Below are 72,089 nucleotides of genomic sequence, written 5' to 3'. Positions count from 1 at the left end.
GAAGGCGAAAAAAAAAAGAACCTATTTTTTCCATGAATTGATATAACATCTCAAAGACATAGAACTTAGGCATTCAAACATATTTATTAGAAATAACTACAAAAAAAGCTCTTGAAAATTTTAATGATAAATTTCAATATATTTAGAAACTCTTAACAAATGTATTCTAATGTGATTTACCCCAAAAAAAATTCTCAAAAAAAATTCAATGCACTCAATTTATGTCTTATCACTTTATATCAATATAACATATGAATTGGATGAAACAACTTTGTTATCTTTAATTTTCAATTTTAACCTAATATATTATATTTTCCTTTTAAATATTACATTTCAATTTTACATAAAATTCTATGAAACAACCATTTTATCTTTAATCCTCAATTTTAAACTACATATATTATAAATGTATAGAAATTAAAAAAAAAAATCATCATAGATTTTTTATATATTATAAATTTATAAATTTATAAATTTTCAATTTTTTTTTTTTTTTTTTTTTTTCTCTTACTCTGTGTAATTTGTTATATTCCAAATCTTTATTTTACAATAATTTTCATATTTTACCATTTCAAAATTAGTAAATTATGATTTTCTTTTTACTATAAGCGTAAACAATCTTGTAAGAAATCTGATAAACAATCTTGTAAGAAACATCTTTAACATATAAGGAAGATTAAAAATAATTAGAATGGAAAAAATAACCCACAAAAATCATAATCCTAATTTTAAAATGTTTAAATATAAATACTTTAGGATTGAAATAAAGGGTGTTTTGATGAATTAAACCTGACGGAAATATTTCATGGAATTAGGGATACCATCGAATTAGGGACACCATCGTACTCTCCACAAAATCAATGCATAAAGCCACGTAATCTAAAGGTGGGAAAATGCGCTGAAGGGTTGGTAAAAAATGCAATTGGGTAAGGTGCTCTCAAAACGCTAGCGGAGAATTCTTCGAGTGTATTTAATATTTGTATAATATAATACCAATATTGTATTAGTAGATTTTTCAAGGAATGGAATTAGAGCAATTAAAATGATCTTCTAGACTTGTTTTCGATTACCACAAATATTATAATTATATATTATATATTAGAAAACTTTATTGAGAATTTTATGTATTTAGATATTTTACAAAATATATTAATATTTGAGGGAGAACTCATAATTAATTATATTGTGAATTAAGACAGTACTCTCATATATATATATATTAATTTTGAGCTATATAAATGCAATTATATGTTTTCTTTCATTTGGATGCTTTATGATTATATTTTTATTCAATTATTAATATCTTTAAGTTCACTAAATTTAAAGACTTTTTAATAGAAAAGTATTTTAAAGACTTTTTAATAGAAAAGTATTTTAAAGACTAGAACTAGAGCAATTAAACTAACTTTCTAGAGTTGTTTTCTATTATCATATATTTATTATTATATTATAATTATATTATATATTAGAAAAATTTATTGAAAATTTTATAAATTTAAATATTTTAAAAAATATATTAATATTTAAAAAAAATAGTAATTAATTCTGTTGTAAATTAAGAATAGACTCTCTCATATTTTATATATATATATAGATATATGAGTTTGATTAATTAATTCTATTGTAAATTAAGAATAGACTCTCTCATATTTTAATTTTATATATATATATATATATATATATGAGTGTGAGGCATTTAATTGCAATTTAATGTTTTTGTTGATTTAGATGCTTCATGATTATATTTTATTCAATTATTAATAAACTTGATTTCACTAAAGAAATTAAATACCCTCTAGATTTATTTTCTATTACCATATATTTATTGTTGTATTATAGTTATATTATATATTAGAAAACTCTATTGAGAATTTTATAAATCTAGATATTTAAAAAATATATATTAATATTGTAAAATGAACCAGTAATGAATTCTATTATGAATTAAAAATAGACTTTTTGATCTCATATATATATTTTTTTTCTACGTAAAGACTAAGCTAATATATTAAGAAAGAAAGAAAATATTTACATAGAGGAACTGGCCTCTGAGGATGTATAGAGACACCCTCCATCTGAAAAGCATTGCAGGTGCATAAGGCTGCCTGATTACAGAGATAGATACAATGGAGATAAGCATGGCAAAACAACAGCCTGTAGTCCTCTGACTTACAAGAGAAATTCCTCCAAAAAGAACAACCGCAGCATAATTATGAAACCAAAGAGCCTGTGCATGTCTCTCGCACCTTGCTGCTGATATCATTGTGGCATTAGAGGGTAGGAAGACAGGTGATTCCAGAGATCTGGACACCCTGCGAAATCTGGGCATTCCACTACCCCTAAAGCAAAACTTGGCATCTCTGAAAGAAAGAGACCCCTCCAAAACTCCAAAATTTGATCATAGTGCAGCAACAAAAACAGAAGTTTTAGCCTTCGAAGGCTCACCTTATGCGTTGTTGTCAGAATCTGGAAGATTTGCATCTTCGTTCACTGGCTGGCGGGAACCCGGAAGGAATTCTGGCGGTTGAAGCGGACCCGGAACACGAGCAAGCTCCTCAGGATTGACAACGCCTGGAGGAGGATTAGCATTGCCAAAATCCGCCCTCTCTTGTGTCATCCCAGCCTGAGCCAGCTCCCCAACATCTTCCTCCTGGCTGTCAGAGTCTTCCTCATCCTCCTCTGTCGCAATGACAGTGATCAGCAGAGACACTTTAGAGCGATTTTTCCGACATCTGAATGTGAAGCTGGAAGTGTGCATTTGACTATCTTGCGGGTCCGATTCCTCAGAAGGAGAAGACGGAGGCGCTACCATAGCCAATGGTTGAACTTCCCGTGCTTGGACCTCCTCCCTTCTGCGAATACCCCAGACCCCTCCTCTTCGCGGGACTCCACGCTGTCTCGGCGCCATGAGCTGTGATGCTTGAGGGCTATGAACAGTATGAAGCCGAGATTCCCCAAACAGCACTTGAACGCCCTGAACCACCCCAATGGAAGGCTGAACCCGATAATGAATTCTCACTGCAGATTTCTCCGTCTTAAAACGATGGAGCACCCACTGAGCAAAGGTATGGCCTCTGCCCCTTCTCACATTTCCAGAACTCGCACCCTCTCCTCTTTGCTCAGAGCAGAGCAATATAATACCGCTCACATACCCAATCTGGAGCATAGAAACATTAATGTAATTCCCTGAGCGCCATTCTCTGGAAACCTCCATTCCGAAACCCAACCAAAATGCGTACAGAACAATTACATTCCCTCGCGCGAACCCATCGCCCCTCTGCCATGACGTTCCCTCGGCCTTTAATATCATTAACTCTTGGCAGAGCCACCTGGTATGGCCGTCCTGCCAAGTTTCATTGTCATGCCAGCTGCTCATTGCTGGTAGTCGAATTGCCACCCGCATCCGGGTGAGTATCATCTTGTAGTTGCAGATCTCGTTCTATCAGTGCTTGGAAGGTGGATAGATGATCTGTCGGCATTATATCATCTAGAGAGCCAACGGAGAGGTCTTTTTCGTTTTCCACTCCCAGATTAGCAAGGAAATCAGCTGGCTTATTCCCATCCCTTTTTATATGTTGGAAGGAAACTGCTTTATTCTCTTGCAACCAATGTTGAATTTGTTCCAGTCTCGACGCCAACCGCCAGCTGCTGCTGATTTTATGAACTTGGGAGCCCTGTTGGAGTTTTAAGGCCATGTTTATTAGGAGTTGGGAATCCCCTTCCACAATCAGTGGGAGATAATTTCCCTGCTGCGCTAGAGTGAGACCTTTCCATAGTGCCTCCAGTTCCGCCGCATTATTAGTGTTCCACCCAATGGTTCCATAATAGATGAGATGAGATTTACCCTTATGATCTCTGATAATGCCACCGAAACCAGTCTGACCCGGATTGCCTTTCGATGCTCCATCGAAATTCAGATGGAACACGTTGATGGGAGGCAGCCTCCACTTTACTGAATCTATTTGGTGTTTTGCTGAGCTATTCTTGACAGGAATCTGATCTTGTATCGTTATCTGCCAGTTGTTCCAGATAGCCAGTTCCTGAGGTTGCTTTGGGTAGTCGTATTGGGACCATTTCTTTGTGGTGAGAGTTTCTCTGATATTATTATGAATTCCCTTCCATACCTGTTCCAGTGTCATTGTTTGACCTTTGAAGATCCTCCTATTCCTTTCCTTCCAGATATTCCACATCACGAAACCCAGAATAGTTTGCCAAAGGATGTTTAGAATTTGACTCTCGTATGGTGACTGAGGCCATTGACGTATTGTATTTTTGATATCCCCCATAACTCTTCCTTCCTTTTGACATCGAAATGCCACCTTCTCCCAGATTTTTCTACTCAGCGAGCAGGTCTGCATTAGGTGTAGGGCGGTTTCTTCTTCCTGATTACAGATGAGGCATATGGATGGACCAAAGAATCCCCTTCTTCTGAGATTATCCCAGGTAAGAATTCTATTATAAGAAAGGAGCCAGAGGAAGGTGGATACCTTCGGCCATATTGGGGGTTTCCATATTTTGCTCCATATCTGATCTTTGTATATTCTGTCTTTTATAATGATTCGGTAGGCCTCCTTTGTGGTGAATGTACCCTTTTCCTCATAACCCCATCTCAATGTGTCCATACATGCTTGCTTTAATATCCTGCGTTTTTTTAACTCGGTGTTGAGAGTGAGTTGGTTTTGATGTGAGCTGCGTGGAAGAATAAGGCTGGTTTCTTTCCACTCCCTCTGCTCTAGATTACTTGGTTCTTTCCAACAATTGTTTATTTTCTCTTGTTGGGTTATCTCCCACTCCTGAATTGTTTGCATGCAGTCCTTAAGATTTGGTAGCTGCTGCCAGGAGTCTTCCCAGAACCTGGCAGTTTGACCATCCTTCACCTCCCAAAAGCTATGTTTTTGGATAAGATCTCTATGCTGAATAGCCGAGTTCCATATTAGCGATCCCTTACTTGTTTCTGACATTCTTATCCTTTCTTCTAAGGGTAAGTTCCTTGAGTATTTTGCTGTCCAGAGACAGGCCCAGGGGGTGTTGAAGTTTGAAAGCCACCGCCACCATATTTTCGCCCCCATGGTCTTGTTGCTTTGTTCTGGATCTCTGAGTCCTAATCCTCCTGCCAGCCTAGGAAGACAAACCTTTTCCCAGCGAAGGAGAGCCCATTTTCTGTTTGGACCAGAACTGCCCCATAGGAAATTCCTCTGTAATTTTTTGATTGCTTTAAGAACCCATTTTGGCGCTGCTAAAATGGAGAATAAATACAGCGGCATAGATTGCAAAACTGACTTGATGAGCACAATCCTACTGGCCATGTTAAGCGCTCTATAGGTCCAGAGGAGCAATTTGGCTTCAAGTTTTTCAAGGAGAATTGTCCACGAAGAATGCTTGAGGGCTGAAACAATAAGAGGAGCGCCAAGATAAGAGGAGGGCAGAGTAGCCTTGGAGAAGCCAAGAATACGCGCTATAGCTCGTTGGGTATAGGGAGGGGTATTAAAGAAGAAAACTTGGGATTTTGCATTATTTATGAGGGCTCCAGAAGCTTTTGAGAAAGAGTCCAAAATGGATTTGAAGGTGTGAGCTTCTTGAACAGAGGAGTGGCCGAATAACATATTATCATCAACAAATTGTTGATGAGAGACTGTAGGGAGATGGTGGACCGCTATTCCTTTGAGCTTATGCTCTTGAATGGCAGCTTTTATACTTCGCCCCAAACCTTCAGCCAGAATTACAAACAAAAAGGGGGACAAGGGATCTCCCTGCCTAATGTCCCGAGAAGGACGAAAGGTGGAAGATGGAATCCCATTGATGAGGATAGAGAAGAATGAAGAAGAAATGAGACTACTTATCCATCTGACCCAAGGGGGAGCGAATCCAAAAGCCAGAAGGGTTTTTTGCAAGTAATTCCAGCTAATACAGTCGAATGCTTTTGAAAGATCAATTTTTAGGATCATCCCCGGCTTCTTTAATTGTTTGAGGGAATGCAATACTTCATGGGTAAGGATAATCCCATCAGTTATTTGACGCCCTTCAACATACCCGGATTGTTCAGGAGAGATGATGAGGGGCAGCAAGGGCTTCAACCTAAGGGCAATAACCTTTGAGACAATTTTATAAATGATATTACATAAAGCAATGGGTCGATACTTATCTGGAGTACTTGATTCCGAAGACTTTGGAATTAAAGCTAGAAAGGTAGCATTCATGGCTGGATACATCCACCTAAGAGTCCTTGATTCCTCCACTACCTGCCATACTTCCCATTTTATTAGTTCCCAGAAATGCTGAAAGAAGTTCGACGTGAATCCATCTGGACCGGGAGCTTTTCCTGCCTTTAATTGGTTCACCGCTGATTCTACCTCTTGAAGACTGATCGGTTTAAGAAGCAGAGTATTCTGATCTTCCGTGATTATTCTTGGAATGTGCCTGGTGATGTTCTCAATAGCTACGGATCTGTTGATATTTGGTTCTCGAGTCATCTGTTTAAAGTAGTTCACGAACTCCGTCTCTATTCCTTCATGGTTTTCGATCTTGATTCCTTGCTCATTATTTACGGAGGATATTTGATTGATCATGCGCCTTTGGACTGTTGTGTTGTGAAAGAACTTTGTGTTCTTTTCACCTTCCTTCAGCCACCGAATCCTCGACTTCTGCCTCCACAATATCTCTTCCTGCAGCTCTCTGTCTAGAAATTGTTTTTCAATTGCTTGTTCTTGTAGTGTCAATTCCTCGGATCATCCATGAGAAATTATTCTTTGTTGAGTATCCTTCATTTTTTGAAGTAGTAATTCTTTTGATTTGAAAATATTACCAAATGTGGATTTATTCCAATGCTTTATTTCATCTTTGAGATACTTTTTGATCTCATCTATATTAGTATAACTTTGAGGTTTTTAAATGCAATTATATGTTTTAGTTGATTTAGATACTTCATAATTATATTTTTATTAAATTATTAATAAACTTAAGTTCGCTAAATTTTAAATATGTTTATTTGTTTTAGGATGGCTTTGAAGTAGCACATTAGGATTATTTATATAATTTATATTTAGATAATTTGAAATGAGAGTAAACAATTTCAAAAGTATAATGCAGAGGAGATAATAAAAACAATGAAGAAGGATTTTGTAATTATTAAGATGTATTTAGTTTAAAAGAAACATAGTATATAGTATTTAGAGTGAAAATTATGTTGATAAATTATATTTATCTATAAGTTTTTCTTTTATGGATAAGGGGAATTTGATATATGTTTGTGAAAATAATTAAATTTCTTGTTTTTTTTTAATTACAGAATAGCAATTGTTAGTTGTGAGACTAAATTGAAGTAAAATAAAATATAAAATATTTTGGTTTTTCAAGCTTTTAGAATAATATGAAAGGAGTTCACTCACTCCTCCACATTAGTAGTATTCATTAACCCTTTCATCTCATGGGAAAACTAATATAATGAACACATGCTTGTAAATATATCTGATTTGTATTTGATAAAAAACCACAATGAATAAAGTGGTTAACTTTGGGAGAGTGGTGGTATAACACTTCCTTCCATACCGTAGCAAAAAGGAACTATTTATGGCCCTTTATAGATATTACCCACTCTCTATCACATCACCCTTAAGAGACAATTCTAAGATTCAAGTAGTGGAAGATCACATGGAGCATAGACAACAAGTTATACAACTCCTAAAAGGTAACCTAACTCTCGCGAAAAATCAAAAGAAACAATAAGAATATCGACATCACAATGAAAGAAGTTTTCATGTGAGTGATTAGGTCTTTTTATGACTACAACCCAATAAACAAAATTCCCTCAAGCAAGGTAAAAAGGATAATAAATTATCATCCAAGTACTATAGCCATTACAATGTATTGTAGAAGATTGATATTATGGATACAAATTAAAGGTGTCTGCATCTTCTTGAGTACATCTAGTTTTCCATGTTTCATGATTAAATATTGTTATAGGTGAAAAGCCTCTAGAGAAAACTATATTTTCAAAACTTAAAGAGGAAGGAAAAACCATATTGGATCTTGAAGCAATAATTGTAAGAAGAATTTGGTAGGTATGAAATAGGTCAATTTCAGTGTATCTCCTTAGGTGGAATAACTTACCTATTGATGACTCCACATGAGAGGATGATAATTTTTTTCAGAACTATCCAAAACTACTCCAGCTTTGAGGATTTCTTTTTGAAGGAGAAGTGCATGTTAGATCCCTATAATGGTAATGTATCCCCCATATTATTATTGTTGTGTCCCATAGAATCCCGTTATTTTTTTTATTGTGTCCTTATGTTATTATTGTTATGTAGACCCTAATTAGATATTCACCCCTTAGACTCACACATAGAGGAAGGAGGTCTTGTCTTTTTAATTCCAATAATTGTTAATTGATGTGATGTAAAGGAGGTTACCCCCTCAAAGTGTGTTAATATCTAGTTGTTGATCAATATTCATCTTTTATTTTCATCATATTTTCAATTGAAAACATAACACCCCATGTTGCGAGAAGACCTACCCACATGATTCCACCCATTTTATAACTGGAAATTTTGTTGAACCGAAGATACTTAATCAGTCTAGCTAGAGTCATTGTATAACTAAATTCTATGTGGAGGAAAGGGAGCTATAAATATAAAGTTTGTGTGGAAGTGTGGAGAAAAAGGGGTAAGTTCCACTGCTCTACACAAGGTAGGCCCCAAAGGAAATATTTATTTTATAATCATGCTGCGAAAGCTACCCAAATATTTAGACTTGATTTTAGTTGTTTCCCTAGACATATAATTCCTATTCCCAATAGAGGGAGTGAAATGCAACAACTTGCATGTATAGAATACAAATATAGAGCCCAAAGTTACTAATTTTAGTTGAAAACCAAAGTTACTACAGTTGTTTGATGCCACACTATTATTGTTTTACCAAATATAATCTAATTACCTATGAAGGCATGAATTTATAACATACGAAAATCATAACATACACATATCAAGGTAAAAGATCCAATACACTTCTAACCCATGGCTCATTAGTAATTTCTGTTACGCTATGACTATATTATATTAATTTTAACTAATTTGTTGGTTCATATTTTAGGTTGCTATATCATTGTTAGCTAAATTGTTCCTTCATACTTCATGAAAGTAGATTTTGAAGCCAACCAAATGAATCTAACTACATAGATAAGCAAATGAATGTACATTCTTAAGTGAACGAAATGTATGTAACTTGAGAAAAAAAGAAACTAACGAATTCATGTAAAGAGGAAAAATAAGGCAAAACAAAACTAGGAAAATATGACTAAAATTGAGACACATTGCAAAAAAATTCTTTGCAAATGAAAGAATAAAGCATGGAAAATATACAAAGAGAATGTGATTACTAGTTTTCCTCCTCTATAATTTTCCTTTTTTGGTTGATTAATTCACAAAGTTTAATCTCTGTATTTTTCTTCTTCACACTTTTCTACAAAACTACTACATTACATGTTTTAGATCTATTCTTATGATATTAAATAACTAATGGGCTTTACAACTCTTTGAATAATGTTAGATAACTAATGGACTATGCAATTACAACTGTACCTTTTCATGCCAATTTGTATAGCATGAATCCAAAATTTCCCCTTTGAACTCAAGGGGATATATTAAACGTTCAAGATGTGTTAATAATGTTGCAAATCCACAATGTAATTTAATAATTAATATTCTTAAATTCCTATAACACAATTTTTTTCAATTAAATTTTAATGTTCACTCCCATACTTAAAGTGAAATGTTACTTCTGTTAGCACCTTGTAAATTCCTTTAAGCAAAGGAAAGAGTCACAAGGGTAACCATAAGACCACTTACAAACTAGAATCTAGCCCTTATAGCTTTAGAGAGGGCTCTCTCTATAGAATTTTTTAGCCAATTATTTGGCTCAGTATTTCGGATCTTAGGCTAGTTTTTAAGAGCATAAATAATAGGATTTTTTTAATAATTTTATGGAAGGTGTGAGTAGATTCCATTTTACATGGAGTCAATTTTACTAAAAAATTTCAATGAATAGCTAAATTAATGAAAGATTCTTGTAACAAGAGCAAGATATGTAGTCCTTCTGACGTTTTTTGATCAAGTTTGTTGTAGGAGGGTGAGTAGAAGAATGCTGGATAAATGACACATAAAGAGTCTAAGTAAAAGGATGAGTTTTTCGTGTCATTTAGGAGGAAAAACATTTATTGTTTAGGAAACTAAAATAGAGCGATGTAATAACGAATTTTGAGATAATGCTTCATTCATCTAAACAATAAGATATATACTCATGGTATGATATTTTCAACAAGAAAAAATAAATTATGCATAAACACATCATCATAATGACTAACACATGAATTCCTATGACAAGTGACTTTGACCTTCTTCTATTCACTAAAAATCCTTAAAAAATATAAAACACAAGTTTTTATGCTTCAAACACAAACCAATTTCTACATTGTATTTCATGATCTTAAATAGACTTACATCATAAAATATTTCATTATGAGATTCAATGTATGAGTTATCCGTTTAGAATGGATCAAAACTCAAAAAACAAAAACCCATTGTTTTTCATCAAAAATTAGACACAACAATTCTAAATAGTGCCTCTAGAATATCTCAAACTGCATTCCACCATGCCAAAAATCTTGCCAAAATATTCCAGATGCCTTGGTACATTCCCCTTCTACCTTATCGACCTCCTTCAATCTTATCTGATTCCTTCTTAGGCTTATGAGTTTCCTCTTCTATAGAAATTAGAAAAGAAGAAACAACAACCCATCTGCGTTGTGCTCGAGTTGTGTAACAGTTCAGGTTGCCATGCTTTCCCACAATTCTAAGTTTTGTAACTAGGGGTCAGACTACGGCTTATTATATCAAAACTTTCTATTGTATTCAATTTTGTACTATGAAGAACGTAAACATTCTCATATGCCTAGTCTCAAGGGCTTAGGTGACATACACATGACGAGGGCCTTGGACCTAGGGCTAAAGCTTTTAGGTGCTAAACCCTTTAGCTAGGAATGGGGGTTGATTCTTTGAAATATCACTACATTACGAATAGGCCCAATGTGTACCACATGGGACTATAGCATATGCACCTAAGCCCTTTAAAATATCTGGACTTTCAAATTAGAATATTTACTTCAGAGGTGTGACAATGCTAGTCCTTTAATCGTCGATGTATGACACGGCTCGATACGCGTGGAGAGGTGATAAGGGAGGTCCCGCACAAATGTTTTAACATGTATGAAACTTTTTAAACTTTCTCCACACAAGCTTTTATTTAAATAGATACAACATATATTCATCATGTCACCGCTTGTTTTGTGCCATATGTCTGCATTGCTTTGGGCTCCCAATATCGGGTGTTTCCCTGACATGTATATCAAAATAAACCCCGATATACACCTTTTTAAAAATGTTGATATTATATGCATGCTCCAATGCACTGATAGCCCTTGGTTCTATGCCCCACACCTTTGGTTCTTTGAGATCTTTGTGACCGTGGTGCCATCCCAATATCGGAGGATTTCAATCTAAGGATTTACTATGGAGATGTGACATGCCTCAACCTTTGAACGTTGATATGATGTCATTATTTTCCACATCGTACCTCGTGAGTGCTAACACATGTCACCCTCATTTTCCCCCTTAGAACACCACAAAATGTCAAATCTTCCTACCACATGTTTGTTGACATCACATGCCATGTGGCTTACTAGAACCAACCACTTCCCACCACGTGTCCCGCTAAGGGAGAGTGAAAATTACCTACCATCTCTGGATTTTTCGGGAAATCGCTTGTTAACCTGTATTCTACCTCTGCAACACTTTAACACTATTAGCACATTCCTCATGGTTTAGCACTATTGCTATTTGCATATCATAATATTCCTAAGGTTTTGAGTTTGAAAACATTGATGTGAGATCAATGTATGCTCATCGACTTGGAACTCCGACATGGTATATGTAATCACCAATTTTACAGGACACCACCAATATGCCATTATACAAAATCGTCCATATGTTAATATGCGTAATTGTCAATCACAGATTGCCAATATGTCTTCGCCATTGCAATACATGTTGGACCTCCGATCACCGATCATAGATCACTCCGAGCATCCAATCATTGATCACCGATACCCCTTGGACCTTCGCTGCTTCTCTCTTTAAATATCTGAGATCTAAGATTCGAGATTCACACATAGCCATTTTCCCTTTCTCAAGATTTTGAAGAGCGATTTTCACTTAGCCATAAATTTTGATGCTTGAATTCTGTTTTCACTTAGTTTTTTTCCTTAGAAGTTATCGTAGGAAGGAAAAGACCAAGGTAACTACAAACCAATCTTTTATGGTTAGGCTCTAGCCAACATAAGTCCGAAGAGGGTTCTCTCTATATAATTTAGCATTGTTTTTATAGGATTTTAGGCTACTTCTTAATGTTCGTTGGGATTTTGGTTTTCAATTGATGGTTGGGTGGTGGAATTCTTGGACCAGATGGATAGAGCTAGATCTTCAAGCCATCGAGCTATGGAGTCAAAAAATGGATAGCATAATTGGACCAGATCATTAAAGGGAATGTTCACACGGCATGCTAGCAAAGTAACATGCAAATCTTCAGGCCTACTGGGTGAAGTAATTCTAACCAGGGTGAAAGGGCACTTAAGAACCCTTGGACCGCGATGAGAATGAAGAACAGAGGATGATCATGAACAAAGAGAAATTCAGAATCCTTTGCTATAGATTAGAGGAGAAACTAGGGAAGCTAAGAAGCAATTAAGAATTCCATATACTTTAGGAGAAAACATTAAGAATGTAAAGCAGTCAAGATAGTGTGCATTCAAGAAATTTCAGAAATGTCATTTCTTGCTATACAATTAGATCTTAGAAATTTACACAAAATATTATTGAAAAAAAATAAGGAAAAACAACATTGAACATAGGAGCATACATATTTTTATTTTTCTTTACACCAGAATCCTGTAAAATATCTTATCTTTATTCCTTGATCCACCAAGCCAATCCAGACATTGATACAATAGAACTTTGATTTGGGAGAAAAAGTATATAGAAATATCCTGCAATCCACCCCTAATACTTCGAAATATGAATTATATATAAAAAAATATTTACAAAATATCTCAAAACAACTTGAGACTTAATCTAAGGAATAAGAATAGCTTCTTGCATGGAGATAGAGATAGACGTTGAACTGCTTCATGCTATCCCTTTTATTGTGTTGTTGCTGGTTGTTTTAGTTAAGTTTGAGCCTTTTGAACTAGATGATATTTGTACCATTTCTACACTAGAATCTCCTTTACTTCCATCTTTCAACTGATACTCTTTTACCCTGCTGCTCTACTTTTACCTATTTCAATCTAATGTAATTTTACTACAATAAATTTGTCATGTTTTGCCACCAATTTGCATCAGGAAATTTTTCATTCACTATCCTTCTATAGATTTCATTTACCTCTATTTATTTTGAAAAATTTGGTTTAGTGATGAACAAGTGTTTCACCACACTCTAGAAAAAACAGGTTCTCCAATGTGTCATATAACACTTTCCTTGTTGGCAAGGCTTTAATGGTAGAAAACTTGCTTTTTCCTTAGCCAATTTTCTTAGTCTATCTCCATAGTCTAGCTCGGGCATGAGCTTGTAATGATGACCATAGGAATGGGAAGACCCTTTTCCCTCGAAATCTGAAACTTAGCCATGAATCTATTAATGGCTACCTACATGTTATGGAACTTCTCTTCTAAGTTAAGCATAAGGTTTCTTTTGGAAAGAGCCTTCCTAATCTCCAGAATGGCCCCAGTCCTATCTTCAATGATAAGCTCATGGAGCTCATATATATATTCGTGTTGTTTAAGAAGTGGATGATTCAATTGGCATCCTCTAGTTTATTCCCTAGTTCTTCCGTTACCTTTTAGATAGCTTCAGTAGCTACCTTCACTAATTTTGTATGCTCAAATATAACTTGAATTCATGGCCAAATATCATTGACATAGTTAATGATATTGGCCCAGAGAATTTCTTTGGTTTGTACTAGTGGTTTTTGTAGTGTTAAATCCTTCTCCAAGATTTTGATTCTCTCACCCATTCTTGATGCTTCTTCTGCTTCTTCCTTTTGTTGGAATTGGGCAAGTCTACAATCAATTTCTAGACTTGATACCTTTTCCTTTAGTCTTCATCTCTATAGCCTCAATAGACATCTCTTCCATGGCTTTTACTAATCCTGCTTCTTTCTCTCCTTGTGTACCTATTGCTGCTGAAGATTCTACTGTTACTAGGAATGTTGTGAGAGGTGGAGTTGTGGGTACCAACGATGTTGCCAGTGTGGAAGGAATTGTTGTATATAATGTGGGGATGACAATCACTTTGCTTTGACTAAATTAAAGTGTCCAACTCCTTCTTCGTCTCCTTGAGTTGATCATTTAGTTTCAGGACCAAGTCCATGTACTCTTCATGTCCTTGCTATGCTTCTAGGACTTCCTTTGTTTGTGGGTGATGCATCTGGGGTACCTTTATCTGCTCATTAAGTGCAACAATGTCATCATTTTTCTTTTTAATTAGCTTCTCTGTAGCTTTTACATCTTTGGGTTCATGTCCCAATTCAATCACTAAGTCCTCTATGGACTTGATTCTATTATCGTTGGCCTATGAGGAGGCCTTCTCCAACTGAAATTGTGCTGATATATTGTGTAGGGAGTTATGTAATTGGTGGGCAGCAATTGCCTTCCCTGTTAATCTGTAGTATATCATCTCCCCTATTTTCTTCTGTAGTTCAATTTGGTTAATGGGATGAATATCCCTTGCCAATACTTCAAAATCCACCTTTTTTAAATCTAAAGTTGTTCTTGGCTATTGAGTGGTTGGCTTAATAAAAGTCATCTACATTTTTCTCTCTTTGATATCAAAGGCTAACATTAGACTTGTTTGATTAGTAGGGGTCATCTTTAGATACTGTGCATATGTTTGGGCTTTAATACTCTCATTCTTGGCTTTAATCTCTTTGTATCTTTCCATAATATCTTAGTCCTTGTCTGTAGGAATTCTAACCGAAGATACCTCAATAGCTTACTGCCTCATCAGCATCTGATTCTGTGATGTAGACGACTCCTGCATACTCCAAGGTGGAGTTGTGGTCCTACTTCTTTCAGCCTCCGTGTTGGTGACCTCAGTTGAGTCATCAGTGAACTCTTGCTCAGAGGCTGGATTGGGCTTCTACCTTTTGTTTGAATTTTTTTGTGCATTGGAAGTAGGCATTCCAGAAGTGGAAGCCCCTTCTCTGTTCCTTTTTGGGACCTTCTCCTCATTCTCAGGAGCTTACATGACTCGATGGGAACTTGAAGTAGTTGTTGGTTCTTCTGATGGTTATGTCTTGGTTGACTATTCTGGCATATCTGACTATTCTGGCACCTACAACAAAGAACCCTCATTGAGTTGTTTTTTAGATCTATTAATTTTTTTTCCACAGCAACTTCAGTATTATCCTTATCCTCTAAAACTTTTTCCACCCATTGCAATTGGTTGGCATACTTTTCTATCTTAGGGATGCGATGATGGATATAGGGAGACATCTTTTTCTTCTACCTTCTTTTGCATATGATATCCAAGGGATCATATCTCCATATGAAGCTCTCTTTAAATTTTAATCTCGGAAGGATGATGCCTGCTTCCTTTCCAGCTTCTCTATTATTAGAAATAAAAGGATCCAATTGGTCTTCGATTTTGAGCTAGGATTTCTTTTTGGATTTAACAAAGTTTACCTTATCTAAATTTATTATTTTCCTGTAGAACTCTAGGGCAAATAACCTCATTGGGAGGTGTTTAGGTAGTTTGTATAGGATAGCTCGCAGCCATAAATCCTAATTTCATTGTGGTTTTGGTAAAAGTACCAATAGCCAACCTGATGATTGGTATTTAGATGAAAGACTCTCCTAATTTCAAAATTGATTCTTGGTGGAGGGGTTCGACTCAGCATGGTCATCACAGGGTGGATAAAGGAATCTATGAATTCATTGTATGAATAGGGGGAGGAATATTGATGAATCAATGGGGTCCAGAAGATGACTGATCTTGCCTGGCCCTTGTTGTCAACCTTTTGCAAGGTAAGTGGGAATATGTCTACTTGGAAGCATAAGAGAAGGTGATACAAGAGGGAGGAGTATTTAAAGACTCTCTCATTACTCATTATGAGGAACTGTTGATGCATCCTGTCAGCTATTGACTGAGCATAGTGATATATGACAGGAGTAGGCTGCCCTAGAGTGTATATGGACATGAAGGCTAAAGTAATCTCATCAATATATTCACTGGTGGTATAAAACAAAACACAAGGCATCATGGATACAATATTTCTACACCAAATAGAAAATATAGTTGCTACGTATGGAGGGGGGTCTTTAGCGGTATACTTCTCTTCTACGATGAAGGTTTGGATTAATTTGGCGAATGTTGTAGGGCTGAGCTTAGGAAATAAGTCCAATAGATGTCCAATTGAGACTAGAGTCATGCTTTGGCCAGGCTGGAGTTGTAGCATCTCATTTATAGATTCAGCAGTAGTAGTGAAAACTATGGCTTCGTTAGAGGACATGACTACTCTTTGACTACGGATATGGTTGGCATGGCAATAATGATCAATTTCTAGGGAAAGGTTGACTTGGGGGAACTGGTATTTGGGTAAATTTGACTCCAAAAGGCCAATTTTATCAGCATGGTTCAGGAAGTTGTTGGCAGTGTATTTTGAGCAGGAGCTCTATGATAGAGGTGTATTTTATCCAAAAATCCCTATCAGCCAGGGAGAGGTGGTCAATGTCTAACTGGGGTGTAGAGATGGGTCTCACATCCATTGCAATTGGGGCAGCTATTCTTAATTCTTTTGGACTTGAGTATGGGGGAGGTGATTTACAGTATTTTAGGGCAATGGTTGTTTAGCATAGAGTAGGCTTGAGTTCTTGAGTTTCTTTAATTACTTTTAAACTTAACTATGAAAAATTAGTAACTGGTTTCTTTGAATTTGATAGGGTAGTGGGTGAATACAAGTTTAAATACCTATAAATGACGTAAAAGGGCTCTTTACAGGGCAGCTGGCGACTACAGAGAGTTGAAGGCGTTTTGTACAGGTTACAAGGTTGTCTAGGCAGTATGCGATGTCTTTGGAGTGCAATTGGACATAGGTTGAGAGCTTCGACGTTCGCAGGTGGCATGCATGTGTACAAAGGTTTACAGTTAAAATTCCAATGGAAACAAATGATTTGGATCTTTTCGGCTTTATGTGCAAAAAGTCAATTTTGGTGGGTACGAGGTGAACAGTGGTCAGTTTGTCATGTAGCAGGCAACCACTAAACGGTTTCTATCGCACCTCTTTTGGGTGCTCAGTGGTATTTGGGAGGGGCCGCCTAATTCCAATCATAAGCTGACATGTAGCATCAGGGGTTGGTGGGAAAACCACATTTTCAGGTAGGTAAGGGATGGACGTTGGGTTGAGAAAATATGAAATGGGGCCATCAGATGGGGAGGGAGAAAATCACAAGGCAATTGGGAGGGGAAGTTGTACGATGGATAGTTGGGGAGCTCGGTGGGCACTTAAGTGTGGCGGTATTGTGGTCAACAATGGATTAAGGCAGGATTTTAATATTTTTTGAGGGATAACAGGTAGTACTATACTTTATAACTAAACTAACAGGTGGGGTTATTTTGTATAGAGGAGTTTAATATATATGGGATAGTGGGTTTTCTAGAATTAATATATAGAATTAGTAGTTAATATGAATGGGTGAAAAACAGACACGACACGCTGAGAAAATGCTTTTTCACTATTTAAATACTTTTCACATATTAACATTAATACTTAGGGTAATGTATTTTGGTGGGTTTTTGATACGAAAATTCTTTATATTGGGGGAAGTTCTTTTCCTAGGCAAATAATGTTTTAACCTTAAGAGAAGGGGGTTTTATTAGGGAAATGAATAAACTAAAGGGGGGGTGAACTTTTATGAGGGGAATTTAGTACTTGATATTTGTGAATCATTGAGCCAAGGGTCCAGTCCCTCCAAAAGTCAGAGAAATTTTCTGAGCCTTTTTGACTTTAAAGGTTTAAGTACTATGAAGTTTATTTATGGGAAATTAGTAAAGAAAAGGGTGAAATGAATGGAGGAAGTTAATTAATTTGACTTTGCAAATCATTTTCATGCTTGATTGTTCATTCATCTCTGGAAATTTTATGATGAGGATGATAAATTTGCTTTTTGTCTAATTAATCATCATACATTTGCAACCTTTTGTCTACTTACCCATCTACTCATCCTACCATTTTCACTTCTCTTCATTAGGGTGCATTTGAGCTAGCAAATCCTTATCAAATACTTTTTCTTTTCCTTTTCAATAGAAAACTAACTAAATCTCACCTTATTACATCCAAGGGCTCATATTAAACAATTGACCTCCTTTTATTTACTCTACCTATCGAATTATTTACCAAGGTTACACTGTCTGGCCAGGTTTTATTCTCTATCTATAGACATGAAATTGAAAACATGAAATATTCAAGTTTAAACACTTTTACTATCATGGATTGTGGCAATGATTACAAGCTGCACATAATCATTTATTATATAGAAAAAGTAAATAGTACTGGAATTTTTTCTTGCTCACTTTCATGGTCTTTTCCCTCTTCTTGGGGTTCATATTTTTCATCTATTTTGACCTTTTTATTCTTTTAGGACATACCCTCTTTACATTTTTAAAAAAAAATTAATATGGAAAACATTTGAAAAAAGAAAAGGTATTTACATATTACAAGTTTTAATCTCATTCATTCAATGATTATGAGTCCTATTAGTATAGGAACCTAACAGTGGCTCCTCTTGGGGATGGAGTTTCCTGGAGAAATGTCATTAACTTTGTAGATAAATGTCCTTCTGAATGGTTTTGATATTACCCTACAACATTTCCCTTTTGTGCTTCTACATTATTACTATTTATGACAATAAAAATTTTAAATCTTAGGGCCTTCTGTCCGAGCTTCAACTTCAAAAATCACCATCTAATCAACTCTAGACTTTTGAAAGTAAATCATATACAAATGATAAGTGATGTTAGTAAATAGGTTCAATATAATTTTTGAGCATTCAACCATTCACTATTCCTCCTTCTGCTTCTGTGCCATCCATTTCTCTGAGTAAGAAAGATTTATTACCTCTGAGAGCATAAATGGTATATGGGCCTTTCCATAGGAAATCAAATTTCCCATGTTTACCTTTATCTCCTGTCCTTGAATCCCATTTTATAACTTTGTCCCCTAGGTAAAAATATTCAGCCTAGTCCTGTTATCAAAATTATTCTTGATCCTTTCTTGAACAACCTAAGATCTGTGTACACTTCTTCCCTGATTTGCTACAAGTGAATTGTTTGCATGATTCTTCTTTGGATGTCATTTGGTTCAACCTACAACTCTTGGAGCAAATTCATTACTAGTGTTCCCAAGGAAGATGGGAAAACAACTTCCATTCCATAAACTAATTTATAGGGAGAAGTACCAATTGACTTGTTTGTGGTTAGCTTGTCTACCCATAAGGCATTTAGAAGATTTTTGTTCCATGTTTTCTTGTTATACTCTAACAATGTTTTCATGATATTTACCAGACTTTTGCTTGAGGATTCTGCTGGTCCATTTCCTTAAGGGTAATAGGCTATGGAATGGCCAAGGGTTATATGATACTTACTGTAAAAATCTATAATTTCTCTAGATTTGAAAGCTGCTACATTATCAGTGATGATTTTGTTTGGGCACGCAAATCTAGATAGGATGTTGGCCTCAAGAAAGGTTATTATAATAGTTTCAGTGTCTTGTCTTGATTGTATGGATTTTATCCATTTCGTGAAATAATCTATAGCATTGAGGATCCATCTGTGTTGGGCAGAGGAAGGTGGGTGTATTTCACTAATGAAGTCTAGACCCCATTGTTGAAAAGGTGCTTCAGTAGAGATTGGTTTTAGGGGCAGTGGTAGAAGCTTTTTCTTTCCTTCAAAAATTTGAAATTTATGAGAGGAGGTTACATATTGCTTTACATGAGAAAACAATGTACGCCAATATCAACAGCTTCTAAGAATTTTGTCAGCAGTGGTTTTCTAGTAAAGATGTCCTCCATAGTCACCTACATGAAACTCTTGTAATACTTTGTCTGATTCTTCTTTTAATAAGAAGTTTAGAAGAATACCCTCATGATTTCTTCAAAACAAAGAATTATCTACGATGCAAAAATTTAAAGATTTCATTTCTAAAAACCTACTTTTGGTCTAGGATAATTCAGGAGGAGCTTGTAGATTTAGTAGAAGATATATGATATCAACATAACATGGTGATTCAATAAAGGCCTCGCTGATTGGTGGACTCACCATCTCCTCTCCATTATCCATTTATGCAATAAAATTTATATCTAAAGCCTCACAATTTGATTCAGTCACGATCTTCGCTAAAACTTGGCCTTTGATTGACTTTGTTGGTTTGATTTGTAGGTCATATTCTAATATAGTAGCGATCCATTTCCCTCTCTTTCAATCTGGACCATCCTGAGTTAGGATATCGTTGACTGCTGAATTATGGACATAGGCTATTTTATGAGAATATAAAATGTAAACTTTGAAATCTTTGATAGCTTTCACCAAAGCAAAGGCTTGCTTTTCCATTATGTTGTATTTTAAGGGAGAATCCCTCAGGGATTTGCTAAGAAATGCAATAGGTTATTCATAACCCTAATCATCTTTTTGGAGTAGAACTGCAACAATTGTATGTTCTGAATCAAAGGAAAATAAAACAAAATCCCTATTAAATTTTGGACTGATAAAAACTGGTGTTTTAGTTAGGGTTAGCTTAATGTCTTCAAAGGATTTCTTAGCCTAAATAGTCCATTTTATGATCGAATATTTTTTCAACATACTGTTCAATGATCTAATTAATTCTACTAAGTTAGAAATAAATATCCTAAAAAAGTTAATTTTCCCTAAAAGGGCTTCTAATTCCCTAATTCTCCTAGGATGTTGTATCTCTAAGATGGCTTGTATTCTTGCAGGATCTATTCGGATACCATCTTTTGAGATTATATGCCCTAATAACTTTCCCTCTTATAACTCAAATAAGTACTTCTTGGGATTTAAATAAATTCCATACTTCCTACATTTGATGAAAACCTACCTTAGATGATATAAGTGTTGATTATCAGATTTTGAGAACACAGTGATGTCATCTAAATATATTACTAGGAAGTCATGAATTTACTTGGAAGAAGCTATTTCTATGGCTCTTTGAAAGGTGGCCCCTGTGTTCGTTAATCCAAAAGGAATTTTCACATACATGAATGTGCTCCAAGGAGTAGTAAATATAGTTTTGGCTTGGTCATCTAGGTGAACTAAAATATGATTGTAACCAGAAAACCCATCCAATAATGAGATTCTGATTTACCCAACTACCCTTTGTAAGATATGATCCATTATAGGGAGAGGGTAATTGTCTTTGAGTGAAAATTTATTAAGATTTCTGAGATCAACACACAGTCTGATCTCACCAGTTTTCTTCCTTGTTGGCACCAAATTTGAAACCCAATCAGAGAATCTAATTGGTGCTATTAGCTTTCCCTCATACATCCTTTGGATTTCCCTTTCAATAGAAGTCAATAGGATGGGATTAATCCTCCTAAGATTTTGTCTGAAAGGTTTTTGATTTTCTTTTATTGGGATGGTGTGTTATATGATGTTGGTGTCATAGGACTTGAGGTCATCATAACTCCAAGCAAAGACATATTGGAATTATTTAAATATTTCAAGGTATTTCACTTTTTCAGTAGGAGGTAATGACTTCAAAAGTTTGATTAATTTTGGATATTCACTAGTGCCTATATTACACTCATCTATATCATATTTTAAGGATTCCATCTTTGGTTTTCTAGGGACATCATTTGAATCAAACAAGTCTTCCAAAGGGGTTAATCCTTTCGGCAAAAAGTTGTCTTTGAGATTAATGACTTCAAAATCTTCGTCAATTGTTTCCTCAATATCAACTTGCTTTAGGTTTTCTACATCTGATTTTGCAAATCTAGCGAGATAAAATCTATCTATCTTTTCATCTTCTATTTCATTAATTTCTATTTCAACTTTAAAATGATGATCTAATATTATGTCATTATCTATAATACTATTTACAAATTCTTCTTCTAAGGTTAAAAAATTGTTTATCTGTTTTTCATTAGCAAATAATTGCTAGTTTTTCAAGTTATATGGGATAGCAAGTCTCTGCCTGACCTCAGTAGTGTATTGATGGTTAGGTTGAAAAGGTAACTTACAAGTGCTCGCAAACATTGCTAAACTATGATCTTGCATATTATGTTTCCTTGGGATGACTGCAATCTTAGTTTCTAGGAAAGTATTCATTATTTCTACAATTGTCCCTCTATAAAAGCTTAATCTAGGATCTCTGGTCATATATAAAGCATTAATTGGTTTTATAACTAACTCAAAGTCTCCCATAACATAAACTCTTTTGGCTCCTAAATTTCGAAGTAGCTTGAGACCTAAAATTATGGCTTCATACTCAGCCATGTTGTTGGTGTACTTAAAATTCAGTCTGTGATCATGGCCCTCTAAGTGACCAGTCTCCAGATTGTATATCCATACCCCTGCTCTTACTCCTAACTTATTTACTAATCCATCAAATTCAAGGTGCCATAATATCTCATGTTCATAATTTTCACTGTGAGCGGGAACAAAATGTTCATTGTTTGTTGCATTTTGATTATTCGGTTTATTGGAAAGCTCTTGAGTTTCGACAGTTTCATTTTTAGTTGTAACTGCAATTTCTTTTGGTTTTGAAACAATATTGTTTGAAGTAATTTGTTGTGTTTTCTCAACATTATATAAAATAAAAGAATCATTGTCTGAAAACATGGAGTAGATAGGAAAGTTTTGAGGCCTATCCTGGCTACTGACCACATATTTCATTTGGGTCTCTTTGTATGGCTTTTTAGGTTGTCCAAAAACAAAGATTGTGGCATATGACACATCAAGTTGTAAATAACCTCGGAGCTTGGCTCCCCGTGATCTAGACAATGGCATGCCATATTTAGGTGGGATGTCAATGACTACTATATCTATCAGAATGCTTTTTGCAGGATATTGTACTAAGGTAACACACAGGTGTTTGATTAACCCTAGATACTTTACTTGATTTGAGTCAAATCAAAATAAGTCCTTGTAAGTCCTTGTAGTGTCTAAATTTAATTTTTCCATAACTGATTTGGGCATTGAATTTTGTAAGGCCCCAAAATCTAACATTGCATTGTGTAAGATTTTATCGTGAATGCTAAGGCTAATATAAAAGGGTGGTATCCCTACTTCTAGTGGGTTTTTGTTAACATCAGGAACAAATATAAGCTCTTCCTAATCATCAAATAAGTTGACAGAATCTTAATTCCCAACAATCTTTAAGGTTTGGTTTATTGGAGACTTATAGGTTTCCCTTTTAATCAACTCTGTTAAAGGAACTAAACTTTTTACCTTAGGCACCTTTTCTCCCAAATTGAAAGGAAAATGTCCTTTTTCTATTTGAGGGCTTTGAATTTTCATAGTAGGAGTTGGAGTAGCTTGCGCTTCTCTTTCTATATTTGGGGTCTTTTTATGTGGATTTTCTAATGTGGTGTGTGGAGATTTCTACATTGTTTCCTTGGAGGGGATTGAAGTGGATGTTTGATCATTAAGGGGTTGATTAGGGGTTATATATACAGTGGTGGGACTAGGAGGGTTCTGATTTGGTCTAGGGAGGATTTGGAGAGTTTTAGTAACTGTAGCGGCTTTCATTTTTCTAGGTTGATTTGGCATTGTTTTCTTGGTTTGGTCAGGAGTATGAATATTCCTTTTACTCCTCAAGTTATATTGTTTGTGCACTTCAAAGGTGGAATACCATATCCTTCCTTTTATAATCAAATGATTCTCTGGATTGAGTCTATAATTGCTACAGCATACGTAGTTCCTGCTCATATTAGGTCAAGGAGACAATTTCCTCATCACCTAATCCCATCAAGTTAATGTGAGTGTCTTGTTCAGGGTTATCTGAATGGGATGTTTCAACATATTTTTCTTGAAAGGGAGGCCTAATATTCTGATTAGGTCCATTATTTCCAGTATTCTGATTCTGATTCTTTCTAGAGTTTGGATTTCTAACTGGAGGTGCCTGTTGATTATCCCTCTAGGGTTTCATCTCCATATTAACTATCTTATCCATAAGGTTTTCCATACATTTTGCCATGGAATATATATTAAGGTCTGAGGGTGAGGCTTCATATTTTGCAGATCCTCTCCTTTCATCCCTAACCCTAGCTATTTTTGCTAGCAAATTGGCTTCTACACTAACTGTTACACTGTACATGTCTTCTAAATTTGGGGGATTTCCCTCTTTGAGTTGGAATGCCTTATCAGTATCAATCCCATCAGGAAATTTTATTAATGCTAAGTTAGGTGGGGGTCTAATATTAATTGGTACTGCATTGTATATGTTGCTAAACTTGGTGCAATAATCTTGGAATATTTCATTAGGTCCTCTTTTCATGTTTTCGTACACTGAAAGGATCTACAGGGGGTTCTTTTTATTTTACCATATATTTAAAAATTCTTGATGAAATATATCTAGACTGTCTATGCTATTAGCGGGTAATGCTCTAAACCATTTCCTAACATCACTGTCTAGACTATGAGTGAAAAGTATCATTTGAACATCTCAAATATCAATTTCATGCAATTCAAAGTAATAAGTCATTTTGTTTACATGATGTTGTATTGTATACGGTCCCATGCCGTCAAATTGGACAATTTTGTTTTGGTAGTCTTGTGGCATGGCACCAAGTGGGGCAAGTAACATAAGATGAGCATATCTATTTGTCGTGGCTCTAAGCTGAGTAGGGCTAAGATGTGGGGTTGAGGTACTTGGAGATGATACAAGATTTGATGGAGAACTAGCAGTAATAGGTGATTGGTGGGTAATGGTAGGTTGGTAGGGAAGTGAAGGTATAAATGGATGTGGGGAATCAACTTTAGAGGTTGAAGGGAATAATGGTAAACTAAGGGTAGTGGACACTCATTCAGAAAGCTCGGGGACATTAACAATAGTAACAGATAACTGAGGGGAATTTAGAATATACTCATCAATAGACTGGTTTGCCTTTTGGACTTCGAGTTCTGCAATAAACTTTGGATCTAGAACTATGTCATTAAGTGCACTTTCAGACCTGGTTCTAAATAAGGAAAGGTCAAATGACACATCAAACGGAAGGTTTTCTAAAAGCAACCACTCATCAGGGCATGAATTTTCTTTGATTAAATGTGTTGGACTAACTAAACTTTCTTATCTTTTGGATCATATATAAATCAAGTTGGGATTAGACATGAATGAGGTAGGGTTTAGATCTGGATTAGACTTAGTATAGTGAGTTCTCCTTCAAGCCAAAATTCTGAGCTTTTCTAATTACTTTTTTTTGTGAAATTTTGTAAATATCTTCTAATAAACCCTTCAAGAGGCTTGAAATAAAGATTTGAAATTTTCTCAAAGGTTTATTAAGACTGAGTATTTGATTCGCCAGTGGAGTCACCACTATGTTATTTCTCAGTGTTTTCCCCTAGAAGTTATCAGAAGAAGGAAAAGACCGACGTAACCACAAACCAATATTTTATGCTTAGGCTCTAGCCAACCTAAGTCCGGAGAGGGCTCTCTCCATATAATTTAGCTTTGTTTTTATGGGATTTTAGGCTAGTTCTTAATGTTCATTTGGTTTTTGGTTTTGAGATGACGGTTGGGTGGTGGAATTCTTGGATCAGATGGATAGAGCTAGCTCTTCAAGCCATTAGACTATGGAGTAAAAAAATGGATAATATAACTAGATCAGATCATTAAAGGGAATGTTCATAGGGTAGGCTGGCAAAGCAACATGCAAATATTTAGGCCTACTCAGTGAAGTAATTCTAACCAAGGTGAAAGGGCACTTAAGAATCCTTGGACTGAGATCAGAATGAAGAAGAGAGGAGATCAAAGGAGAAACTATGGAAGATAAGGAGCAATTAAGAATTCCCTAGCTAAGAGAGTTTAGGAAAAAATCTTAAGAATTTAATGTAGTCAAGACAGAGTGCATTCAAGTAATTTCTAAAATACCATTCCTTACTATACATTTAGATCTTAGAAATTTACACAAAAGATTATGGAAAAAACATAATGAAAAACAACATTGAACATAGGAGAATACTTATTTTTATTTCTCTTTACACAAGAATCATGTCAATATCTGATCTTTATTCATTGATCCAGCAAGCCAATCTTGTCATTGATACAATAGAACTTTGATTTGAGAGAAAAATTCTATAGAAATGTCATGGAATCTACCTCTAATACTTCAAAATATGAAGTATATATACAAAAATATTTACGGAATATCTCAAAACAGCTTGAGACTTAATCTAAGGAATAATAATAGCTTCTTTCATGAAGATAGAGACAGATGTTGAATTGCTTCATGTTGTCCCTTTATTGTGGTGTTGTTGGTTGTTTCAGTTAACTTGGAGCCTTCTGAGCTAGCCGATACTTGTACCATTTCTACCTTAGAATATTCTTTAATTTAATCTTTCAACTACTACTCTTTGACCCTGTTGCTATGCTTTTACCTGTTTCACCTACCTGCCTTCATTTACTATGTAGTAACTTTCTAATATAAAGTTATTACAATAAATCTGTCATGTTTTTCCATCATTCCGCATCTAGCATTTTTACATTCATCATCCTTTTGTAGATATCATATGCCTCTGTGTAATTTGAAAAAATTGGCTTGGTGAGGAACAAGTGTTTCACCACATGCTCTAGAAGAAACAAGTTCTCCAATGTGTGATATAACACTTTGCCTGTTGGTAGGGCTCTAATGGTAGAAGAACTTGCTTATTCCTTAGCCAATTTTCTTAGTCTATCTCCATAGTCCAGCTGGGGCATGAGCTTGTCATTTATGACCATAGGGTTGGGAAGACCCTTTTCCCTCAAAATCTGAAACTTAGCCATGAATCTATCAATGGCTACCAGCATGTTATGGAACTTCTCTTCTAAGTTAGGCATAAGGTTTCTTTTGGAAAGAACCTTCCTAATCTCTACAATGGCCTTAGTCATATCTTGTATGTTAAGCTCATGGAGCTCATATATGTTTTTTTTGTTTAAGAAGTGGAAGAGTCAATTGGCATCCTTTAGTTTATTCCCCAGTTCTTCCTTTACCTTTTACATAGCTTTAGTGGCTACCTTCACTAATTTTGTCTGCTGAAATATAACTTGAATTGATGGCCAAATATCATTGACAGAGTCAATGATATTGGCCCAGTTCATTTCTTTGGTTTGTCCCAGTGGTTTTTGTAGTGTTAAACCCTTCTCTAGGATTTTGATTCTCTCACCCATTCTCAGTGCTTTTTGTTTTTCTTCCTTCTGCTGGAGTTGGGCAAGTTTACAATCAGTTTCAAAACTTGCTACCTTTTCCTTTGGTCACTTTATCTCTGTAGCCTAGATAGACATCTCTTCCATGGATTTTACTTATTCTATTGCTTTCCCTCCTTGTGTACCTGTTGCTGCTGAAGATTCTACTATTATTAGAAATGTTGTCGTAGGTGGAGATGTGGGTGTGAATGTTGTTGTAAGTGTGGAAGGAACTATTTTAGATATTGTGGGGATGATAGTTCTACAAGTTGTGGCCAAGTCATTTGCTTTGACTAAATTAAAGTGTCCAACTCCTTCTCTGTCTCCTTGAGTTGATCATTTAGCTTCAGGACAAAGTCAATGAGCTCTTCATGTCCTTGCTATGCTTCTAGGACTTCCTTTGTTTGTGGGTGATGCAGCTGGGGTATATTTAGCTGCTTCTTGAGTGCAACAATGTCATCATTTTTTTTTAATTAGCAGTTGTGTAGCTTTTACGTCTTTGGTATCGTGTCCCAATTCAATCACTAAGTCCTATAAGGACTTCATTCTATTCTCATTGGCCTACGAGGAGGCCTTCCCCAACTGAATGTGCTGATATATTATTTAGGGGGTTTTTTAATTAGTGAGAAGAAATTGCCTTCCCTGTTAATGTGGAGTATATCATTTCCCCTATTTGCTTTTGTAGTTCAATCTAGCCAATGGGATGAATATCCCTTGCCAGCACTTCAGAATCAACCTTTCTGAAATCTGATGATATTCATGTCTAATGAGTGGTTGGCTTGATAAAATTCATCTGCATTTTTCCCTCTTTGATATCAAAGGCTGACATTAGCCTTGTTTGATTAGTGGTGGTCATCTTTAGATACTGTGCATATGTTTGGGTTTTAAGCCTCTCATTCCTAGCTTTAATCTCTTTTTTACTTTCCTTAATATCTTGGTCCTTATCTCCAAGAATTCTGAAGGAAGATACCTCAACACTTTACTACCTCATCAACATCTGAGTGGAGGGCTCCTGCATACTCCTAGATGGAGTGGTGGGCCTGCTTCTTTCAACCTCTGTGCTGGTGACCTCAATTGAGTCATCTATGAACTCTTACTCAGAGGATAGATTGGGCTTTTGCCTTTTGTTTGACTCTTGATATACATTAAACGTAGGCATTCCTAAACTGGAAGCCCCTTCTCTGTTCCTTTTTGTGACCTTCTCCTCATTCCGAGGAGTTTTCATGACTAGATGGGAACTTGAAGTAGTTGCGAGTTCTTCTCATGGCTCTGTTCTGGTGGATTGTTTTGGACTATTTGATTGTTCTGGCACCTACAGGAAAGAAGCCTCATCAAGTTGTTTTTATAGATCTATTAATGTGTTTTCATCAACAACTTCAGTATTATCCCTGTCCTCTAAAGTGTTTTCCACCCATTGCAATTGGTTGCCATACGTTCCTATCAGAGGGATGCAATGATGGATATATGGAGCCATATTGTTCTTCTGCCTTCATTTATAGATGAAATGCAAGGGATGATTTCTCCATATGAAGCTCTTCTTTAATTTTAATATCTGAGGGATCAAGTCTACTTCCTTCACAACTTCTCCATTATTACAAATAAAAGGACCCAATTGGTCTTTGGTTCTGGTACAAGTACCAATCTCCCACCTGATGATTGATATTTAGATGAAGGACTCTCCTAATTTCATGACCGATTCTTGGTGGAGGGGTTCCACCGAGCATGGTCATCATAGGGTGGACAAAGGAATCTATGAATTCATTGTATGAATAAGGGGAGGAATATTCATGAATCAATGGGGTCCAGAAGATGTCTGATATTGGTTGGCCCTTGGTGTCCAACTTTTCCAAGGTAAGTGGGAATTTCTCTGCCTGGAAGTATAGTAAAAAGTGATACAAGATGGAGAAGTATTTAAATATGCTCTCATTACTCATTCTGAGTAAATGTTCATGCATCCTATCAACTATGAATTGAGCATAGTCATATATGATAGTAGGAGGTTGCCATGGAATGTATATGGATGTTATAGAAATTTTTGTGCCTCGCGTCATGGAGCATGAAATGTCGATAATTACAGGGATCCTCAATCCCTAAACATGTTGTTCTTACCCCTAAAAGAACAAGGTCATCAAACAACAGCACTTCCAATCAGTTCTCCACCTGAAAACACTTCAAAACAGGCTTATTTTGGATCATGTCAGCTGCTTAACTGAGCTTCTGTGCTGTAATGCAACTGTCCCACTCGGTACCTGCGCTGGAAGTCAAAAGTAATGAAGGCTACCTGCGCTGGGCGAGATTGGCCAAGTGGCACAGTCATCCTGCAAGGTGTCAACTGCCCAGGAAGCTTCCAAACTGACACTTGGTTCATCAGATGCGCCTTGTGATGAGTAAGAGGTACTTGATCACCATGTGTAACCAAGGATCTCCAAGTGGACTCAAGAACTAAAGATTAACTGAAGAGGGAGAGGACACTAGTCAGCTATATGCCAGCCTCCAGCTGACTCATCCTCTCTTCTTCTCTCCTATATATAGAGCTCTTCTATGAGGTCTTGGGAGGCTGGAATTTTGTGTAAAGCAAGGAGGTGCTGTTGGATTACAGTTAGAGCTATTGGGTGATTGTTTTACTAGAGGTGAAGAGGAGAGTTCTTACTGCTGGGGAGGTGCTGCTCGATTGGAGCCATCATTGGTTGTAACCTTCTCAGAACCCTGTTACTTTCTATCAATAAAGTTTTGCATGTTCTCCTATATACTTGTATTACATAGATGTTTTGTGTTTACATGTATATTTGATGCACCCTAATCCATGCTTCAGTTATGAGTACATGTATCTTGTAGTTTGCTCTCTTGTTTTGTGCAGGATCTGTGTGTAGCTGGACCGGCTGAGAGAGCAAGAAGCTGGGAACGAGATACAAAGAGAGAAGGACAAGGATCGACTAAGCGAAAGACACCAGGTTGGTTGACCTTCTTTTCATTCTCTCTGTATTTTCATAAAGTGGAACATCAAAACTTTACTTTCAGTTGTTGCTAAAGACTGTCACCTTTAGAGTAGGGATAGGGTCATCCGCATCTGATACTTTTCCCCACAACAAACCGGCGACTCCGCTGGGGAACCTAGTATCTTGTTGGTGTTTGTAGTACTTTGCTATTCATTTCTTGAAGAAAAGAGTACCAAATCGAAAAGCTTTTGACTATATCAAAAGCGAAGTAGAGGGACTGCTACTCTTTCTCATTTGCTGAGCAAATTCAAGATTTGAAGAGCTTATCTACAAAAGACTCTTTACTCTTTGTGATAGATCTTCATCCTCTTGATCATCCCTTAGCCTGTACTTGACCTATAGCTTTTTATTTCAGCAAAAACAGTGCATTTTTGAGCTTTTTATGACCTGGAAAACTTTGTAGACGAAACTCTCGTGAGTCAGTGCAGGCTGTACACAGGCAGCCTGCATTACAGCGCAGGTACTCCCTTCGGGAACTGCGCTGAGAGTCAAATTGGCAGACTAGAACCTGCGCTGGTCCAGTTAGCCCTTGTCTTGCTCAGTCTTCCTATTGTGTCTTGGCCCTGTTTGCACTTGTTTTTGGCTGATTGCTTGCTGGTTATTGTACTTGCTGTAAGCCACTTCTCCTTGACATTATTCCGCCTCAGTTGTGTGATGAAACTGTGAATGTTCTTTCAGTATTTCTTGTTTCAGTTACAGTTTCCCATTGTGAAAAGCGAACCAGTATAGTTGTGGCCTCTTAGATCCTGAACTGTAAAAGTGTCTGTGTGATCTTATGAGCTAGTTTCATTACTGTTCATGGCTGTTTGAGTTTGTTTGTTTTTCACTTTATGGTTTGAATTCATATATTTTTAGTGTTGAAACAAGTACCTGTAAAGCGTCTTTTCATTTTAGAAAAAACTGGTTTGTTTACGCTTCAAATTGAATTCAAAAATCATACAACAGTTTTCCTTTTGTCTACATCAACATTAAAGGAAAAGAAAAGAAATACATGCATCTTGCATTTGCATTTTGATAAGTTTGGGTGTCTGATCTAGGAGAAAGTGCATTAGTTTGTGCTTGGTGCTCTGTGTGGAAAGATATTGTTTTTCTCTCCCCTCAGTAGTTAGGATTTTCAAAGCTAAAAAGATTGTGAAAGCTTGCTTATCATTTTAGCTGCATTTAGGAATTTGTACCAATACATCTCGTGGTGATCCTGAAAGACAAACTGATAAACAAGATCAACTTAAAATATATTGAATGAATCTAAAAACGCATTGTAACATAACGCTCACAATAGAGGTCTAGGTAGAGACGTGTTCCGGCGTCGTTAAACGTAGTGACTGTCGATCTCTACGAAGGTGGGTGATTCCTCCTGAGGGACGATAGCACTAATACGGATTTGAGCTCCCGCGTACCGTCGCGTATATTGGGAGACCCCTATAGGCAATTATCCTTTATCCTTAGGAAGCCGTGTCGACCGCCCTACTGATCGCGATGCAGTGAACACAGCATTCACGAAGATCGACCACCCGTACCGTAAAACGTATTTTGTGGTTTCGCGAAAGGTTTGGCACACCCTCTTCCTAGATCTCCAGAGCAGTTTCTTTTGGCCCTTTTCAAACTCTATAACTGAAAAGGTCCAACCGAGCATTTGTCACTTCGGGCTCGTTAATACATCGAAGGCGACTAGAGTCATCTTTAGCTTTTTCTCGACTCTTAAAACATGAAAAAGCAAAGTTGTGTCTAAAAGCGTCTAATAAAATTCATTCAATACGGAAACATAATTCCCCTTTTTGTATTTTAGTTGATCAAGTAATACGCAACCGTGGAGGAAAGTCAATTAAAACCCCGTCGTTCAGGGAGGCTTGCGAGTCAACCACCTTTGTCTCCGGAACCGAGAGTAGTACGGACAAAGCGATCTCGCTGGACCAGGTCAAAATCTCCTTTTAAAGTTAGAACGGAAGTTCCAACAACATCTGAGATTCTGGTCACTCCCAATATTTCTGGAATCCCTGCCTCTGTTGAAGAAGTTCAACAACAACAGAAGGACAGTTGTACTGATCCTAGTCTGAAAACAAGTACTTGCATAACTGAACCAGTTCCATCTGAAACCGGTCCACAGAGTCTTGTTGTTCAAACAACTGTCGCTGTCGAAGCAACCCCTTCTTCGGCACCAGAAATCTTTTACGGACCTGATGGTCTGCCTCTTCCTCCTGGTCTGATTGCAATAGAGGAAATCGTAGAGGACCAGCAAGCAAATACTCCAATTCATTTTGGAGTAGGTACCACTCTTTTTCCTTCTGCATCAGAAGTTTGTCTATCGCCACAAGAAGTTCCTGAAGAATCGTTAGGAAGTTTATTGGATAGACTTAAAATGTCTGAAAAATCGTCGACATCTAGAACTGTGCCAAACGACACAGCGACAGCAGAAGCTCCTGCTGCCATTCCAACGATGTTTGCCGGCATACCAACCGTCCCGACTAGCTCTCATCAGCTAGAAGGAGTCCACCCAGGGACTATTATGACAACTTGGTCTGTTCCAGTTTGTTCTTCCGGTATAATACCCGGTAATTCTTATGTTGAAACTAGACAAATTGATCCCTTTGGGAATCATTTTGGGCCATCCAGTCCTCAAAGGCCATCTATGCCCTTGAACTCCGGATTGTTACCGTATGGGGGGCAATATGCCCTTTCACTTCCTCTTCCGGGAGGATACCCATACGGCAGTTTTCAACCACATTCAGGTTTGACTGAAGTAACGACGAGTGGTTGGGTACCTATGTTACCCCAACAACTGAGAGTTGTATATTCTATGCAACAATCTGTACCTATGTCTAGTATCCCGACGACGCCAGCAATTGTAACCGTGTCGCAAGTTCAATCGATGCCTGTTGTATGTCAACCCCAAGTTGTAATGCAACAGCCTATTGACACTGCAACACAACCACAATCGCCAACTGCCGGGACGACACAGATACAAATGGGGACCATAACCCTGCATCTTGGTCCGTCGGTTAGTGTCGCACAGCAAAACATGGCTTCACAACCATGGATGGTGCAATACCAACAACCTCAGTTTCAACAGGTGTACCAAGGATCTGAGCAACAGATCTTTGCGAATAGTGGGCAACCCTATATTCAGAACGGGTTAAATCAACCACTTTACAGTGGCCAAGCCCACCAGCCATATCAGTCATATCAACATCAGTTGCATTATGCTGGTGTGTAAAGGCCTACTGCTCAGGCGATTCCATCGTATCCTGGGTACGCCTCGCCAAACCTGAATCAGCAGTTGCCATTTGTGGCGACCTTAGAATTACCAGATTTACATCGATTAACGAACGATCCAATCGCCTATGCCCATTGGTGGCCAGCGATTCCTCACAAACTTCCTTCGGACATTCCTAAATTCAATGGAAATCCGGGCGAAGACCCGTCGAATCATGTGATGACATTCCATCTGTGGTGTTCGTCGAATACCTTGAATGATGATTCGATAAGGCTTCGTCTTTTCCAGAGGACATTGACTAGTCCGGCGGCCAAATGGTATATTGAATTACCTAGAGCCTCTTTCGACAATTTTAGTACCCTAGCCACGACTTTCTTAACACACTTTCAGTTACCTATAAGGTACGAAACTGGAACAGAGATTTTGACCAATTTCAAACAGACAACTGCCACACATATATCTGATCATATACATGAGTGGCGTCGTCGACGAAGAATGGTAAAAACCTATGTTCCAGATCAGCTATTAGCTGAGTGGTTTATAAAGTCGCTTCTGCCGGCAATTACAGAAGATGTGGCCAAGGGAGGCGTCGTAACAGAGGAGCAAGTTATTGCTCGTGCTCAATATTTGGACTTAGTGTATACTCAGTCGGGCACGCTCTATGATAAGATACCTGATGCCCCCAGACCGGAATTTTCAATCCCTCCTCCTCCCGGATCGAATAGTGACTCTCATGCCGGTGATGGCGTGATTGGAACTGCAAACGCTAAGTCGACAAGGGATTCGAATAAGAAAGCCCGTAAGACTTCGAATCAAAAAGCAAATCAGGAGATTCTTGCTTCGGAGGTAAATGCTGTATCTACAGATAAAGAAAAAAACTCCAATCAACCAGGAAGCAAGAAGAAACAAAACAAAGGGAAGAAGAAGAAACGAGGTGGGTCATCCCCTCAAAAAACTTCTTCAAACCCTCCTGGACAAAGGAAACAATTTTATCCATGTCAAATATGCGATGAAAATCATTCGACAAAGGACTGTCCGTTCAAAGCTGAGTTAAAGAGGTTCCTAAAGAGTTCCCAAACTTCAGCTGTGTTGACTGATCCGTTTCCCGCCCCAGGTCAAAATATGGTTGATAGTGGAAATGCTTCCCCATCTCAAGTGCTTATGTTGTCGGTTTCTAAGCAAAGTGATGCTTTGATCTCGACTAGGAATAAAGATTATGGGAATCCGCCGGTGTCGAACGACAAAGGGAAAGATCAACCCAGTAGTTCGACAATGACTTCGGCAGAAGTTGTACCCCCCCTCACGCATGAATTAACAATAAAGCCGCCTAAGGGAGTAGTCCACAAGTCGACATTCAACCCTCGCGCCAGAGCGGCGCAACACTATAATATAGTGGAGGATTTGGCCCAATCGCCATCTGTTATGTCAACTCTTGAGGTACTACAAAATTGCCCATCCCAAAGACAGGCATTGTTATCAGCAATTGGTGGAGTGGATCCTAAAGATTCCAATCTTGTATCCTTTGATCACAAAGGATATGATCCTCAGTTACCAGCGCAATTAGCTTTCCTTATTCAAGTGAAAGCACTCAACAAAACTGTTCATAGAACGATTATTGATGAGGGTGGAAAACTCTTGGATCTCCAACCTTGTCGCGATCTTCGACGACATTGAAAGCATTTGACGGTAGGTCGTACACTCCGTACGGTATCCTAACTAACTTTAAGGTTGAACTAGGAGGAAAAATAGTAGAAATTGATGTTGAAGTCATTGATGGCAATCTTGACTATAACATCCTACTGGGAAGACCATGGATATATGCCATGGCAGCTGTAGTGTCGACATATTTTAGGAAGATCGCATTCCCATTTGAAGGAGGGATTACGATCGTCGATCAACAGAATTTCCTCCCTAATGGTTCACAAGTTACTGGAAGCATTCCCCTGATCCATGGGAGCGACCATTCGATAAAAGATATCGGAGTAGGCTTGCTAAAAGATCCCACTATGATGGGAACTTTCACGTTGCCACCTCCTTTCCATATAGTGGATATCCCGTTTGTAGCAACATGCAACATGGTATCTTTATCGAAGGTCGCAGAAGACAAAGTCGTCATGGATCATCAAGTGGTATTGCCTCCTAGCCCCATTGAGATATTGTAGCAATCAATGTTTCAGACATGGGAGGCGAGCCCAAATGAACGCTCGTCAAGCGTTTGGGTAGATAGGTCCGAAGAATATGGTACCCCATTAGATCCATGGTCAAAAGTTCATGGGACTGACAAAGGAATCTTACAATCAATGATGATTGAGGGGACACCATGGAATGATAACCACCATCGTTCCCTTCTTCCAGAGTGTGAAGAAGAAACTCATCACGACCTATATCACCCTTCAGTATTTGAATTCCTAACAAATACTGTAAATACGGTGGATTCAGAGAGAAACCTATCCAATATTGAAGAGACTATAGCCATAAACATCTCGACAAAATCTGATGTTGTTGAGAATATTCATGTCGGCAAAAGTTGTTCCCCTTCAGAACTGGAAATATATAGTGCTCTCTTCCGCGAATTTAGAGATGTCTTTGCATGGTCATATGATGAAATGCCAGGCATTGACTCGAGCATAGTTGAACATGAAATTAAAATGTATCCTGATGTCAAACCAGTAAGACAACGACTTCGGCAGGTACATCCGAAGAAAGCCGCTGCCATTAAAGCGGAAGTTGAAAAACTCCTCCATGCTGGATTCATCTACCCGGTTCCTCTAACCGATTGGGTATTGAATATTGTCCCTGTTATGAAAAAACAAGGGACGATAAGAGTGTGCGTCGACTATAGGGATGTAAACAAAGCTTGTCCAAAGGACAACTACCCTACACCCTTCATCGACCAGATAATTGATGAATGCGCCGGATGTGAAATCTTTTCCTTTATGGATGGATTTTCCGGGTATAATCAAATAAATATCCGCCCACAGGACCAGTCTAAGACTGCATTCATCTGTCCGTGGGGCACATTCGCTTATCGAAAATTACCCTTTGGTTTAAAGAACGCAGGGGCGACGTTTCAGAGGGCAATGAATTATGCCTTCCATGACATCAAGAACATTGTTTAACCTTACCTCGACGATCTTCCGGCTCATTCGCGGAAGCGGACTGATCATCCGCGGCATTTGAGAGTGATATTTCTACGTTGCCGACATTACAAGATAAGACTCAATCCGCACAAATGTGTGTTTTGCGTCGGTTCTGGTCGTTTACTTGGCTTTGTGGTCTCTAAGGATGGGATTCGTCTCGACCCCTGTAAGGTTCAGGCAATCATTAATTTGCCTCCACCTTCAAATTTGCTTCAGATTCAGAAACTCCAAGGGAAAGCAAACTTTCTGAGGAGGTTCATTCCAAATTACGCAGAACTTGCAAAAGGTTATACTCGTCTTTTGAAAAAGGATGTACCCTTTGTTTGGGACCAGGTTGCGCAAGCTTCCTTTGACGCTCTGAAAGATTGTCTAGTAAGAGCATCATTAATGTACGCCCCGGACTATCAAAGAGATTTTAACCTGTATCTAGCTGCAGCTGATACGACCATTGTGATGGTCTTAGTGCAAGAGGTCGATGGAATTGAACATCCTATTTATTATTTAAGTAAAAACTTAAATGATACAGAAAGTAAATATTCCTATGTTGAAAAACTAGCGCTTGCTGTTGTTCAAGCGATTCAAAGATTTCGACATTATGTCCTCTTTAGGAAAACTACCGTTTTGTCAGATTGCAATCCCATGACATATATACTGTCGCGACAGTTGCTTGGGGGCAAATATTCAAAATGGATAGCCATCCTTCAAGAGTTTGATTTAGATTTTGTAAAATCCAAATCGAAGAAAGCTCTAGTTTTTGCGGAATTATTGTGCGATCTCCCATCGTCGTCCAACGATGATACATCAGAAGAGTCAATCGTGGATGGAAATTTGTTTCTGATATCAATAAGCGATGAATGGTATGGAGACATCATTGTTTATCTCCAAACCCAAAAATTCAGGTCTAATACCTCACACTCGGAACGGAAACGTATACGATACCAATCAAAAGATTACATGATCGTCGGTGATACACTTTACCGTCGTGGCGTCGATACGGTTCTGAGGAGGTGCCTTACCCATGAGGAGGCCGAAAAAGCCCTGAATGATTGTCATTCAGGCGCGTGCGGGGGGCATCAATCTGGATATGCAACATCACAAAGAATCTTACGAGCAGGATATTTCTGGCCAACTATGTTTAAAGATTGCATAATAGTTGTCAGAAGTTGCCATGCATGTCAGATCTTTGATAGCAAAACCAGAAGACCGCCCGCACCCTTACAGCCGATAGTTGCTGTTGGGCCCTTCGCCAAGTGGGGCATCGATTTCATGCAATGTAACCCCACCTCGACCGGGGGGCATGGGTATATTATAGTCGCTGTTGACTATTTTACCAAATGGGCCGAGGCGATGCCTACATTGGATAACACTGGTGAAACAGCTGCCCTTTTCTTTTTCAATCATGTAGTCGCCAGGTTCGGCGTTCCGCAAGCTATAGTGACAGATCATGGATCGCATTTTCGCAATCACATGATGGTTGAGTTAGCTGCCAAACTAGGGCTATCGCACGACAGCTCTACCCCGTATTATCCACAAGCCAACGGACAAGTTGAGGCAATCAACAAGGTCCTGAAGCGTATGTTGCAAAGGATGATAGGGGTTCACAAAAGAAGATGGCATCTAATCCTGTATTCAGCATTATGGGCTTACCGAACCTCGGTAAAGAACGCCACTGGGTTCACACCATTCCAATTGGTGTATGGCCTGGAGGCAGTCTTACCAATCCAGTGTGAAATTTCGTCTCTTAAACTCGCAATTGACCTCCTCCCCAGAACCTCAGAAGAAGAGGCTCGTTTCCTGGAATTGATCCAGTTGGATGAAAACCGTCGTGATGCCGCTTTGGCAAACGAGGCTCATAAGAAACGAGTCAAAACACAGTTTGACAAGAATGTCAAACCGCACAACTTCTCTGAAGGTGACTTGGTTTTGCTTTACGACCAAGAATCCGATAAAATAGGAGCAGGAAAATTTCAGTCCTTATGGATGGGTCCCTATAATGTTAAAAGGGTGTTAGCAAAAGGAGCCTACAAGTTAATGGATTATGACGGAATACCACTGGCGCAACCCCATAACGGGTTGTATCTCAAGCGTTACTATGCCTAAATAGTAACCTGAGTGCTTTTGTTGTATTTTGTTTTCGCTAAAATGTTTGTTTCGGTAGTAATCCACCCTTCTCGTTTGTTGCAGATGTCGATTTATTCTGATACATATGTGGGATATGCCGACAGAGCGAGTCGTAGTACGCGGAATTTGTCCTCCGCTGCCTGGGCCATTTTTGATCCAAGCGGCGAGTTAGTGAGTTTCAGAGGTGTGTGTATTGGACGGTCAACAAACAATATCGCTGAGTATAGTGCGTTGATCGAACTCCTCTCTGATACCATCGCTCATGGTATACGCCGGCTAATTGTTAGGCTAGACTCACAACTTGTGATACTACAACTCACTGGTATATATTCAGTCCGCAATCCAGCTATTTATCGTATGTTTCTAAGAGTTAAGATTTTGGAAAGAGAGTTTTTCAATACCAACATATTTCCAGAAACTTGAACACATTAACAGATTCATTGGCAAACTATGTATTAGATAGACATTTACAACATATATAAAAAGAGATGCATCGGTGCTATGCAAGTGGATCACAAATAAACTGAAATAAACTCCGAAAATCAAAATATATAAAGCTGTTTATAGTTTGTACATAATGTGCTGTAATCAAAACAAAATTGGTCATATGACCTAGAACTCAAAAAGATGCTAGGGGGCACCCTAGCCTAGTGGTGCTCATGAAAGTACGTCACGGTCTGTGCGATCATGCGCAAGAGACGAGTCCATCGTCTAGGCACGCCGATGGTGTGCCGCTGCAACTGTAAAGGTAACTCGTCAATCTGTACATCTGGAAGACCACGAGTAAGGCTCTCAACCTGCTCCTGCACAACTGCAAGTATCTCAGTATCACCAAGGTCGCGAATAACAACTCTCCTAGTAGGCTCTGCTGCTGGGGCAGCAACTGGCGATCGTGGACGAGCTACTGGACGGACAGGACCAACATCTGCATGCACCCAAGAGTTTAATTAGTTTTGGACAGTAAACATCATGAATGAAAACAATAAACAGTTATATGGTCAGAGATTTTACCAATAGCGCCCCATTGCTCGCCATCCGGAAGCACCAAGTCCGGATCACCTCGGTAGTCCATACCCACATATGGATACTCAGAAAATGCCATCTCCTGATGCTCGAACCACCTAAAGAAGGTCTCAGTGAATGTAATATGAGGTTGACCAGCATGCCGGGACATACGGTCAACCCACCTCTGCATGCGTGGCTCGGTCGGAGAAGGCACATCAAGCAAGATGTACTGAGGTTGCATCAATGGGATTTTCTCCAAGACAAAGGCAGTCAGAATAGAACCAAATCCAAAGTTCTTCAGCCCCCCGTCCTTTACCTTGGTCAATTGACTTTTCATCTGGATAAGTACTGCATCACACCAGTTAAACACTTTCGGTTGGAGGCACTCCAAGGCGTGCTGCATATAAGATCTGTTGGCAACATGTAAAGCTGCGCTACCGGCCATCCTACCAATAGTAAACAGAATGGACCTGAGAGACCTGTCAGTCATGTCACGGATATTGATCTTGCCGTCTTTGCTCGGCTGTGAACCTTCCCGGCAATACTGACGGATATAGTCTCTGGTGGAAGTAGTCCCTCGAGCCGTACCTGACAAAGAAATGGGAGCACCCCGCCTTGACAACCCAGTCAAGAAGTACATGTCCTCTATGGTCAAGGGGAAGGACTTCCCCCTAATCTGGAATACTTGGTTAACAGGATCCCAAGCATTAAGCATATACTGCAGTAAAGAAATCTGTGCTCTCATGCTAGAGATACGGAAGAACTTCAGCAGGCCACAGTTCCGAAGCGCGTTCACCGTGACTGGGTCATGGAGTGCAACCATGTCCTCTGCTTCATGTTCTCATTCTCGCCATGTAAGGGACATTTTGTCCAAAGTTCCCTACAATCAAACAAGAGAAAGAGTAAGTTCCTGATTTTGATGAAAATCTGGCGAAAAATCATCAAAAATCTCATGCAAAATCAGCTGTTTTAGGCCCAGCGCAGGCAGAGAGTCTTCCCCCTACTCTGGAACTCAGTCTACCTTGAGGCTGCCTGAAATACAGCGCAGATTTCGAAAGGGGAACCTGCGCTGATGCCAGGGCGCCCTAATGGAACCCCTGGGGCCCAGAAACTCTGAAAAACATGCATGAAACTGAAAAAGGAAACCATGAAAGTGAAGGGCTAAGGTTTAGCTCCTACCTGGTCCAAACGGCGCCGAAAATCGTCCACAGAATCTCCCGGAATCAGCTGGTGAAAATCAAGGAAGAAGAGGCACCTCCAGAGCTCCAACAAGCAAAATGCAAATGAAATGGTAAATGAGAGGTAAAAACCCCTTTTTATGACTTTTTACATAGTTTAAAGTTAAATATTAGGGTTATAATCTCATTTTCATGCAAATATTGTCCATTTCTAACAAAATTTGTTGCAGCAATTGAAGATGAAGTACCACATTTGAAAAGAGAAAAGCTAGTAAAAGTAAAAAATGGAATTTGACCATGAATCGAGCAGTTTTACCACGGAATTTATGCTCGTTAAAAAATAGAAAAGTGTGAGCAGAGTTTTTCCGCCAACGTTCAAGCTCATTAAAAAATGAACCTATCTCGGTAAATAACCATTGCGATCGTAAATTTATAAGCCTTAAAAGCCTTGGTCGTGTTTTCATCCATCACCTCCATTTCATTTGGCCGATCGTTCACCCCCATATGTGTGTTTACCTATTTTGAGGAACAGCTGCGAAGAGTGATTTCACCTAGCCATCCTTGTGACACTACCGTGATTGGAAAATTCCAATTTGTACCTGGAATCAGTTGCTATCCCTGTTTATCACTCGTTCCTCAAAAGACGAGTCTTCTTTGAGCTCTTTTCACTGACTCGTAAAATATGAAAAGTTTGCCGAGTTTTGGCCTTCTAGCTCGTTAAACGACCGAAAGCTATCCCTCCTCTAGATTTTAATCTTTTTGGACCCGAGGGATTATTACACAAAAATATCGAGCGCTTGTCTTGTTCGGCTCGTAAAAGTTCCGAACAACCATCCCTTCTGTATTGTTTTATACTTTTTCGGACTTAAGGGATTAGATGACGAAAAAGGAATTTTGGAGTTAACTTTCTGTACCTTTTCAGACTCTCTAAAAATGAAAAGGACCGAGTTTTTATTGTCGTTAGACTCGTTAAAATGATTAAATAGCGACAAACTTGTCTTTAGACGAGAACGAGTTTCCCTATCGCTAGGCTCGTTAAATCATAGCGATGGGCTTGCCCGAAGGGCAGGTTATAGAACAAGCATATGTTATCCTCCTCAAGCTTGACCAAAATAAAGAGGTACTGGTCAGAAATGACTGGGGAAAAATTGGGAGAACATCAAAGTTTAAAGGTAGCAAGTCACTCTTGAACATGACACTTTTCCTCCGTACCACATCGGGTTGGGTTGTTTCATTCACCGGTCTCATCACCATGGTCCTCGCCACACCATCCACATTTGGGGTAATGCTACCGATCCATCGCATCAGTGTCGTTATATGTTCAAGAGGGGTCATTCTGGAAGTGTCAACCGTGTCCCATCCACTACCATACATTATCCTTCATCCATTCATGATCGCCACCCTGAATCATATTTCACAGTTTGTTTTCACCTCCACTAAAATCATTAGCTCCGTTCCGTGTCATTGATGTGGGATAAGGCCCTCCTTTGACGGATCGCTTCTTGTTGACTTCAGCTCATTATCCAAGAAGTTGATCTAGGAACACCCCCATCAGTACTTTGAAGCTTGCATGCCTCAATGGCAAGTTTCTCACTTCCGGCGACAGGTATACATCAATGACCTTCGACCAGAAGATTTTGCGTGGCGTTCGACGCCAAGTCCTTTATTCACGCCACGTGAATTGTACTGCAGTACCTTGAGGGTCATCGTCATTATTGGTGATTCCTCTCGCGCTTGTTAATGGTTTTCATTATTGACCGGTAATCAAGTGATGTCTTTCCATGTTCGACTTCAGCGCAATTCTCACATGGATCGACTTGTACTTAGAGTGAAGATCGAACGAGTTTGAAGACCCTGGATCTAGTTTCATCCATCCGAGCTGCGATATATATTCAGGAAATATAAAATCATTTGCCATGTACATTATCAGATGATCATCCTATTCAAAGGATGATGATTTCAGCAGAAAATTATCAGTCTACCTTCAGACGATCGTCTGTCATATGTACCAAAATGTATTTATAAAAGCTGAGCATGGGAATGCCCGCCTCAGCTAGATCATGAAAAATAGAATGAAAAATAATGTATTGTATTGTATTGTATTACAGGGCACTCTCCTCAGCACTGGAACGAACTTCGGATCCTCTAGATAAAGCATTTCACCCGATAAACGGCCTCATACTTTAGGGGGCAACTGTTATAGACATTTTTGTGCCTCGCGTCATGGAGCATGAAATGTCGATAATTACAGGGATCCTCAGTCCCTAAACATGTTGTTCTTACCCCTAAAAGAACAAGGTCATCAAACAACAGCACTTCCAATCAGTTCTCCACCTGAAAACACTTCAAAACAGGCTTATTTTGGATCATGTCAGCTGCTTAACTGAGCTTCTGCGCTGTAATGCAACTGTCCCACTCTGTACCTGCACTGGAAGTCAAAAGTAATGAAGGCTACCTGCGCTGGGCGAGATTGGCCAAGTGGCACAGTCATCCTGCAAGGTGTCAACTGCCCAGGAAGCTTCCAAACTGACACTTGGTTCATCAGATTCGCCTTGTGATGAGTAAGAGGTACTTGATCACCATGTGTAACCAAGGATCTCCAAGTGGACTCAAGAACTGAAGAGGGAGAGGACACTAGTCAGTTATATGCCAGCCTCTAGCTGACTCATCCTCTCTTCTTCTCTCCTATATATAGAGCTCTTCTATGAGGTCTTGGGAGGCTGGAATTTTGTGTAAAGCAAGGAGGTGCTGTTGGATTACAGTTAGAGCTATTGGGTGATTGTTTTACTAGAGGTGAAGAGGAGAGTTCTTACTGCTGGGGAGGTGCTGCTGGATTGGAGCCATCATTGGTTGTAACCTTCTCAGAACCCTGTTACTTTCTATCAATAAAGTTTTGCATGTTCTCCTATATACTTGTATTACATAGATGTTTTGTGTTTACATGTATATTTGATGCACCCTAATCCATGCTTCAGTTATGAGTACATGTATCTTGTAGTTTGCTCTCTTGTTTTGTGCAGGATCTGTGTGTAGCTGGACCGGCTGAGAGAGCAAGAAGCTGGGAACGAGATACAAAGAGAGAAGGACAAGGATCGACTAAGCGAAAGACACCAGGTTGGTTGACCTTCTTTTCATTCTCTCTGTATTTTCATAAAGTGGAACATCAAAACTTTACTTTCATTTGTTGCTAAAGACTATCACCTTTAGAGTAGGGATAGGGTCATCCGCATCGGATACTTTTCCCCACAACAATGGAGATGAAGGCTAAAATAATCTGATTAATATATTCACTGCTAGAATAACCCGAAACACAAGATATCATGGATACAATATTTCTACCCCAAGGAGAAAAGATAGTTGCTACATATGGAGGGGGATCTTTGGGGGTATACTTCTCTTCTACGATGAAGGTTTGGATTAATTGGTCCAATATTGCAGGGCTAATCTTGGTAAATAACTCCAACAAATCCCTAATTGAGAGAGGAGTCAAGTTTTGGCTAGGCAGGAATTGTAGCATCTCATTTATAGATTCAACGGTGATAGTGAAAAGTCTAGTCTGGTTAGGGGACCAGACTACTCTTTCACTGGGGACATTGCTGGCATGGAAATAATGAACAATTTCTCGGAAAATGTGGACTTGGAGGAATTGGTATTTGGGCAAATTTGACTCCCAAAGGCCAATTTTATTAGCATAGTTCAGGAAATTATCCCTACTTTGGAAGCATATTTTGAGCATGATCTCTATGACAGAGGTGTCTCTTATCAAAAAATCCCTATCACCCAGGGGGACCTGGCCTAGGCCTATATGGGGTGTAGAGATGGGTGTCACATCGATGGCAATTGGGGTAGCCATTATCAGTTCTTGTGTATTTGATTATAGGGGAGGTGGTTTATAGTATTTTAGGGTAATGGTGGTTTAACAGAGAGTAGGCTTGAGTTCTTGAGTTTCTTTAATTAATTTTAAACTTAACTAAGAAAACCTAGTAACATGTTTCTTTTAATTTGACAAGGTAGTGGTGAATATAGGTTTAAATACCTAGAAATGAGGTAAAAGGGCTATGAATACGGCGGCTGGCAACTATATATAGTTGAAGGGGTTTTGTACAGGCTGCAAGGTTGTATGGGCAGTCTACGACATCTTTGGAGCACAATTGGACGTGGGTTGATGGCTTCGATTTTCATCGGTGGTGTGCATGCATACAGAGGTTTACAGTTAAAATTCCAGTCAAAAAAATGATTTGGGGCATTTTGGCTTCATGCACAAAAATTCAATTTTGGTACACGGGCTGAATAGTGGTCAGGTTGTCCTGTAGTGGGCGGGCAGTAAATAGTTTTTATCACACAACTTTCAGGGCACTCGATGGTATTTGGTAGGGGCTACCCGATACCACTCATCGACTGACACGTAGAATCGGGGGCTGGTTGAAAATCCAATTTTTCAGATGGGTAAGGGATGGATGTTGGGTTAGCCTGATATGAATAGTGGCCATCGGATGCGGAGGGAGACGTTTGCACAGTGACCGGGCGGGGAAGCCTCACGGGGGATAGCTACGCGGCCTAGTGGGCGCTTAAGTGTGGCAGTATCGGCATTAACAATGGATTAAGGTGGGATTTTAATATTTTTTTAGGGCTAAGGGGTAGTACTATACTTTATGACTAAACTAATAGGTGGGGTTATTTTATATAGAGGATTTAAATATGTGTGGGATAGTGGGTTTCCGGGAATTAATATATAAAATTAGTAATTAATATGAATGGTGAAAAAGGGAGACAACACACTAAGAAAATGTTTTTTTGTGATTTAAATTGTTTTCACGTATTAACATTAATACTTAGGGTAATGTGTCTTGGTGGGTTTTTGATATGAAAATGCTTTATGTGGTGGGGGGAATTCTTTTCCTAGGAAAATAGTGTTTTAACCTTAGGAAAAGGGGTTTTTTTTAGGGAAATGAATGAACTGAAGCGGGGGATGAACTTTTATGAGGTGAATTTAGCACTTAGTATACATAAATCATTGAGTTGAGGGTTCGGTCCCAATAAAATTCGTAGAAATTCTCTGAGCCTCTTTGACTTTAATGGTTTAAGTACTTTGAACTTTATTTATGGGAAATTAATAAAGCAAAGGGTGAAATGAATGGAGGAAGTTAATTAACCTGACTTTGTAAATCATTTGCATGCTTGATTGTTCATTCATCTATGGAACTTATATGATGAGAATGATAAATATGCTTTTTGTCTAATCGATCATCATACTTCTACAACCTTTCTTCTACTTACCCATCTACACATCCTACCATTTTTACTTCTCTTTATTAGGGTGCATTTGACCTAGCAAACGCTTATCAAATAGTTTTTCTTTTCCTTTACAATAGTAAACTAACTAAATCTAACCTTATTACATCCAAGGGCTTAGATTAAACAATTGAGCTCCTTTTATTTACTCTACTTATCTAATTATCAGCCAAGGTTACATTGTTTGGCCATATTTTTATTCTCTATCTATAGACATGAAATTGAAAACATGAAATAGTCAAGTTTAAACATTTTTACTATCATGGATTATGGAAAGGATTACAAACTGCACACAGTCATTTATTATAGACAAAAAGTAAATAGTAGTGGAATTTTGGCTTGCTCATTTTCATGGTCTTTTCCCTCTTCTTGGGGTTTATATTTTTCATCTTTTTTTGACCTTTTTATTCATTTTATCCTTTGATTATTCTTTTAGGACATACCCTCTTTACAATTTTAATTCTTTTGAATATGGAAAGCATTTGCAAAAAGCAAAGGTATGTACATATTACAAGTTTTAATCTCATCCATTAAAAAATTATGACTCTTATTGGTATAGGAACCTAACAAATCCTTTTGGAGAGATCTATAGCTCATTGAAAATTTGATTTAGAGCTACTCACTTTGATTTTACTTTCAAGGTCATGCTACAAAATCTTTGACAAGAAAAAATCATGCCCAACCCTATACTAATTTGATTAATGACCCTTTTAACATTAAAACCTTTTAGGCTATGATATCAAATGATTCATGGGCTAAATCAACCAAGATGAATAGTAAGAGGCCAACATCATTGATTTATATTATAGGACCCTAACATCAACTCCAATGGGGATGGAATCTTCTTAGTGAGGTGGCAAGAACAAAAAATAGACTACTAGCCTATTCAAACAATCAAGAAATTGATTCAAAAATAAAAAACTGAAAATATGAGTAAGTTACTAATTGAAATTAAATAAATGACTGAATTACTAAACTTACATATGGAGGCAGACCATCATGATATTGGGGCCTTCATTTCAGGCTTCAAATCCTAATGACAACCACCCACACTTGCAATATTGAAAATAAGATGGTATAGACAATGAAATGTTGGATCAAGTGTAACTTAAACAAGAAAATGTTTCAACAGCTTACCATTGACAGACCCTCCTACAAGTAGTTCTCTTGATAATTCCTTGAGGAGATAAACATTATTTTTGTGAAAAGAAACAACCTTAAAGTAACATTTTGACAGGTTGCCAAACTTCCCATGTTTTCCTTTTTCCTCATTTAGGGCATCCCATTTTAGCACCAAGACTTTAATATGGAAATCAATTGCTTTGGTTCTTTTGTCATAAACTTTCTTGATTTGGTCCTATATGATCTGAGTATTTTTTTATACCTATTCTCTTAAATGTTGAAGCTACATCATCTCATTTATTCTCCTTTTTATATCATTGGGTTCCACTTCCGCTTCTTACAACAATTTCATCACATGAACTCTTAATGAAGAAGTAAAAACCGCATCAGTTCCATACGCTAGCTGAAAAGGAGACATGCCTGTTGACATTTTGGCGCTCACCCATTAAACGCATAATGAATTTACCATTTTCTTGTGCTAACTCCTTTTGTTCTCTTGAAATAGTTTTTTGATAATATTAACTAGGCTCTTAATGTAATATTCAACCAAACCATTACTGTGAGGGTAATCAGTTTTTAAGAGGTGAAGGACAATGCTGTATTTATGACAAAACTCCACCATCTTCTTTGGCCTAAAAGTAAAAACATTATATGTAATGATTATTGTAGGAAACCAAGCCTGGACAAAACATTTTCACCCAAAAACTAAATAATCACCATAATTGTAGCTTCTCTGATTGGAACTCCCTCAGTCCACTTGGTGAATTAATCAGTTGCTGGCGATATCCACTTATGTTGTCCCAAAGGAGTATTTAAAATGGTCACTTAACTGATATGGGTTTTAGGTGCAACGAGACTAATTTATTGCTTCCCTCAATTCTTTGGAATTCTCGAGAGCTAGAAATTCTTCTATACACATCAGTAAACATAGTTTCCCAATAAAACCCAAACCTTAGGATCTTATTTTCAGTGGTTTTCCAAAAAAATGCCCACCACAGTCCCCTTTATGAAATTCCTCCATGGTCTTTTGAGCATCGTATTCCAACATGCAGTTTAACAACATGGAAATAGGATCCTTCCAATACAAAAATTGATCCTTAAAAGAAAATTTTACTGGTTTCAACATAAAAAATATAGCTTTGGTTTTGGCCAAACATGGGGGTGCTTGTGGGTGCCGCAATACATAAAAGATATTTTCATACCATGGAGAGACAACAAATTTTCCTACAACTTTCTTAACTGGCCTCAACTCATCTTCTTCTGATAGGGCAGCAAAGAAATTTGTCTCTAGAGCATGAAGATTTGACTTTGCCATCAATTTCGCCAGCCCTTATCCCTTTATCAACTCTGTGAGCTTAATTTCAATATCATACTCAAGTATGGAGGCAAGAACTTACCATGCCTACCTTCTGGATCATTATGTGTAAGAACGAATTTGACAATGACACTTGGCACATAGGCAACAACATGAGAATGTAGAATATACACCTGGAAGTCCTTGAAAGCCTTCAATGCAGAAAATGCCTATTTTTCCATAATATTATATTTGAGAGAAGCATCCCTGAGTGTTCTACTAAAATATGTAATGGGTTCCTACTCATGTTGTTGATTCTTCTGCATCAACACAACTACAATATTGTGTTCTGAAGTGAAAGAAAAGATAATAAAATCCCAAGTGTATTCTTGGCTAACAAACACAAGGGAATATGACAATGTATATTTTACTTCATGGAAGGATTTTTTACTTTTCTCATTCCATTTTAGTTCGTTTTCCTTTTTCAGCATGTATGTAATTTTCCTCAAGAGTTTATCTAGATTAGGAATAAACCTTCTTTAGAAATGTATTGCGTCAATAAACGACTTGATTTCTTTCATTTTGGTAATCTTTGTCCTCTAAATGGCTTTAATTTTTCTTGGATCAATTCTAATGTTGTCTTTGGAAATGAAATGGCATAACAATCTCCCTTCTTCCTTCCCAGAAAACGATTCTTTAGGGTTGAGTGAAATGCCAAATTTTCTATACTTTATAAAAACTACCCTCAAGTGTTGCAAATTTTCCTCATCTGATTAGGAATAAATTGTGAAATCATCCAAATACATCGCTAGGAATTTGTCCTTCACATCTTCAAAAGCTAATTCCATAACTCACTAAAATTTCACTCCTGCCTTCATCAAACCGAAAGGTATCTTAGCATATTCTAAGTTTCCCCGAGGTGTAGTGAATGCAATCTTGTCTTGATCTTTGGGTAAGCCAAAATTTAGTTATACCACAAAAAACCATCTAGGAGTGACATCCTCCTTGCACATGCCACTTTCTAAAGGATATGATCCATTTTCAGCAACGACTAGTTGTCCTTGAGAGACACCTTCTTAAAATTCCTAAAATATTCACACAAATTGATCTCCCCTTTCTTCTTCCTAGCTAGCACTAGCTTAGATAACCATTTAGAAAATCTAAGAGGTATTAAAATGTTAGCATCAAATTTCCTCACCTCTTTTTCGATCAAGGGCAACATAACAGGATTTTTCCTTTGCAACTTCATTTTAAATGGCCTCTGATATTCCTTGATTGGTATTTTTGTGTTGGATGATGGCCTTGTCATATACCTTCAAATCCTCATATCCCTAGGAAAATAAATCAGAAAAATCTCTCAACGAATCCAAATACTTATGCTCCATTTATGGATTTAAAGTGTTTGAGAAGTTGATCATCTTTGGTTGGTCCGTTGTACCTATGTTACATTACTCTTTCCTGGCTTCCGTAGGTATAAATTTTGGCCTCTTGGATACATCATTTTGCTCGAAAATATCCTATAATGGTACCATCCCTCTTGGTATAGCACTGTCTTTTGGTTGTATGTCCTTCAATTATGATCCCTATTTATCCAATTCTTCCTTAATCTGATTTATGAAACTTTTTTTTTCATCTTCCTCTATTGTGCAGTCACCTTCAATTCTTAATTCAAAAAATTCGTCTTTCATCAATAGGAAATTTTCCAAATGTTTGTCTTTCTCAAAAACATGCCAGTACTTCATATTTTCTGGGACATTGAGCATATATTTCACTTCAATGTTGTACTTTCTTATAACATTACTATAAGTCTCAAAATCATAGGCTAATGTGGCCAAGGAATATGCAACAACATTTTATATTCTAGTAACAACTAAAAAACCATATTCATAAAATATTTGCAGGAAATCTATAACAACATTCCGGTAAGCATGCATCTAGGGATGTTTTATCTAGTACTCACCTTTGGCTTTCCTAATGACTAACTCCAAATCTCCATAGACATCTATCCTTTTGGCCCCTAATTTCTTCAAGACTTGTAAGCCTAAAAGGAGTGCTTCATACTCCGCCACATTGTTGGTACAATAACAAAATAATTCATATGAAAAGAGCATGGTCTTTCTAAGTACATGCGACTATCAATACATATCCACTAGTGTCTTCTCTGCTCACTACCCCATCAAAATTCATCGTACAAAGTTGTTCTTTTGGTTCTTCTCCTTCACATACTTTAAGCTTCAAATTATCAACTTTTTTATGAACTATTTTGTTGCCATGTTCTTCAATTTTCTTATTGGCCTATTTCACACATTCCTCCTCTTTTATTTACATTATAAAAACTATATTTGTCTCCTCCTCATCAAGAAAACTATAATTAAATAAAAAAAAAAAATTAAATCATAATGAACATAATATTCCAGATGATTTGTAGGATTCTCATTTTTTCTAATAATATATTGCATGAGTGGTTCTCTATACAACCTCCTTGTTTGAACACCAAAGAATGAGATGGTATGTAAGTCATATCAGTTTGCATTTCACCATCTATATTTTCCATCCATGATATGGAAAGAAGCATGTCAAATTTGGGAAGTATGTCCGCTTCAACGATATCCCTCACCATACTTCTGGCAGGAATCTTAGTTTATGAGACTACTAAATCCTTGATCAATCCCAAGCATTTCACTTTGCTGGAATCAAACGAGTACAACTCCTTGGATGTTTTGGTGATGTTAACCACAAACCTCTTCATAATCACTTTCGGCATCTAATTTTTTGAGGCCAGGGAATCTAGCATATCATCGAGCAATATTTGATCATGCATGTTCATACTAACATAAAAGGGATGCACAAATCCATAATGCGCTTTGACATCAATATTTGGCCCAAAAATGATAGTTTGATGCTCATAAATTATATTGACACTATCAGAAGCTTTTTCAACTTTGAGTTCATTTGAAATTTGATCTTTATATTAATCATTTCTTAGCAATTCAATAAGGTGAATGGAGATTTTGTACTTGGAAAACTTAGTCTCAAAATTAAAAGGATTTGATGTTTTTTCTGCCTCCTTATGAACAAAATATTTATTTTCTGCAGTGTCCTTATAAGTATCCTTTTACCTCTGTAAAATTGTGATGGGAGGATATTTCTTTTGACCACTGTTGTTGGGGACATATTTCTTTACACTACTGACTACCACATATTTTGTATACACTATTGAATGCCACATCTTTCCTTCTTTCATTGTTTCCCATGTTTCTTCTTCTTATATTGGATTGTCTTTGGACTTCCATGATGACATTTTCATATCATTTTCTATACTCCTCAATTTTAGCCATCATCATCTCATTTTGGGACTCAGCAAGTAGCGATTCTTCCTCTTCTATCAAAAAATTCTCAAACTTCTCTTGTTCTTGATCCTCCATCAAATACATATTTTGCTTCCCATAGCCAAAAAAAATAATTTTCTCTTTCATTATTTTCTCATCTTCTTCATCATTTTCTTGGGAATAATTCTGTTGAAAAGGTGGTTTTACTTGTTTTTGTTATTGCTCTAGACCTTTCTGATCCCTTTGCTTGATTTTCATTGGTGTCTGTCTTCGAAAATTTGGATTTTTGATATAAGGACTAGCTTGAGGCTCTTTAACAGTGGCTCAATCAATTAATGTCATCTTCTCCATCATGTTCTCCATGGTTTTGACGAAGGTATCAAGTTTTGAATCAGAGGAACTGGCATGCTCTTATTTTATAATTACCTTTCTTTCTAACTTCATTTTGGATTTTTTTAGCTTTGTATGACTTCAGGTATCGTTGGATTACTCTTGATGAGTTAGTATGCCATCTCAATATCAAAAACATTAGCATAATGGAGTAAATCTAATCGGGGAGGTGTCCTTATGTCTGGAAGTATGGAATTGTACATCTTATTGAAATATGTTGAGAAATCCTTTATTATTTCACTAGACTACCTTTTCAAGTTATAATACTGATCAATGATTTGTAAAGGATTCTTATACATGCCCCATATATTGGAAATAACAAGAAGAAATGACAAAAATAGAATCAAGAAATTCCAATTTAATTTGTCCTTGAATTATCACTTAGAATTAAAATCGAATTTTATTCTCATAACAACTTGTAATAGTTAACTACAATGATATGACTTAGTTAACTTATGAATTTGAAGTTGGGAGTATTTTTGAAGTCATGTATATGTTCTCACTATATTATAGGGGTCTAGGATGAGTTAAGTATGGGTTGTAATCAGTTAACTCAGTTTACTGAGTCATGTCCAGTTAAATCACTTCGAAACTGATTGAGGAACTAATAGTTAGTTAACAGTCAGTTGATGCATTAGTGAGCTCAACTAGTGCTACCCTAGTTAACTGAACATTCCCTCATCAGAAACTAATGCACGTAGATTCAGATAAAGACACAACTGAGACTAGAGTGAAAGGATAGTGTACTATGTGTTGTATGTTTTTCTAATTTGCACTAATAGTGCATGGAATCACGAACTAAACCTAGAAGGATTGTGTAGTTATGGATGAATAATTTCCCTTTAAATATGGAATAATTCTCTCAGGAATTGTGCAAAGAGTTAAAATCTTGCAGGGTTGGAAATTTAGCTCTAAGTATTTGCCAAAGGAAGTCATCATGTAGAGGATAGGAAATATGTGTGTCGGTTAACCTCAAGGTTGAGTAGAGCATATTGTATTCATCTAAATTCTTTGAGTAGGGACACATTGGAATAGAGACATGGAGAGCTTGTGAAGAGGCTAATATTTTGACTTGAGCTTGCTTATGATTTGGAGATTGAATTTTCTTAGTTTTTGGATTGTTCTAGAGAGAAAAAGAATTGTAATTTCATCCTGATTTTCAACATTAATACAAAACAGATAGTGGGGCTTTGAACTATGGCTTTCCTCAGATATTTATTGTGTTATGTGCCTTTGGTTCTATTCCTCTATTGATTATTATTTTCTCGATGTTTATGGGATTCCGTTGTAAAGAGTAGAAGTAGATTCTCGTCTCTTTCCTTAAAAAATTGAATTATCTTCTGAATCTACATGATTTTCTACATGGTGTCGGATCTTGAACCGATTTTCTTTTTTTGGCCCATGAGTTTGTAGAGTAGATTTGAATTTTTTTTTGCAAAATTGTTAGAAAAAATTAGCAGAGTTGGATTCTTTTCGAAAAAATACCCAAATTCAAAAAAGTAGTCGGTCAAATCAGAGTTCGAATGAGGGAGATATCGTTGATTTAAAATGAACTCTTTTTCCATAAAATTTCATGACGACGGGAGAGTTGAAAGAAATTGGTGTGCTAGCCAAGAACCTATATGCTCTTGAGGATGCATGAAAAGCCTTTAGGACCAATTAAAATATTAGAGACTTGGTGGTTGAGAGGAAGAGTAAATTAATTCTCAAAATGTAGCCCCAAAAGAAGTCTCAAAAGTAGCTTCAGGAAATTTGGAGCAGCCACAATTAGAGAAGCTGAGACGAGATTGAGTGGAGAGATCCAATCAAGCAGAGAAGGAGTCTCAGAAGCTATCCTACATAATTGTGGATCAGCCAAAATTGGATAAGCTCAGAGGAGATCGAGTTGAGGAATCTAGTCATGTAGAGATCTCTAGTACGGAAATTTCGAGCCAAGTGGTTAGAGGGATCACATGAAACCATACTTCTAGGTGTGAGGTGGGGTGATTCAAAGTTATAGTCCCAAGAGGGTTGAAATTGGGTAGGGTCCATTTAGTTGTTTTATTTCATGGATCATACCTTGATACGAGAACGCAAAGGACATAGTAGTAGGAGGAATCAGTGGGATTGATGAAATCAAAGATAAAAGTGACAGAGGCTACAGAAGTCAGATATTGAATAAGAATAAAGAGTTTTGACAATAGTGAAGAAATGAAGAGTAAATAGAAGCGTCAATTTTTCAGTCGATAGAGGCAATAACAGTTAGATACTTTGAAGATAGAGGCATCATTCTAATTCAGGTTCGATGTTTTTTGTTTTTGGAGTTGCTAGAGGAACAACACTCAAGGGAAGTGTTGCATGCAGAGCATTCCAAAGGTTTGGGATCAAGATCGAGTCAAATTTATTTCGTGTTGAGAGGGTGTGTTGAAAATATCAACAAGAAATGATAAAAATTTAATCCATAAGATCAAGTTCAATTTTTCCTTGAAATAAATTGAGAATTAAAATTGAGTTTTATTCTCATAGCAGCTTGTAATAGTTAAATAAAGTTGGTTGACTTAGTTAACCTAGGAATTTTGAGTTAGGAGTCTTTTTGAAATCATGTATATGTTCTCCCTATATTACAAGGGCCTAGGATGAGCTAAGTATGAGTTGTAATTAGTTAACTCAATTTACTGAGTTAAATCTAGTTAAATTAGTTCCAAACTGTTTGAAGAACTAATAGTGAGTTAACAGTCAGTTGATGCATTACTGACGTCAACTAGTGCTACTTTAGTTAACTAAATCTTCCCTCCTTAGAGACTCATGCATGTCGATTCTATGAAAGACCCAGTTGATACTAGAGTGCATGAAAAATGTACTATTTGTTCTAGATTGTTTTCAGTTGCACTAATAATGCATGCAATCAGGAACTGAACCTACAAGGGACTATTTAGTTATGGATGAGGAATTTTGCTTTAAATATGGGCTAATTCTTTCAAGAATTGTGCAAACAACTAGAATCTTGGAGGGTTGGAAATTGGGCTAAGTATTGGCAAAATGAAGTCATCAAGAAAACGATAGGAAATACTTGTGTAGATTAAGCTCAGGGTTGAGCATAGCATATTGTATTACTCTAAACTATTCGATGAAGGGAACATTGGAATAAAGACTTGGAGAGCTTGTGAAGAGGTTAAGATTTGGCCTCGAGCTTGCTTATGAGTTTGAGATTTTATTTTCTGATGTTGATCTAGATTATCATTAATGTCAATATGGAAATATTTTGGATAGTAAATAATGATTTCAAGCCAAAAAGAGTAGCTTCGTGAAGTAACAAGAGTAGAAAGAGTTCATCAGAAGCCATAAAAGAAGAGTTATCAGAAGAAGATATATCAGAGTAGAGAAGATCTAATTGGAAGGGGAGCTATCAGAGCAGTGTATCAAAAGTCATAGGAGTAAAGCGAAACCATAGGAGAAACAAGCCAAGACAAGACAAAACTATTGAATATGCTAGGAGTAAGAGACATATCGGAGGAAGTAATAAACCATGTGAACCATTTCAATAGTATATAATATCAGTAGAAATATTATCAGTGGTTCTATTATATTAAGTTATGTAAACATTGCTAAATCCCCACAATTCAATATGAGTTATGGACCCGATTGTCCAATTACAAGAACCCATAAAAAATATCACATCTGCCATGTCGCTAACCTTAAAACCTTGTCACATACAAATATGTTGATTGTGATATAATATGCGGACACGATAGATCCATAGAATATACCTTTTTGTAATATCGCATCTAGGTATCTGGGAAGTTATGTAAATCATAAGGGTTGTCACTGGTAGGCTGCCGATTGGGATAAGACTTATGAACCCGACTTCCAATTGCGATCATTCTTATGAACATGACCACTGATTATGATATTAGTTGTGGACCTGACAAATCTATTTATGATGATTGAATATTATATCACATCTATTTCATCAGGAGTATGAATACGGACCATGTCACATCAGTGATCTTAAGAGCTGTGATTGCGAGACTTATGAAGGTTGTGATTGATGACATGGATGCGAGAACTATTTTGGTACAGTCTCTCCAATAAAATATTTCTTAGATAAAACAGGATTATGAGTAACTAGATGAATATCCATAAGATGGCCACTCCTTTCAAATGAATGTGTAGTTTGAGTATTGGGGAAACCCATATAAATACAAGTTATAAAACCTCACCTTAAGCGTTGATCGAGCATTGATACAGATAATAATTAAAGAAGTTCAGAACTCGTGAACTTGAAGAGTCAGAGGAGGACGAAATTTGACAAGTTGAAGGTCTAGGAGATGAAGAAGGTGTAGCATAAGCCGAAGGCCAAGAGAAAAATGAAGCAAAAGGCAGAGCAAGAGTACAATAGTTTGAACTGATTCATCTTAAATGTTCAGACTAGGAGTGAAACCTTACTGAAAAGAATCAACTTGCTAAAAAGAATATAAGATGGGATTTTGTAAAGATGTCCTTGGAAGAAATATATTACAATCAAACATTTCTTGACAGAATAGTCTATAGGGTCAGAGCCCTTGGGTTGGTGCCTTAGAATTGGAAGGATTGGTTTCCTTGGAGTTTCTGCTCCTAAATTGAAGGTCAATGCCTTGGTAAGATAGGTTTAGAGCCATAGAAGCCAGAGCCTCATAAAATTCCAAGCTAGTTCTCAAAAAACTCATCAGATATTATATTCAATATTTTTCTACATTTTTTAAAATCATTTCTTTGATTAAAATTGTACATAATTTAAACCTGTAATAACAACAATTGACGAGAAATATTGATTCACCCCCCTCTCAGCATTTCCAACAATTGATATCAAAGGTAGCCTCTTTGGAATCAGGGTAAATCATGGAACAATGATTCTTAGTTACAATTAAGAATCAAGAAATAACAGTAGGAAGGAGAATGTCTTACTATGTAATGTCCTTTGGACCTGAATTTTGGAACATTGTTTTGAATGGGTACAATTCCCCTCCCAATCTTCCTACTAATCAGTATGAATGCAAAGTGTACATTTCCAATGCTAAAGCACTAACTTCCATTACCACTGGAATTACTGATTTTGAGCTTACAAAAGTCTTGAATCGTGACTCAGCCAAAGAATTATGGCATAAACTAGTTAGCTTATGTGATGGGGACTCCAAGGTTAAGAAGGAAAAGATTCAAACTCACAGGTGACAGATCCAAAGTCTAAAAATGGATGATTAGGAAGATATTACATCATACTTCCTTCGAGAAGCCAAAATAGTCAACTCTCTTAAAAGATTGGGAGAAAAGATTGAAGAAATAATTGTAGTTCAAAAGGTCCTAAGATCTCTCCTAGATAGATTTGACTCCAAAATAAGTTCTATATCATAAATGAAGGAACTAGACACTCTCAAAATGGATGAACTTCATGGAATCCTCAATACCTATGAGATGAGAAAATGAATCCAAATTTCCAAAGGCGCAACATTCAGGGCTTCAAAATCAAAAAAGGGAAAATGATGGAATACCAACAACAGTGACTTCGATGTTGAATTTGAATTGGTGCAATTTGTATGAAGACTAAAGAAAGGATCTAAGATAAAAGTTAAGAATCCTCTTATTTGTTTCAACTATGGAAGAATAGGTTATTACACTGCAAAATGTCCTCAATAGCATGATGGTGATAATGAGGAAGGAAGGATATACATGTTAACACCCAGGTTGTTCCCTATGACTCCCAAGGGAATACGGCTGGGGTAACCACTAACCAATCTTTAGATCAAAGTTCCTAGCCAAACTGTAATCAGAGAGGGCTCTCTCTTTATGATTTGTCTATGTTTTGATGGTGTTTTTTAGGCTAGCTGTTATGCTCAGGTTTTGTTTTTTGTTTTGGTTGAAGGATTTCTTTCAGGGCTTAAGATGTAGTGTTCAGAGAATAGTATATCATTGGGCAATGGAGTCTAGAGCTATGAAATGCTTTGAAATGCAGGAGTGGTGATGTTCAGAGAGCAGGGCCTATTGTGTATCTCAGACAAACAAATTTAAACTTAAGTGGTGAAGCATGGTCAGCCAACAGAAAGCAATTAAGAATTCTCTATTGAACTGGTGATGTGAAAGTGAAACATGTTGCACAGGAGAAAACTTGAATTCCTGAAACAAAGATCACTGTGAAAGATATATTCTGAAAGTGCAGCAATTAAGAATTACACTTATCTAGATTATAGCTGAAGAAAAACATTCATTAACAACACAGATTGAACTCAGGGTATTGCATGAATAAGTCCTGAAGGTTATTCTTTTTCTTTGTTGTCAAACACTTAGAACTAGAAACATATATGGATTTTAATAGATCAAAGATACATAACAAAGAGAGTTACAGAAACTTATTGTATTGTGAAATACACGAGAATCCAACAGTTTTCAACAGACACCAGAACGCATTCAACACTTCAGAAATCCGAGAAATTCCATCACTTTCTTTATTAAACTTTAAAAGGATTACAGCATAAGAACTTCTTCAGGAGAAATCAATAACAACCCCTCAAGCTTATGCGAGGGGAAAATATATACAAAACGTTTTACAAAATATCTGAGTGCTAAGTTATCTCAGAATTGAATATCTTCACCAACTTTTCAAGATATTTAGATCAGAAAGTTATTACATCATTGAATACAAATAAATCCATCTTTATGCTTGTCAGAAGATATTTTGGCCTTTGGAGGCCGCTGAGTCGGTTGGAGTGATCTGCATAAATGCTGTGAGATGCGCTTTTGGAGCTGCTTTGTTGTAGCTTCTCGGCCTGGACACCTGTAGCTTCCTACTTTTGCTTCGTTGGCCGAAATTTCTGCTGAGTTGGCTCAAATTTAATCTTTAATGCATGCTGATTTTATTGAACTGTGCTGTGCATGACAATTCATATTTTTATGAACAAAATTTGGTGAATGGCTCATTGTTTATAAAATCATTTGTATTGCCTTGGTCCACCAGTCTTGTGTAGGTAATTGATGCCTGAGGATTGTATCCATAGTCTCCTCCGCCTTTGTATACTTATAAAAATTTAGAGCTACTGCAAACAAGTGTTCGATTTCATTCATTATAAAAAATAAACTTTCCACTTTGTTGTAGAGAGTCTGTCCTGTAGTTGGCCCTGTTTCTTCTGAGGTGTTGGGCTTCTCATTGATCTGGATTGTGGCAAATGCATTCACCCTTTTGGCATACTGTTCATGTGTGAATAGTCTCCCTGAGCTGTTCAGTAAGCTAGGAAGCCCTCTGTTTTGTAGCACCTGAAACTTATCCATGAACCTGTTCACCTCAGTCTGCATGTCTTGGGTTCTTCTCTCTAATGTTTGCACTAGATTTCTCAGAGTAAGAACCCTCTTGATCAATTGAATGGTCTCAATCCTGTTGGGAATTCCCATGGTAGCTAACTGAGAACTTGTCTTATGATTAAGCACATTAATCATTCTGGTGGCAACTTCAGGCATATTGCTCAGGGCATTCCTTGATCTATGAATCTCAGCCTGTGCCTTTGGAATGAGCTCTAGCTGCTCATGGATGGTTTCAATATACGGCCATTGGTCAGTAATAGACTGGCCAATATTAGCCCACAACACTGTTCTAAGCTCAGCCACAATTTTATCTAACTTGAGCTCATTTTCCAGCTCTTTGATCTTATCTTTGAGGGCTTTTACTTCCCTGCCCTTTTCTGCCACAACCTGTTTTGATTTGTCATATTTATCATTGATTTTGGCCAATTTCTCCATGGTCTCATTTAATTCTGTCATTTGAGCTTCCAGGGCTTGAATCTCAGTCCTTAGCTTTTGCATATCCAAGCTTTGGGCCTGTTCTGTTGTTGGTGGTGCTGAAGTAGAAGGTGTTGCTTGATCAGTCTGCCAAGGAGGAGGAGTAGTAATGGGAGCAGTTTCCTCAAGATTAATGATTTGAGGAGGAGGCTGAGAGGTTTGGCCCTCTTCTCTTTGTTTCAAGTTTGCCTGTAATGCTACATGTGCAGCCTCTGATTCTCCCAGCTTTTCTTGTGTCTGGATAAGCTGCTTATAGAGAGTCACCAGCAGAGCTGTGGCATCTTTATCATGCCTTTGTTGAGCTACTTCATCTGTTTGAGGGTGAATCGTGGCTGGGAGTTTGATCTTTCTTCTTAGAGCTGCCATATCAGCATCCCTTAATTTCAATATTTCCTGTATTCCCTTGATATCTTTAGGATCATGCCCAATCTCAATGATTATATCCTCTAAGCATCTTATTCTGTTGTCCTTTCCCTGGGATGATGCTCTCTCCAACTCTAGCTGAGAGGCTGTATTGTTAAGGCTACTTTGTAGCCTGTATTTGTCCAATGTTTGGTCTGCCAAGGAAGCATAGACCATCTCACATGTCTGCTTGTGCAATTCAATTTTTTCCATTGGATGAATGTCCTTGGCAAGGACCTCAAGGTTGGTCCTTATATAGTCGGCATGAGACTGGGGCTGTGCTACAGCTGGTAAGAAATGGCTCATGATCATCTTGCCTTCACTGACATCAAAAGCAGACATTAAGCACTGCTGGTTGGTGGGAGCCATTTTCAACAGATGGTTATATAGCTGTATTTTTATCGGCTCACTCCTCTTCTTAATTTCAAAGAACTGTTGCTTAATGCTCAGCTCTCCCTCTCTCTGCTGGCTAGAGGAGCTGACTTCTCCTCCTATTGTTCTGTCTTGTTCCTGCTGAAAGGAACTGGCGGATGCTTCTCTGCTTGGTGGGCCCATGCCTAATGACTGCCTTATTGTCATATCCTCCTCAGAAAAATCATTCAATCTTTGCCTTTTTTCTCCCTGATTTATAGAAGATGTTAGGGGAGTCTCTTTGTCTCTCTTTCTGCTTACATCCTCCTTTTGTGGAGTTTGGAGGATTGATTCTCCAACTGATGTTTCTTGCCTTGGAGGCACAGTTTTCTCTGGCTGTTGCTCAGTGGATTTTGGGGCTTCCACTGTTTGTTCTGGCTGCACAAGCTGTTCCTGCCTTTGTTCTTCCTGTTGTTGCTGTTGTTGCTGTTCTTCTTGCTGCTGCTCCATCTCTTTATCTGTTTGTTCTTGAGTTATAGGAGGTAGTTGTTCCTCCTCCACATGCTTTTCTTTGTCTTTGCTGGATGCTTGCTGAGTTTTCATGGCTGCTTGTTGATGTGTTGTTGAAGATGAGGCAGCTTCTTCAAGTTGTCTTTGGTATGAGGAAGAGACATGTTCACAAGTTTCCAAGTCAGCCTCCTTTTGTAGATTTCTAGCTTCATTCTCTAGCATCTGCTCTTTAGTAATTGGCTCTTCTAGAGTGCCTTCTTTCCAGCTCAAGGCATTAGCATACTTCTCAATATGAGGCAACTTCAGATGTGAATATGTGCCTAATTTGTGTTTTATTCTCCTGACGGAAATAAAGTGATTACGGTCATAGGGTAACCATCTGAAGCTGGTTTGAAATTTGAGGCCCTCTAGGATTCTATCTGCCTCCATCCATCCCTCTTCTCTTTTGTTATATAAGAAAGGACCCAGCTGGCTCCTTACCTTCAGTTGCACCTTCTTGTTTTTACTTTGGAAATGGATGTAGTCAGCATTTCCAAACTGTCTAAAGTATTCTAGGGCAAAGAGCCTCATGGGGACATACCTTGGAAGCCTAAAAGGGTCCAATTCACAGCCATAAATTCTGATTACTGTGTGGTGTTGGTAGAAGTACCAATCACCAATGATGTAGGCTTTAGAGAGGTGGAGGACTCTTTGCATCTCATCAGTTATCCTTGGAGGAGGTACACCATATAGCAAGGTCATTGCGGGGTAAATGAACAAGTCTATGAACTCACAGTATGTGTATGGTGAGAGAGAAGCACAATGAAAAACTGAAGACCAAAAGACAACTGATCTTGGAACTCCCTAGGCATTTAGTTTCTTGAGGGGAACAGGGAAGCTGTCTGGTTGATAGAACAAGAACAGATGGTAGATGTATGAGGTGAATCTGAACACTCTTTCCCTTGGTAGATTCATTAGCTTCTCATGAATATTTTCTGCAATATAGGTAGCATAGTCATAGTGTACATCAGGAGGCATTCCTGGGGAAAATATGGACAGCATTGCCATTATGGTGTCATCAACATCTTCAATTCCTTTATACCCCAGGACATAACTGATCAAGTCCACTAGCATTCTGCCCAATTCATTCAGGTACTCATATCCAATAGGAGGAGTTCTTACAGTTTCAGAACCTGAATCTACAAACAACTGGTTGATCTTGAAAATCTGGGCATGTGACAAATTAGTTCCCTTATTTACTAAATCCAGCATAGACAGGGATTTCAATGGTCTTGCAGTGTGGAAGTGGAGCATCTCATTAATGGTTTCTGGAGTGATGTAGAACAACACTGAACCTATAGGAGTAAGAACAGCTCTTTGGCAAGGATCATAGCATTCCTGGCACTTGTGGATCAAGTCTGGAAGGGGATTGACCTGAGGGAGGTTGTACATAGGTAAATTTGAATCCCAAATCCCTAAAATATCAGCCCCACTAAGGTGCTGGGATTTTATTTGATTGATCATATGAATATTAAACTTGGAGCCCATTGGAAACCAATCTAACATTTGATAATCCAGGTCCCCCAGGGGTTTCCAATTTAACTCTTTTTGAGGGGCATTCAGAGGCTGGATGTTTAGAGCTATTGGTGTCTCCATGGCTGTTGAGGCTCTTGATTTGTATGTAAACCGGTTCCACTTGAACAGAATGACACAGAGGAATGTTCTTTGCAAGGGAGGTGAAATATAAGAAACAGAAGGCAAATTGAGAAAAACAGCAATTGAAATACTATTTAAAGGACTGATAAAACAGTAGCAGGACTGAGCAAAGTGTTTTCTGTGGTGAATTTGGTCAGTTAAGGTTCCTAGTTCACGACTGCGTGAACTAGCTGTGAATTTCAACTCAATTTTTCAAATGCGGCCCTGCAGGAGTTTAATGGCTTCACTGGCTGGATATAAGTGCAGGTCACTGTGTGTTTAACGGAGAAAACAAAGTTTTACAGTCTGTTACCAGTTTATTTGCGGAATTATGGATAAAACCAGGCTTATGGGATAATTTTGAAGAATACCTCGTGAATTCGTCGGCAAGAGTTGCGAATGCAGGTGCAATGGAGGCTCTCGCGGTCTCGGAATCAACTTTAGCAGGCTGGTGCTGGTTTGGACTTTAGCAGCATGCAAAAACAACAGTAGTTTTTTTTGCCAAAAGTGGAAAAAATTTGAGATTTTGGCCTAAAAATGGATTTTTGGCAATATTGGCGTGTTTTTGGGATGACGTCAGCGTGACGTCATCGGGTGGGGTCGGAGTCGGATGACGTCAGCATGACGTCACTGGGTGATGTGGCAGGTCCTGGTTGGTCCACGGATATGCTGAAGTGGCGGACATGTCAGCGAAGGGACGGACGAATGAGGTGATGCGACGGCGGGGTTGCAGCGACGTGGCTCTAACGTGGGCATGACATGGGACCACCAAAACCAGGTGGTAAGTGAAATAGCGGTAATGGTTTTCTCGGACCACTTACAATACGGCCCTGGTATTGTCAGAGGCCAACCCGAGAAGCTGTGAGGGCGACGCGTGGCGGAGGCCTGACGTCACCCTCTGACAGTTTCTCGGGTGCTAAACGTCGGACCTCGGGCCCAACCCGATATGGATAATAGCCGTCCGATCAATGTTGCCCGATCGGACGGTTGACGGGTTGACGATGTGATCGATCGATACAGATGCGGGTGGGGGATTAAATATTATTTGTTTTGGAATTTGCGCCCGGCGGAAAACATTAGGATATGGTGTTTTACAATATTTTTCAATGTATTTTGGAAATATAACAATGCAGGCGGATACTTTGGTTAAGCGGCAAAAGGTGGGTTTTTGGGTTATTTCACAATTTCAAAGGGGTTTATGGGTAGGAGGGGGTTTTTATAAGGTTTTTGTTTACAAACGAAGGTTTAATGGGCCAAATGGATTCAGAAGAGGGGAGCGGGCTAGACTTAGGTTCAACAAAGTGACCAGATGCCATTTTGATCCCTGACAGAAGACATATGGCTATAATGCCTTGGGGAGGGATATTTATACAAAATTTTGGTGTTTATACACCATGGTGTTATAATACTAGGGAAAAGGGAATCATAGGGGAATTATATAATAGAGTTAGGGTTAAAATGGATGAAAGGAGTGGATGAGGGGGAGATAACACTAAGTCTTTTTGGAAATAACTTAGCTTAAGGAGTAGATCAAAATGAAAAGAGTTTTAGACAAGAAATGTGGCTTCTATTAGGACTAAGAACCACTAAAACCACCAATTCTTTCATGAATATCAACTGATGAGGGGATGTTAGTAATGAATGGAGAGGGAAAAATGTGAGAAGTTAGACATGCTTCTTTGCTTGCTGCAACCTAATAGAGAAGAAAGACTTCCCAATCCATTGACTTTGCTTTGTAAAATAGGTTAGCATACCTTCAATTGTAAGGAATGATACTTCTGCAACCCCAACTGCCTACCCATCTACTTGCCTAGCATTTTTTTTTTCTTCTTGGAGGGTGCACTTAGGCTTGCAGACCCTTACTTGCCTTTTCTTTTCTTTGGCTTTTTCTTTTGTTTCTCTATCTACTTCTACCCTTATTTCTTCCAAGGTCCCAGATTAAGCTGTTGGGAACCTTTCTTCTCTACCTAAACTACTTGTCTGCCAAGATTAAACAGTTTGGACAGACTTCTTTCTCTATTCTACAACTGGAATTTCAAAACATGGCATGATCCAGATTAGGCTGTTGGACCATCCATCAAAATTTGAGTCTACAACAAGCTATAAGCACAGATTGTATTCTCTTGGAAATATGTGATCTTTGCATCATCAAAGCAGAGCATATTTGGACCTTTTCAATGCCAATCATGAGATATGAAACCTATTGGTATAGGTAGCTAATTAGCGACTCCACTGGGGACTTCTTAGGATTTTCCAATTTCTATACATCTCTCAAAGCTGCAAATCAAGCCTGAAATTATTCAGGAGGCCTTCAAAACTATTTCTGTATCACATTGACAGCTTTAGGGAAGAGCTTTTTTCAGTGAGTCTTCATCTTAGTTTTGGAATATATATAGCCATTCCAAAGTCTTTATCTAGTCCTTGCAGATATAAAAACTTCCTGTAAAATCCTAAAAAACAGTTAGAAGCTGGCTCCCAAGAAAAATCCACGGCATACTAGGGCAAATCCTGACCCTAATCCACCCATCATTCTTGACAATCCAAATACCATCCCTAGAAACATTAGGAGGCAGCAAAGGCAGGAGCAACCTGCTGATTTAACCTCAGATTCAGATCATCCCAGCCTTATCTCTACTCCATGCAAGGTCATTTTCCGGTCTACCCCTAGTTCCCCTAGTTCACCATCCACATCTCAAAGTCCTCCTCTCACATCTTCATCCACTGCACATATCCCCTTGACCAACACGCTAGGTTCACCCTTGCTTATTACCCCTGTCGTACCCACTGTTCCTATTATCCCAGCTACCCCTGCTAACCCTCTAAACCTTGTAAATATGGCTAACAGATATGCACCCTTGCAAATACCAGCTAATACTGCAGCTCTACCCCAAGATTACCAAACCAAAATCTCATATTTTGACTCCAATGGCCCTCTGACAGCTGTTCAACATGCTAAGAGGATGCAAGACCATTTTGAGACCTATGAAATAGATGATGACAGTGTCAGAATGAGGATGTTTGTTCAAAGGCTAACTGGGGATGTAAGAACTTGGTTTAGATCCCTGAATGCAAACTCCATCACAACTCCTGATGAGCTTTATCAAGCCTTTACTAGCAGATGGGAGAAGAAGAAGGATCCTCTGCACATACTTGGGGAATATGACACTATCAAAAGAGGTCCCTAGGAGACTGTTTTGGAGTATTGTGCAAGATTTAACAATGTATATAACACAATCCCACAAAATTTAAGACCCCCTCCTGATTTAGCTTTGTACAAGTTCCCTGATGGTTTTGACCCTGACATGGCCTATCAGTTGAAGGAAAGAGATCCTCAATCCCTTTCAGAGGCTCAAAGGGTTGCTGTTACAGTGGAAGCCAACCTAATTGCCAAAAGAAACAGAGCAAGGTTGGAAAAGAGGATTGTTTTCAAAGAAGAACCCTCTGCTTTTGACCAAAATCTAGATGCAATTCTCACTGGAATGAAAAGATTGGGTGATAGAGTGGAATCAGTTGAGAGAAAATCATCATGGAAAGCACCACAAAACAACCCTCCTAGGAATCCAAATTTTAGGAGAACTCAAAACCCAAATGTTGGCAAGGCCAGTGCTGACCAAGACATAAGACCCCCTTTCCAAGAAAATTATGCAGAAACTTCCACATCAACAGAGCCCAATGAACATCCTGAGATTAATTTAATGGGTCTAGATGGTGAAAGTCAAGTTTTCTTAACACAAGAAGATCATGAGGATGATGAAATCAAACTGTTCCAAACTAAATCAGGTGAACCTTTGACTTTAAACAAGGCTATGACGTTGCTGTTTATGAGGTCCATAAACAATACAAGCTGAGGAGCAGAACTGTGAATATAAACCAGCCCGAAAAGATAAAGGATAATCAGCAGCCTGAAAGAGTCATAGTCACAGAGCCTAATGACAAAACAAATTCGCCTGCAGAAGAAGTGATTATTGAATAGATCACTGAACCACTGTCCTTAAAACAGCAGCTTGTGGCCACTTCACCCTCTCAACCTAATTTAAATGTTACTCCGCAAGAGATGAGTAAAAGAGGCAAGTCCCAAAGTCAAGATAAGAATCAAGAAGAAGATTTAATGAACAAGGAAAGGACTGTTATCCATAACCCCAAGACCCAATCTGAAAAACTCTTTGACCTAGAAACTGAAATTGGAAAACTAAAAATAGCAATCCCTCTCTCAGAACTAGCCAAGAATGACATCTATAAACTACAGATCAAGAAGTCCCTTCAACTCACTAGCAACAAAGATGATGTCAATGTGCTGGATGACACCCCAGAATTACTGTTCGGCCCAGAAGTGGATGGAAAAACGGTAGTAATAGGGGTGTTACCTTTCTATGTCAGCTTACATATTCATGATAAAATATTACATAATGAAATGTTTGACTCAGGTGCCTCTCACAATCTCATGCCAAAAGCAGTCATGGAGAGATTGAATCTAGACATAACAAGACCATACAAGGACCTATTTTCCTTTGACTCCAGCCAAGTCAAGTGTCTGGGTCTCATAAAAGATTTATGTGTGTCTCTGGTTCAATACCCAAACAAGACAATCCTAATGGATGTGGTAGTTGCAGATATCCCACCTAAGTATGGGATGTTGTTATCAAGGTCATGGGGAGCTAAACTCCAAGGATCCCTACAATTAGACATGTCATATGCCACCATCTATGTTTTTGGGAAACCAAAAAGACTGTATAGAGAAACACTCATGAAATACATGGTCAGCAGTGAAGAAAAGCCTCAAAACTTTCCCATATATGCTGTCCATTCAGACATAGACTCATACATTCTCTTCAATGACAACACAACTCCCTCAGAAGGTGAGGTTGAAACCAAGATACTCATACAGGAGGAAGACTCCAATGAAACAATTACCGCCCAGGAAACAACAGTCAATCAAACACTAAATGTTGATGCTGCCCTAGTTGTGAAGATTATCCAATCAAATGATGAGACTGTCCTAAAATACAAGCCAGATGAAAAACCACAACTTCAACTTACTTTGCCAGCCCATGAACAGATTGTTAAATCTCCTTCACAGCAAGATATTCTATGGTTCCTTGAATTTGATGGCTCAGTCAACAAGTTACGGGTAGGAGCTGGAGTTTGGGTACACAATAAAGAAAACAGTCATGCAGAAGGCAGAGCCTATAGATTGAACTTCAGATGTACTAATAATATGGCAGAGTATGAAGCTCTTTTACTAGCCCTCAAGTTAGTAAAGTTCTTACAAGCTGCGAGGGTTTCAATCATGGGTGATTTAGATTTAGTTATCCAACAAGTGAAGGGAAATTTTGTCACCAATGACAAAAGACTAAGGACTTATAGGTCTGCTATTGCTGAGGTACTAAACTTTTTCTCTGAATTCCAAATCACTAAAATTCCTAGAACCCATAATCTGCATGCTCATAGTCTAGCTACCTTTGCAAGTACCTGCAAGCTGCCTTTTCATCCCCATCATTGTTTTACAGCTGAGGTAAAACACAGACCCTCCATTCCAAACAATGTTAATGATTGGCAAGTCTTTGAGGATGACAAGAAAATAAACCATTTTTTAACTCTGCAACAAGAATTTGTAGGATTAAATATTGACACTGATACAGCAAGTCAGTCATAAATACTAGATAGAGCTAGTCCATCACAAATACAGTGTAAAAAAACTACTCACCCAATATCACTTAGAACAACAAAACAAATGTTAAATCCAACCATTTTCAGCAAGGACAGCATTTAGCAAATTCAATCAATCAATTGTGAGGAAGTGGCCAATGCTGAAACTGAGATCATAGAGCTGAAAGACAATTTTCTACCAACAGGCCTAACTCCACTAGAGGACATCTTTGATTCAAATCATATTCCCAAAAAACCAAAAATGCAGCCCTTAAATGCAGCCATTGAAGAATGCAACATAGGTACAATTGACAAACCCAAAATAATTAAATTGTCTGCATCTTTACCTCCTGATCAAAAGCCTAAATACATTGACCTCTTTAAAGAGTTCCAGGATGTTTTTGCATGGAGTTATGAGGACCTAAATTCCTATGACACCTCTGTTATCCAACATACAATCCCTCTCAAGCCTGATCGAAAGCCCTTTAAACAAAAATTGAGGAGAATCAATCCTATGCTTCTCCTGGCAATGGAACAAGAAGTACATAAAATGTTTAAGGCAGGCATCATAGCACCAATCAGATTCTCTGAATGGATCTCCAACTTAGTCCCTACAAGAAAGAAAACTGGTGAAATAAGGCTGTGTGTGGACCTAAGAAATTTGAACCAAGTATCCCTCAAAGACAACTATCCCTTACCCAAGATGGATCACATTCTCCAAAGAGTGGTAGGGGCCTCAAGGATCTCATTACTGGATGGATTTTCAGGTTTCAATCAAATCCTGGTACACCCTGATGATCAAGACAAAACAACATTCACAACCCCATGGGGAACTTTCAAATATGTAAAGATGCCTTTTGGATTGAAAAATGCAGGGGCAACATTTCAGAGAGCAATGGATATTGCTTTTGCCAAGGAGATTCATGACTTTTTAGTGATTTACTTGGATGATCTTACACCTTTCTCAAAATCAGACCAAGAACATATAAAACATTTGAGACAGATCTTCCTAAAATGCAGGAAATATGGAATTTCCTTGAATCCCAAGAAATCCTTGTTTGGTTTAGAGGAAGGTAAGCTATTGGGCCACATCATTTCTAAAGATGGCATTAGAATTGACCCAGATAGGATACAGGCTATCCTACAAATGCCCCACCCAAGAAATGTCAAAGAGTTGCAAGGATTCTTGGGAAAAATCAATTTCTTGAGAAGGTTTATCCCAAACTTAGCAGAACTAATCAGATTATTAAATAACATGCTAAAGAAGAATTCAAAAGTAAAATGGACTGTTGAAGCCAATCAAGCCTTTGAAGGCATAAAGCTGGCCCTTACCCAAACCCTAGTTTTGACCAATCCTCAATTTGACAGAGAATTTATCATTTTCTCCTTTGCCTCCCAGCATACTATTGCTGCTGTTTTGTTACAAAAAGATGACCAAGGAAATGAGAAACCAATTGCTTTATTTAGCAGAGCTCTTAGAGATGCACCTTTAAAATATCAAATCATGGAAAAGCAAGCTTATGCTTTGGTTAAAGCTATTAAGGACTTTAGGATTTACATCCTTTATTCACATGTTATAGCTTATGTACCAAGTCCTATTCTCAAAGACATTCTCACCCAAGAAAATTTAGAGGGCAGAAGAGGAAAGTGGATTGCCAACATTTTGGAATTTGATATTGAGATAAAACCTACAAAATCAATAACAGGGCAAGGTTTGGCCAAACTAATGACAGAAGCAAATTTCCAAGCCTTAGACATCAACCAGCTGGACAGTGAACCGGAGCTGGCGACTCCAAAGATCAATGTATCCTTTGAACAATCCCCTTGGTACTCTGATATATGTTATGTATTGCAAAACCTGTGTTCTCCCCCAGGATCGTCCAGAACTAAATGTAGGTTCTTAAAAATGAAAGCTTCTAAATTCTGTGTTATGGATGGAAATCTATTGTGGAAAAACCATGAAGGCATATTGCTAAACTGCCTAGTTGAGAATTAAACTGACAATATCATAAAGGAATTTCATGCAGGTGACTGTGGTGGACACATGTACTCGAAGTCTACTATGGATAAAATACTAAGGGATGGTTACTACTAGCCCACCATGTTCTCTGATGTCAAGAAATTCACTACCTCATGTCATAAATGTCAAGTGTTTGAGGGAAAGAGACAGTTGCTGCCTCTTCCCTTGAGGCCTATTGCAACAGAGAGACCTTTTCAACAATGGGGCTTGGATTTCATTGGGGAAATTCATCCCTCATCTTCAGGCCAACATAGATGGATCTTAACAGCCACAGACTACTTCACCAAGTGAATTGAAGCTGTTCCATGCAGACAAGCAAATGATTCCACTATCATTCAGTTCTTGGAGAACAACATATTGGCTAGATTTGGATGTCCTGACAAAATAATAACAGACAATGCTGCTGCTTTCAGATCCAAGAAAATGGTGAATTTCTGCCACAAATTTCACATTACCTTAGGCCATTCTACTGCATACTATCCCCAAGGTAATGGCCTTGCTGAGTCATCAAATAAAAGTCTGGTAAACATCATAAAGAAAGTGCTAGAAGAGAACAAAAAGAATTGGCATAAGAAGCTTGTGAATGCTCTATGGGCAGATATACTAACAACCAAGAGATCAATTGGAACCAGCCCATATGAGTTGGTTTATGGATTGGAAGCCAAATTTCCCTCATCACTAGGGGTACCTGTTATGATACTTCTTCAAGAAAGCCAAGCTGAACCAAATGATATGCAAAGAAGAATCAATCAAATCATATGTTTACAGCAAACTAGAGACCAAGTTTTCAGCAGAGTTCAAGTCCTACAAGAAAAATTAAAGAAGGCCTTTGACAGAAGAACCAAGGCAGAAGATTTCAACATTGGTGACAAAGTCCTCAAGTGGGATTCAAGAAGAGAGGATAAGGGAAAACATGGAAAATTTGATTCCCTTTGGAGAGGACCATTTGTTGTCCAAGCAGTACAAGGAAACAACACTTATTTCCTTAAAAGTCTCAATGAAACTGATTTGGATGAAGGTCTTCTGAATGGCAGGATGTTGAAGCACTATTTTGACTACCATCCATAAGTGCAGCCTGAATTTTCCCTTGTACATATTTAGATGTAAATATTATTTTTTGTCAACATGTA

This window comes from Pinus tabuliformis, chromosome Q (assembly GCF_031772625.1).
Source record: "Pinus tabuliformis cultivar Carrire ecotype Pingquan chromosome Q, CPIR1, whole genome shotgun sequence".
In the NCBI taxonomy this organism is placed as follows: domain Eukaryota; kingdom Viridiplantae; phylum Streptophyta; class Pinopsida; order Pinales; family Pinaceae; genus Pinus; species Pinus tabuliformis.
This window is presented reverse-complemented; position numbering follows the sequence as displayed.